Source organism: Sciurus carolinensis, chromosome 6, assembly GCF_902686445.1.
Source record: "Sciurus carolinensis chromosome 6, mSciCar1.2, whole genome shotgun sequence".
Lineage (NCBI taxonomy): Eukaryota > Metazoa > Chordata > Mammalia > Rodentia > Sciuridae > Sciurus > Sciurus carolinensis.
Window position 1 is genome coordinate 88,463,228 of NC_062218.1, and position 72,089 is coordinate 88,535,316.

The following is a 72,089-nucleotide window of genomic DNA, read 5'->3' on the forward strand; positions in this document are numbered from 1 at the left end:
AAAAACAGACAGTTTTCCTATGCTCACTTTTGCCAGCTTAAATTTATTTTAAATGATGAGGGTGGGAGATACATTGTTTGTGAATAAACTATCAATGTGAAATTATGAATCGGTCTTTAAGCTTGCTGATTGTGAGAGTGTTTATTGATTTTATTGGAGATCTAATTTATAAAACTTGAATGAGTGATTATAACAGCTTTATTCATATATCTAAAAACTAAGCAATATAAATGCTCAACTGCATTAAAATGGGTTAAAAGTAAAATAGTCAATGGAATTATTCTCAGCAATAAAAAAGAATGAACTAGTGACACAACATGAATGGATCTAAAAAATGTAATGTTAATAGGAAGAAATAATGAACACAAAATTGCATTTTGAAATATTGTTTTCCTTAATATCTCACTTTGACAATCAAAGTGAAGGAAGCCTTCCAGGAACAATGAGAAATAAATATGAAAGTTTGCATTTTGGCAAGTTGATTACACAATGAAAGCACTTCAGTCTTATGAAGGTTTGCTGTTGTTTCCATACTGTATTTATTTTTGAAAGACTTACTGTTTTAGTTTGCTGTAAATAATCCAATCAATAAATGGGCTGAGGAATTGAACAGATCACTTCACAGAAGAAGAAATAGAATCAATCAACAAATATATAAAAAATGTTCAACATCTCTAGCAATTATAGAAAAAAATTAAAACTACTCTAAGCTTTCATTCATCTCACTCCAGTCAAAATGGCAATTAAACAACAATAAATGTTGATGAGGATGTGGGGGAAAAGATACACTCCTACTTTGCTGGTGAACTGTAAATTGGTGCAACCATTAAGGAAAGCAGTGTGGAGATTCCTCAGAAAACTAGGAATGGAACCACCATTTGACCCAGTTATCCCACTCCTCAGTTTATACCCAAAGGACTTAAAATCGGCATACTACAGTGATGCAACCACATCAATGTTTATAGCAGCTCAATTGATAATAGCCAAACTATGGAACCAACCTAGATGCCTTTCTACAGATGAATGAATAAAGAAAATGAAGTATATATACACAATAGAATATTACTCAGCCTTAAAGAATCAAATTATGGCATTTGCAGGTAAATGGATGCAGTTGGAAAATATCACTCTAATCAAAATAAGCCAACCCCCAAAAAACCAAATGTTGAATGTTTTCTCTGATATTTGGATGCTAATTCAAGATGGGGGTGGGGGTAGGGAAAAATAGAGGTACTTTGGATTAGGCAAGGAGAGTGAAAGGAGGGAAGGGGGTATGGGAGTAGGCACGATAGTAGGATGAATTGTACATTATTACCCTAAGAACATATATGATCACATGACTGGTGTGATTCTACATCATGTACAACCAGACGAATGAGAAGTCATTCTCCATTTACATATGATGTGTCAAAATGCATCCACTCTCTTATATAACTAATTAGAATAAATTTTTTTAAAAAGTCTGTATTCAACCATGCTTCATGGTGGAGGAATAATTTACTATTACTATTACCACTTACTATTACTATATTATTATGATTATGTACCAAACTCTTCTCATTTACCAGAAATTTATATTTTAATTGAACTCATCTAGTCCAGCAAGTAACACCCAGGCAAGATATGTTTTAATGAGGTGAATCATTTACCTGGAGCAAAAGGCAGATATGTTAAGTGCAAATTCCATGGCTGCTCGCAATTATTTACACTGATGTGACCTAAGCTTCTATACAAACAGAGCAGCAACCTCTGCAGGAGCCCTTAGGTCAAGATATACTCCCTGTCTCCTGGTTTTATTTACCTTCCCATAGTTTTGCTCATCTAGAAACATTATGAAAACTGAATGATATTTTTATGTCTGATTTCTTCCAGTTAATGTCATGTTTTTGGGATTCATTCATGTTGGATGTGTCACTAGTTTATTCTTTTTATCACTGCAAAGAGTTTGATTATTTGCATTTTACCCACTTTAGTGTAGATGAGCAGTTGCGCTGTTCTCAGTTTTTAGCTCTATGAGCAAAGCTGTTATGAATGTCCTTGTTCCAGTTTTGTATATGTATATTTTAATTTTCTCTTGGATAAATTCCTAGAGATGGAATTGTTGTAACATAAACTAGGTGCATGCTAGTTATCAAAAATTTCAAACTGACGTCCAAAATGTGGTTGTACCTCTTTGCTATCAGACTAGCAATGCATAGAAATTCGAACTAGCAGTTTTTCTTTTTTCATTAGTAATTATTATTCTTAGTTTAAAAATATTTTATCTATTCTGGTTAGACACTATGAGTTTCTAAGACTAGATTAGTGTCCATCTCAATAACCATTTAAAATTGGGCAAGGGTGTACCAATGGAACACTGAGTTCCACTCATATTCCTCCTTGCCTTCATTGTATATTTGTACCTCTACTTATCCTGGTTTATCATGGTCATTCTGGTTATCATGGTCAATTAACTCTGCCATGATCTTAACTACAGATTATACCTACTGGTCTCTGGACACAAGGGACAATAAACATCTAGGTGACAGTTGCTTCTTTTGATTCAATATGACCCTTGATGTATTACCCAGAGAAAACATGTCTCCTTTGAATAACATGACTTCTAACCCTGTTGATTCCACAATTGTGGAAAGGAGAGACAAGGATTCTTGAAATGATAGCAAGAATCAACATTCCTACTTCTACATTTTGGTTCCTAGAATCAAGTATTCTTCCTATTGAATACAGAATTGCATAGAATTTCTATAATATTTACATTTGTCTTAGAGGAGGGTACCCAATCATGGCTAAGTAATGAATGATTTGGTGCTTCAGATCTGCATTCAACAGGTCATTCCAAAGCTCTAACGTTTTGCTGCATTTTGTTTGAGTTTGAGGTTGTCTCCAATCACGATAGATTTTCTCCTTGAAAAAAGCTGCTATTTTGAATTTCTATACATTTCTAGTCTGATAGCAATCAATCTTGACAATATAGTGGTCATTATTTCACCATTAAAAATTATGCTAAGGAGCTGGGGATATAGCTCAGTTGGTAGAGTGCACACCTTGCATGCACAAGGCCCTAGGTTCAATCCCTAGCACTAAAAAAAAAAAAAAAAAAAAAAAAAAAAATTTGCTAATATCTCCTTTGTTACAGTGAGAAAGTTTTTTCCATTGCAGTTTATTGATGGATTTTAATAACTGTGTTTTGAATGTTGTAAGTCCTCTTACATTTTCTTTATCACTTGAGGTATTATGCTTGTTGTTTTGTCCTATTAATAAAGAGACCTAAATGAGTAAAGTTTAATTGTTAAACCAAACTTTAATTCCTAGAATCAATCATCAATCTGTGGACCTAGTTTATTGTATTTATAATATAGTATTGGATTATATTTGGTCTTTTGTTTAGGAATATAATTTTTATGTTGATAAAGAACATTGGTCTCTTTTGGATATGGTCTTAGGATTATTCTGGTATATAAAAGAGCTGGAACTAGTTTCTCCATTATTTCTTTTTTGTTTTTAAATTTTTTAGTTGTCAATGGACCTTTATTTTTTATTTATTTATATGTGGTGCTGAGGATTGAACCCAATGCCTCACATATGCTAGTCAAGCGCTCTTCCACTGAATTACAACCCCAGCCCTCTCCATTATTTCTTGGTATAATATCTTTCTCAAAGGATTAGAAGTCATAAGTGAATAAATAAATATTTTTACCTTTATTACTCCTTGTGTCATTTTTAGTTCTTTAATAAATTTGTCTATTAATGCCATTATAAAATTTATTGAGTCAATCTTTATTATCCTTTTAGCATCTGAAACCTGTCTTTCCAGTCTGACCACAGTATTTTGTTGATATGCCACCTCTATATCATAACATTTCTCTTTTCCCTAATTGGTTTAGGTTAAGCATTTATCAAATTTACTATTTTTTTTCAAAAACACACATTAGGTTTCACTGATTTTTCAACTATATTTCATTACATTTATTTCCACACTTACATTAATATGTTATTCCTGTTTCTCACATTGTGTTTAAATTGCTCTTCACCTATCCTCTTAGAATAGAGGTTATGTTAATATTAGTCTTTCTTCTGTTGTAATACAAACGTTTATAGATTGCAGCTTATATCCAAGAACTAATTTTGATGCATCTCTAAAGTTTGGATTTGTACTTTCATTTTCATTCAGATCAAAATTTCATGGAATATTTCTGAAAGTGCATGTCCATTTATGATTAGGATTATTTCCCATGCCTTTTGCAATTTTTTTTTTTTTTTTTTTTTTTTTTTTTTTTTTGGTATCAGGGATTGAACCCAAGGGCACTCAACCACTGAGCCACATCCTTAGCCCTATTTTGTATTTTATTTAGAGATAGGTCTCATTGAGTTGCTTAGTACCTCATTTTTGCTGAGGCTGACTTTGAACTCTCCATTCTCCTGCCTCAGCCTCCCAAGTTGCTGAGATTACAGGCATGCGCTACCATGCCCGGCTTGCATTTGCACAAAATATTATATGTGTGGCATTATTCATTGTAAATCTATTCAGAACTTTTGTGTCCAAATCTGTAAACTCTCTTGGTACATTTTTCATGCACTTAGAAGAATATGTGTCAGTGGTTATTGTGTGTACTATTTTATAATTGTCAATTAAGTTGGTTGATAGCATTGTTCTAGTCTTCCATAATTTGATTTAAATCCTATCTTTTCAACTATCATTGAAATCTTTAATTATTAATATTTTTTTCTACTCCTCATTTCTGTCACATATGTTGGATCTCTTTCTTTGGGTGCAAACTCTTCAAGGATAATTATGTCATTTCAATTAATTATGAGGAAATATATAATTATTCATACATTTACTAATTACAACACTTTTTAAAATTATTTTATGTAGTTTAGAAAGTCCATTGGTTGGAATTTCCTTTTGTTCCTGAGAAAGATTTTGGTTTTGATTTTGTTTGGCATTTCTTGAAATGCAAGTCTGCTCACCATAGACTCTCTCCGCTTTCTCTGTTTTGTTCTAATAATACTGTATTGCCTTTACTTTTGAAGACTACAGTTTTTATTTTTTAATTAAGATTGTTAAACTTAATGTTCCACTGCTTTCTGGGTTGCATTATTTCCAAAGAAGATTTTATACTCATTTTAGTTTTGTTTTCTGTGTGAAACATGTCTCCTTCTCCACCCACTTAAGATTTTTTCTTCTTATTTATTAGTTTTCTTTTCTCCATTTTTGTGTTTAAAATTTGCTAATGATCTTAAATCTGAGGCTTAATATTTTTAAATCAAGTTCATAAAATTTCTAGTCAATAGTTCTTCAATTAAATTTTCTGCTCTTTCCTGACTTTACAATCTGAGAATCAATTGAATATATAGAAGCTGCTCAATAATGTCCCATTAATGATCAATAAGGCTCAATTAATGATTTCAGTCACTTTTTTCTTTCTCTGTTCTTCAGTTCAGTTTTTTTTTGTCCTACCATCGAGTACATTATAATGTTGACTATTCTCTTTAATGTACCTAATGATTTTTCATTACTTTTTAAAATTCTTGAATTCCCTTTTTATCCTTTATATTTGTTTAGAATTCTTACGTTTTGTCAGTTTGTTTAAAATTCCCCTCAAATATATGAACATGTTTTCAATGGCTGTTTTAAATTCCATGTCTATGATTTCCATATTTTCTCTCATTTTTGTTTACCTTAATTGAGATTTCTCTTTTCATGTTTATTACTCATGTTTATAGGAATATTCTTTTTCTTACTTGTTCAATTTTTTTTTTTATTTTGTGAATATTATACTTACTTAATACTTTCCCCATTATTTGTGTTGTTTGTTAGGCAACATTTGACTTGCTAATCTTTATTCTGGAGAAAAGTTGTATGAATTTTTAGAGTAGGAAATGAGTTACTCCTACTTCTATTAACCACACTTTTATGATGTGGTCTTTTGATGTCTCTACCAAGGGTGACAAAACTGTTCCCTTTATTCTGACTTTTCAGAGCTTTTTATCTCCCAGTCCTGTCTGAACCCTGAAAACTGATTTGTTTATAACTTCCTAGTAGTTTTTTAAATTTATCTATTACTTATACTTTCCATAATATATTTTGTGCCCAGCATTGTAAACTTTTGTCAAGCACACCAATAGGTAGGCACTTAGTCAAAGATTCAAGAAAATGCCTATGCATATATCATAAGTTCCGTCTTTACTGAGTGTGAGAATTCTGCTCAGCAATTCCAGCCACATTAATCATCTCAAACTCCAATCATAATTTTCATTTTACAAGACCACTCTGCTCTGTTTGAACTCTTCCTTCTTTCAGTGCATTTCATCCAAATTCCTCCAGGAAGTGATTCCCTTTTTTATGACTTCCTTTTGTGGACTATTATTCCATTGTTTCATATTTTTTTTAGTTTCATAGATGTTTATGGCATCAGAAAGAGTCTAGTATCAATTATTCCATCATGTCTAGAATGCAAATTTCACTGACATTTTAATGAGCATTTGAAGTGGCAAAAGTTCACTGTTGAAGCCTGGGTACTAATATTGTAGTCATTTCATTGACAACCACAAATTCTGTGATGTTAGTTGTCATAAATTTTGTTTTATTTATGGAGAGACTTTATATCCACCAGCAGAGAGTAGGTATCAACATTTTAAATATTTTAAGGTCTCTGTTGGTTTTTTATGTCTTCAGTTTACTTTCTGAAATTATAAATTTTGTAGCTCTTTTTTTTGCCTGATCATGTTGAATATCATAAACTCTTGTTCCTAAAGCAAGGGCTGACATCTTTTGTTTATTCTGTCAGTAAAACATTCTGAGTGCTCTTACAGTGTAATTTCAACATTAATGATGCAAAACACATTTAACATTTTATCATATTCATAATCAATATTCTCAGTTTAAATGAATTAAATTTACATCATTTCTGTAGAGATAAAAATGTAGGACAGAAAAAAAGTACAGCCATTCCTCCCTGGTTAGAAGTTCTTTTCATATTAGAGTGGTTAATGGAGAGTAAGAATCTGAAGAGTAAAATCATAATAAATGTCAAATTTGAGGTAGAATATGGAAAATGTATCAGTAGCACAGCAAGAACCAAAGTCAAGGCCAACTGAGTTAAAGAGCAGTGGGCAGTCAAACTCTTTGGCCACCACTGAGGGAGCCTTCTAAAGAAAATACATTATATAAGATCTACAAAATTCTGAACAATTGCTTTCTTTGAAAACATACACTTTCTTTTTCATTTCAGGCATGCCTTGTTATAATTATTAATCTCAGTGAACAAAGGTATCTGGATAAAAAATGTGCTAGGGTTCTTTTCAATAGATTATTAGCTATTAGAAAAATGACCTGATTTTAGAACAATTTGCATAATGCTTGTCAAAAGTTTATTATGATATATTGATTTTAATCATCATCATATAAATTACTTTTATATGTACAGCTTTAAGCAAATGAAATATGTAATTACAATATTAATTTTAATCCTCTTGTGTACTAAATGGGAAATAATGCACGTGATTTAATTTTGCCTACCCAAGAAATACCTGAAGAATGTACTATTTAAATAAAGTTACCATATATCTTACTCAATGAACAGAACAATATATTTATTGAATTTCAATAATGTTCCACATCCTATGTTAAGAAGCAAGAAGAGTAGAACTAATGAATCAAAGTCACGGCTCTCATAAGGCACTGACTGAAACTAGTGTATTCTTCTTCTGAAGAAACAGAATGAATCATATTTATTAGGGTCATAGAAATAACCATTTTATAAATGAATTTTATATGTATATTCCATGAATAGAGTTGACTGTATTGAAATTGAAGACAAATGGCAAAAAAGAATGGGCTATATATAAATGCAAGTCATATTGGAACAAAAATATTGCTGTGTATTGATTTGTACTACATTATATTTGGCTTGCTATTTCAATTTGACGATTCTTCTTCTCTGGAAAATTCTCATCACCTCTATTCAGATGTGCTTTATTCCTGTATCCACCTTGCTTTATTGAAAGCCTGATACTGGGTTTGTTTTTGATATTCTTACTCCAATTTCCCTAAATAATTTTAACTATATTTTATCCAGGTATATTAAAAAAAAACAGTGAAATACACCCATTTTCTATGTGCAATTCATTATATAAAATGCATATGACCCTGTAATTACCACAATAACCAAAACATAAGTAGTATATATTAGTGTGTGTGTGTGTTCTGGGGATCAAACATGCTAGGCAAGTGTTCTAGCACTGAGTTAAATTCCCAGTCTGTAGACACTCTTTAAATTCTAGTTCCTTTCACTTTGAGTGAAGTTCTTTAATGTTCTTGAGACTGAGTCATATTCTGTTTTTTTTTTTTCCTAAATAATATTCTAATATATGGATATAGCACAATAGTAATTCACTTGATGGACATTTGGTTCATTTCCAATTTTTAATGATTAAAATTGATTTGACCATTTATAAGCCTAATTTTTTTTTACAAATTTATTTTGACCATATGTTTTCTATGTTCTTAGATGAATACTAAGGAAGGAGTTATTCAGTTATATGTTAAGTACATTTTAAAATATATTTTAATTTGTTATTTGCTCTTTTTAGTTATACATGACAATAGAATCCATTTTTATATAGTTACATAAGCATGGAATATATCTTATATTAATTAGGACCCCATTCTTGTGGATGTACAATATGGTGAGATTCAAGGTAGTCTCTTCATGCATACACATAGGAAAATTATGTCAAATTAATTCCAGTGTCTTTCCTTTTCCTATGACCTTCCTTCCCTTTATTGCCATTTTTCTGATCTACTGAACTTCTAAATTTATAAGAAATTATCAAATAGCTCTTAAATATATTTCATAATTTTAAACTACTGCAATGAATGAGGTTGCCCCATATACTTGCTAACAACTGGTACCATTAGCCATTTTAGTTTAATACTAGAGTGTGTAGGTATCATATTATAGGTTAATTTCTGTGTATTGATAATGAGTGTTGAGTACTATTTCACAGGCTAATTTTAAAACTGCATACTATTTAGATGCATATTCAAATTTTAAAATGTTTGACTCTTATATTTTCTTATTGATGATTTTACTACATATTTTTGAGTAAAAAGAACTCTTCATGTGTTCTTTTTATGTCCTTCTTCAGATGAAAGATTATTCCTTATATTCTAAGGCTGTATCTAACTTTTCCATTTTCTTAAAATAATTTCTTAATATTAAAATTTGATTATGTTCAATATTACTTTATTTTTATATTATAGTAGTGTACATTGTGTCCTGTGTAAGAAATCTTACCATAATTATGAAATTTTCTTCTATGCTTTCTTCAAGAAATTTTACATTTTTTTCACTTTTATTCCCATTTCACTGTATGAATGAACATATACTATAAAATGCTTTGTAGGCTTTAAAGGGAATTGATATAAATTTAAACAACATGATGTAATATTTTACTATATTCATTTAGCTAATTTTTAAATTTGTTCTTTTTTGATATATATGACAGTAAATTTTGAATACTATACATGATACCAATTAGAATTAATTATACACATTTAGTTTTACAGTAGAGCATGATTCGTTTCATTTTTTGTGTAAAGTAGAAATTTATATAAGTACATAGATCTTTCTCGTTTTCTTTTTTTAGTGTAGGCATCAAGTTTTACTTCATCTGTTTTTAACAACTGGATTTTACCTATGAATTGTTTTTGTTGAAAATCATGTTGAGTGTGTGTAGGTTTCCCCCCATATTTTCAAACTGTTTTTATCCACATTCTATCAACATAGTAATGATTTAATAACTTTCTATTAAGTCTTCTAACTCAGGTAATATAAGACCTCCAACCTTGTTTTCGTCTTCAAATTTGTTATTAAATATCCTTTGATTTCTCCATATACATTTTTAGCTTCAGTTAGTAACTCTCTATGGGTACCTTCTATAATTTTGATTAATTGTATTAGCTATTGATGTCTCAATAGTACCACTTCCAAAAACTGAATTCCTGGTCTTTTTGTCTAGACTCATTGAATTTTCCATATTTGATCATTTATTCTGCAAATAAGTACCATTTTATCATTTGCTTTCCATAAGACTTAAATTTCTTTTATTTCTTTGATACAGTGCAATTTTGAGTGGAACTATGAAAGCCTACATTATAGTTTGGATATGAGGTGTCCCCAAAAAGCTAATGTGTAAGACAATATAGAAATGTTCAGAGGTGAGATGATTACATTATGAGTGTTAGTCAGTGAATTGATCCACATGATGGATTAAGAATTCAAATGGATTTCTAGGTGGTAACTGTGGGCAGATGGGTCACGACTGGAGAAAGTAGGTCACTGGGGGCATGCCCTGGGGGATTACATTTTATCCTGGTTCCTTGCATGCTTTCTCTCTCTTTCTCTCCTTCCTGGCTGCCAAGAACTGAGCAACTCTTCTCCTGCCATGCCCTTCCACCATCATGTTCTGCCTCACCTCAGGCAGAGAGCCATGCAGTTGGTTGACCATGGGTTGAGATCTTTGAAACTGTGAGAGTCAGAATAAACTTCTCCCCTAAGTTGTGCTTATCAGGTATTTTGATCATGGCAATGAAAATCTGACTAGCATCTCAATTAGGCTTTAAGACTATAGGAAGAAACAATGATGTCTATCTACATGCCTCCCCTGCCCCTGCCCCCACCAGCTAATTCAAATTCTTCTCCCTGTTCTAATTTGGTCCACCATCATATTGCAACCAAATAAATGACCTTGAGACAGAACTGTCAAGATGAGACCTTTCTGAATTATTGATTTAGGGAATTTATGACAGATAAAATATTATTGTTTAAGTTCCCCAGTTTGGAGATGATTTTTTTTTTCTTACTTCCTTACAATTAAGTGGAACAAAAAAGGCAAACTGATGAGTGGAAATCTACCTTAACAAGTACCTAGATTTTTTAAAATATATATATTTTTACTTGTAGATGGACACAATACCTTTATTTTGTTCATTTGTTTTTATGTGGTGCTAAGGATCAAACCCAGTACCTCATACATGCTAGGCAAGTGATCTACCACTGAGTTACAAGCCCAGCCCCTAGAATTTTTTTTTTTTTTTTTTTTTTTTTGGCTGAGGTTTTGGGATCAGGAAGCAGGCAAAACAAAATGAATTTAAGGAGATCCAAAATTAAATAAGAAAAGTCTTCAAGGAGGATGTTTATAAATAACTAAGGGGTTTGATTTCAAAAGATTCTCAAGGTAACTGAAAGAAAGGTAAAGAAAATATTGGAGTTCATGGAAATACATAGAGGTGGAAATTTGACATTTTGTCACCAACAGTAAAAAGAGAAATTAGAAGATGAAATAAAATAATGATTTGGCTAAGGACATTTTCAGGTACAATATTAAAGATTACATGTAGCTCATTCTCACTCCATCTAACAAAGGCAAAAAGTGATTAAGATGAAGAATAAACTTTTAAATAAAAGAGGAGACATTATTTCTTGCATTTGAAAGTAAGACTATTTCTTCATCCCTATGTGTGCATCTGGAAAAATGAACAAGTAAACAACAACAATTACAAACATCTTACATTAATAAATGATTTAGGGGAAAATCTCTAATTCCAGGGTGCCCATGAGATCCTTTATTTACTCTTCACAAATATTTATAGCAGTGTCTTACAAACTTTCTCAAATAAAAAGAAGGCCTTCCAAGGATCTAAGAACTATCTTATAGACCTTTAGGTTAAGCAACAGGAATGTTAAGATTCAACATGTGTTGTTCCAAAGAAGATTTCCAGACTCTCCAATACAGAGTGTACTGGAGATATTTATATATGTGTCTTTTTCTAATGTAGTGGATTATAAATCAGCACATATGAAATTCAAAGAGTTTTAAAAAAAATTATATCAGGTTAGACTAAAAGTAACTTATTGTTTTAGATGTGAAATGTCCTCCAAAAGCTCAAGTGTGAGATAAATCAAGAAGGTTTAGAGATGATGAAATGATCATGTTCTAAGAACCTTTCTTTTTTAGTGGGGTACCAGGGATTAAACTCAGGGGCATTCCAACACTTAGCCACATCTTTAGCCTTATTTTGTACTTTATTCAGAGACAGGGTGTGACTGAATTGCTTAGCATTTTGCTTTTGCTGAGGCTGGCTTTGTACTTCCAATCCTCCTGTCTCAGTCTCCTGAGCCACTGGAATTATAAGCGTGTGCCACAGCATCTGACCAGGTTATGAGAACCTTAACCTAATCAGTGTGTTAATCTCCTGCTGGGATTAACTGAGTAGAGACTGCAAGCAGGTAAAGTGTGACAGGAGGAGGTGGGTCGTTAGGGGTGTGCCTTCTCGTGTTATATATTTTGTGAGCTGAGATTAACTCTCTCTGCTTCCTGGCAGGATGTCTTCAGCTGGTTTCTTCTATCACACTCTTCTACTGTGATGTTTTACCTCATCTCGGGCCCCAAGGAATGAAGCTGTCTGTGGACTAAGACCTCTGAAACTGTGAGAACCCAAATAAACTTTTCCTCCTCTAATATTGTTTGTCAGGTCTTTTGGTCACAGCAGCAAAAAAGCTAACTAGAACAGAGACAAAGAAGGAAAAAGTGAAGAAAAAAAAAAAAGTCTTTGGATCTTCAAAATTTTACAGAAAGGGAAGCAAACTGAGAAAATACATAAATGCATTCTTTTTGTGAGAAATAACAATGCAAATGACCGATAAAGTCAAGAGCCATGGAAACATCCAAGAATGGGAATTGGACCATTCTTCCAGTTAGATTTCAGAATTGCTATGGACAAGTGTTTGCTGTGTCTTTCCCTCTTTCCTCCTTTGTGTTCAAAAGAATATATATTGTTTTTTCTGTGTTTGTCTCACCAATGTATGTTGGAGGTGATAGAATGAGTTCATAACCTGTCTCTTAATTTAATGGGACTTCACATTCGGAAAAATAATATTCAAGGAGTTATAGCCAAATAATTGGCTATATTTTCTATAGGCAAACTCCTGTGTAATAACACACCAGAACTTTTTTCCTTTCCAACTGCAACTTAATACACATTGATTAAACTTTTCCTATCCTTCAATTTCACATGAGTAAGAACATGCAGTGCTTGACTTTTTATGCCTGTCTTATTTCATTTAATATAGTGAATTTCAGGTCCATTCATGTTGTCACCAACATGACAGGATTTCATTTTTTGTGGCATTATATATTCCATAGTGCATATATACCACATTTTATTTATCCATTCATCAGTTGATAGACACTTAGGTTAATTTCATATCTTGGCAATTGTGAATAGTGCTGCAGTAACCACGAGAGTGCAAACTTCTCTTTGACAAACTGATTTTGTATTCTTTGCTGTAAAATCAGTAGTGAAAACGTTGACTCATATGGCAATTCTATTTTTATTATTTTGAGGAGCCTCCCTATTGTTTTCCATAATAGATGTACCAATTTTGATTCCTACCAACTGTGTACAAGAGTTCCTTTTTCTCCACATTCTCACCCTCACTTAGCTCTAGTCATTTTGACAATAGTCATTTTCACTGAGGTGAGGAGATATCTAATACTGGTTTTGATTTTCATCTCCTTCATGATTGGTGATGTTGAGCTTTTTTTTTTTTTATAACTGTTGAACATTCGTATATTTTCTTTTGAGAAATGTCTATTTAGATCTATTGCTCATTTATTAATCAGGTTATTTTGCTATTGAATATTTGGAGTTTGTTATGTACTCTGAATATAAATTCTTGTCAGAGGCATGGTTTGAAATATTTTCTTCCATTCTGCTGGCTGCCTCTGCACTCTGTTGATGGTTTTAATGACATGCAGAAGCATTTTAGTTTGGTGTAATCCCATGGTCTCTTTTTTCTTTTTTCCAATAGTTTTGGGGTTTGTCTAAAACATCCTTGCCTACATCTTTCTCCCAAAGCAATTTTACTCTATTTTGTTGTAATTGTTTTATAGTCCCAGTGCTACTTTTATGTCTTTAATCCATTTTCAATTGGACTTGTTTTAATTGGTGAAAGATAAAACCTTAGTTTCATTTTTTTAATAGGAATATCCAATTCCTGGTATCTTTTATTTAAAATATTATTCCTTCTCCAATGTTGACATGATCTTTTATAGAAAACCCGCAAATCCCACCCCCAAATTATTAGAATCAACAAATGAATTCAGAAAATAGCATGGTGCCACAATCAACATGCAAAAAGCACTAGTGTTAGCACATCCAAACAGTAAATTATCTGAAATAAAAATTCCCTTTCTTACACTTGAATTTTTAACTGTTGTATTGTTTGTGTTGTCTCACATAAGTGAATTGTCACGTTTTTAAAACTTTTGCATATGGATGTCAAATCAGTTGCTATTCATTCATCAAAATCTCAGATACACATTTATCCTAGATTAAGCAGTTTCCCTTAACAAATACTTTCCTTTTGGCAGGTATGATGGTGCATGCCTGTAATTCCTGCAGCTCAGGAGGCTGAATCAGAAAGATCACAAATTCAAGGCTTACCATGGCAACTTAGGAAGACGCTGTCTTAAAAAAAAAAAGAAAGAAAAAAAAAATGAGCTCAGTGGTACAGAGTCCTTGAGTTAAACCCTCAATACCACAAAGCATTGACAAGTTTTTAAAAATTCTTTATCTGGGTTCAGTATTTACCTTCCACATGTATAATCCATGTTTCTATAACAACAGTTTTAAAGAACTCCCCCGCTGCCCGCCCAGCCCCAACAGGCATGATGGGAGAATGATAACTTTCAGCTGTGCCTAGTCTGTGTCTCAGTTGAGGTAAATCTCTTCTACTCTTTTGTAGTTGAGGAGCTTCTACAAGTTTTCTGTTTTCTAGATCCTTTTCAAGGTATGTAAAGGTATATGTGAGTACTTTCTCAAATGAATGTAGGTAGGACCAAATCCAGATTATACTAATGTTGAAAACAATGTAATTTGATACTTTGGAGTGCCTTTGGGCATGCAGTGCCAGGTCCACAGCTGGGGCTTTTAGCTTGTTGATTGATATATTTAATAAAGCCATTCTCATGTATTGTTCTTTGTCCTTTTAAAAACAAAAGTGTTTTTCCTGAATAGTTCATCTTTTTTATTTTTTTCTCTCTTCAAGCATTATTTCCCATGCAAATCAGTCAAGCAGAAAGAGAACATTTTAGAAGCATTAGATACTGTCCTTCTATTGCTGCATTTTGAAGGAGAAAAAACACGCGACATTTTATCCTCATTCTCTCAAGATTCACTAGCTTAACTTAAGGATAAGTTAACACACAGTTAAAAGAAACCTGCCTTCTTTAAAGCAAGCTGTGGCACCCAGGGACATTTTTATTTGCCTGTGGTTGAAGGCACTTTTTAACCTATTGTGGAACCAGCTGGAGTTATTTAAGAAGGTTGTACACCTTAGCTATGGTTAAGGTCTGGTCATGTCTCTTCCTCCAAACATCTAGTGCAAGGTGAAGGGCATAAAGCCTGGCTTCTTTCTTTATTACAGTACATTCCTACAAATTAAAATGCATGTCTGTATGTTGGGAGGGGGAATTAACTTGCATATATAATTAATCTGTATGCATTCTTTATAATATGTCCTATGTAGAAGAGGAGGAAGTCAATTTTCTTTCATTTAATGATAATTTTTATCAATTTGCATTTTAAAAAATAAACATCAGTAGGTCTTTGGGTATTAAAATATCTCCTATCTTGAAGTGAAGACCATAACATATAGTCTACTATATTACTTGGAGTCCAAGGAACCACTTAACCTGAAGTGTAATACATATTTCCCTCCCATTACTTTTTGGTAAGGAAGAGTTTGCCCTCTTTGATTTACAGTTCTCATAAGAAAGTTAATATATATCACAATTAGTTTTAGATTCAAATAATTTACATATTGAATAATATATTCAGAAAAAACTTTGAGGTAATAACTATGCATATTAGCTTACATCTAATAATATGATTTATGTATTCAACACTTTTTATAACATGGCTTTTAGTTTAAGTGAATCTTATGAAAATATATTTACAAGATAGATATCATTTCAGAATACTGTTTTATTTTCCAAATTGATAACCTTATTTCTTTTTGCCTATGCCCCATTTCTAAGCCCTACCATCTGGAAAAGTTGGCCAGGTGAACAAAGAATTTCACTTTACTTAAATGCAATCTTATCTTTTCTTATCTAGGGACTATTTCTTGACCTCTGTAATTTGTGATTCCTCAAGAAAAATATTGAAACTGAATCATGAACCACCCACAATTAGAGGGGCTTTAATACCTTTTGGACTACCCTTAACCTAGTGAGGGCCAGGATCCAGTGACTAGGTCACCTTCCCTATGTCCCTGCAGTGGATGCAGATTGTATTGTCATAGCAACTCCAGCCACCTACAGATGTAGCTAACCTACTGATACGTTGTATTGCCTTTTTCTTCTTTTCCGTTTTTCAGTGCCTTAGCCACACTGTCATTTCGTAATTTTGCTCCAATGGTACAATATTTCTGAAAAAACCCTTCATCTCAGGCTTTACTAAAACTGGTTTTTAATCTGGAAGTGGATTGTCTGAGTTCAAATTTTGCTCCATCTCATAGTAGAAGTTAATTTAAAAAGTTGTTGGAGTCTTTTGTGCCCTTGTTTTCTCATATGTAATAGAGGGGTTATTGTTTGCTAGCAGCAATATTTAAGTTTTAAAAATCTGTAATATATGTAAATTACTGAGAATAGTTTTATGCCTATAGGTAGCATTATGATATATGTTAGGTAATAAAAAACAATTATTGGCTGGCATTGTAGCCCCATCATGGACTGCTTGCCTAGAGTGTGCAAAGCCCTGAGTTAAATATACAGTACCACAAAAAAGTCATATGTTAAGAATTCCTATGGTCTTACAAATGACACCTAGCAAATCTTTTCATGATGTTTTTCTTACTTAATGTAAATGCTTTCTCATAATATGTAGAAATAATAGTTAATGATCTTAAAGCAATTTTATAAACTTTTAGACCTATTGAAGTATAATATGCAAAGAATAAAATTCATCCCCTTTAGGTGTGCAGGTCTAGGCACTTTGAAAAATTTATGTAATCATATATCCACCATCATTATGATAATGAAGAGTATTTTAATCACTCCAAAGAGTTTTCTTGAGTCCATTTTTAATCAAGCACCCACCACTACCACTGCTTGCATCTACTGATCTGAATTCTGCCCCTATAGTTTTGACTCTGCTAAAATGTTTAATAAATAGAATCATACATAATATAGCATTTGGGGTCTAAGTTCATCTAGGATAATCCTTTTGAGATGGATATACAAAAACTTATTTTCCATTAAGACTTCTATAGATATGTTATTTCTAGGTTTTGGTGATTTTGAATAAAACTGCTATAAACATTTGTATTCTGGCTTTTGGGTAGGCATATGTCTAACTTTGGTTTTGCATGAATTATTTTAGTATATGCTTAGTTTGATTAGAAACTACAGAACTGTATTTTATTTTTATTTTTTGGTATCAGGAATTGAACCCAGGGACATGTAAACTCTGAGTCATATTCCCAGTCCTGTTTATGTTTTATTTTGAGACAGGCTCTCACTAAGTTGCTTACGTCCTGGCTAACTTCTGGAGACTGGCTTTGAACTCTTGATCCTCCTGCCTCAGCCTCCTGAGTCACTGGGATTATAGGTGTGCTCCACCACACCTGGCTTATAGAACTATATTCTCAGTTGTCTTGAAGAACCAGATGTTTTGCCTTATTTGTAAGCATTTACCATTGTCAATATATATGTATTTGATTAGGTATATTGTGGCATATCATTGTGGTTTTAATTTGTATGCCTCTAATGATGACTGATAATAAGCATTTTCACAGGAGCTTATTTTAACTCCATCACATATATTAATTTTTCATATAATTATATATCAATTTTAATATCCTGTTTCTTTCCCTATTAGTGATTTTTCAGGTTTCTTTGTATAACCTGGTTATTAAATATTTTCAACAAATATTTTATTTGAGATTATGGTTGGCCTTTTCTTTGTTAACACTGTTGGTGAAAGAGCAGAAGGTTGCAGGTAGGAGACAGCTCAGTGGTAGAGCATTTGCCTAGACTGCTTGAGGCCAGTGGTTAGATCTCCAGCGCAGGAGAGGAGGGAGCAGAAGGGGTTGCTTGTTTTTGTGTTTTTTTTTTTTTTTTTCCATTAAGAAGTCATTGCTTATTTCAGGTCTCAGAGATCTGTGTAAAATAAATTATTGGTAAGTACTGATGATAATGAAAAATTAAAAGAATAAAGTTCATATTTAAAGCCAACAATTTGCTTTATTTAGATAGGTTTCATATTTTTCATTTTTGTAATTGTAGTACTGCTTTTTCCCATTTTTAAAAAATTTTGTACAGTCCACTCATTGACTTCCTCCAAATGACTCTCATTCTCCAAGGGAAAAAGTAAGAATGTTGACATTTTATGTTTTAGTAGGCATTTATTTACGTATAGTAACATCTTTAGAACGCTGTCATTTCTGGCAGTCTTTTTCATGTAGTCTTTTCTAAATCCACCCATATAATGCATCACATCTTAGAAAACACTTTATGCACCTTCTCTAAGTATATCCACACACCAGTCTTGAAGAGGACACACTAGTGCCACTCTCCTCCTACTCTAGTCAGACAAAACTGAAGCTTAGTTCACAAATATGGGACCAGCAGAGAAAAGGCCAGACTTCCGCTCTCTTCCTTACTGCAAGGAGTCATTCATGTATCACACCACAAAGTTTTCCAATAACACATTGTTACGAGATACTTAAAAGAAACCCATCACAAAAGACTACATACTTAGGGTTTTGTATGAAATTCATACAAAATTCTAGAAAAGGCAAAACAGAGTTAATTTGCTGGCATTTCACTTGTTGCCTAGTAGTAAGGCTGTGGCCATGGACTGATAGCAAGAGGGTGTAACCACAAGAGGCTCACAGGATTACTCTGAACCTTGGTTGTGGTGGTACTTAAATGACTGTTTCCCCCAACTCACTGGGTTGTACATTCAAAATAAATGAAAACCTTTGGATGTTTGCTATACCTCATAGAGTTTAACAGATAAATATCAGAAGTCTGTTACATCTATATCATTTGTATAAATATAATGCTTTTAACTTTTTATATTTTACCCACTGTGCTTAACCAATTAACATTTTCATGCTTTTCTTTTAGATTTCCTGGAAACAGTTTGAGCAGGTTGTTGAAAGTGCAGAGGCACATGTTTTCCCCCACTGGACCTGATGCACACCTCAGCAGGGCACAGTTGTGTTATTTAGAACATCGAACGAGGTCACATTTCTCCCTCATGGAAAATAAATGGAAAATGTACCTTAAAAAGTTCCTGGCAAGGCTGGAGTTGTGGCTCAGTGGTAGAGCGCTTGCCCAGCATGTGTCGAGGCACTGGGATCGATCCTCAGCACCACATAAAAATAAACAAATAAAATAAAGATATTGAGTCCATTTATAACTAAAAATATTTTTTTAAAAGAAGTCCCTGGCAGTTAATGCCTGATCCTTAGATTAGTTTACTAGGCAAAGACAAAAAACAAGAAATGCCTACTTTATCACAAACATTTTAGTTTGTTAATGAGTCTCGATGTTTAGTCATATTCATTTTAAAATAGGAAATTGTGAGCCCATTGGACAATGGGTTGAAACACCATAAAACAAGATTTGGGAGGAGCCGGTGGCCTTGGGAGATGCACAGCCCTGGGTTCCCAGCCGAGGCGGCTGCAGCCTGCGCCCCTCTTGCCTAATCCAAGATGGCGGACTAGAGGGAGGCTGCATTCCTTGTCACTCCATAACTCTGGTTTCAAGCAGAGGATATCTGTTTCTTGATTGATCACTGTGAGGCACCTATCATCCGCCATTTGCCTGCCTCTCGCCTGTCCATCGCCTGCCTGACACCTATCCATCACCCAATGCACAAGGTTCACCTCCTGATCATCAGAAAACGGACAGCAAACTGATCGCCGACCACCAGTGGAGCACCAGCTGCCTGCTGTTGCCTGGAAGTTCGCTGTTACAGTACCAGCAGTTTTGATTACACGTGGATGCCGCCATTTTTGAGACAACAGCCAGACCCTGTACGACCCCTGGCCGGACTGACTGAGCCCTGTCTCCAGGATCCCTCAGCCCAAACGATCACTCCCTGCCTCTGGGACCCTCACATCGACTGACTGCTCCCTGCCACCAGGACCCCCAGATCAACTGACTATATCCTATCACCGGGACCCCAGACCAACTGATTACAACCGGCCTTCAGGATCCCACACCCACACCAAACACACCCGACCTCCAGGACCCCTGCCTGACCAACCGCATCCCGCCTCCAGGACCTCCTGCTGACCACAGCCACACCCTGAGCTGCAGCTCCCCATTTGCCAACACATTTGGAAGCCAGAGCGGCCATCTTGGATAATCCTGGAAGCCTCAGCTCCGATCTTTAGGTGGAGCAAATCCCATCCTGAGATGCCTGCTGGAGGCTTGAAGCTCATTGTCAGGTAACTCTCATGCATCAGGCTACTGAACTCTGGGAGGTTTCATTACTATATGACTGTTACACTGTAGATTTTCTTTTTTCTCCTTATTGAAAAAATTTAAGTTTTTATGTCTTTACTTTTCTTGCTCTTTTCCTTTTGCTTAGCTGTTCCCTCAAAGTCTCTTTCTCCCTTTTTTGCATGCTAACATCCAATTTCTTTTGATTACACTCTCACCCTTTCTGTTATCTAGAACTTCTGTATATTCTTTTCTTATCCCATTAACAGCTACATTCTACATCCCTCTGCATTCTCTTTGTCCTCCATTACAAACTGTGGACCTTATTGCAAATTTGTTTGTTTTACCTAAGATAATATTTGAACTCATTCTGTTTATTATGACAATTTTGCTATTGTCCTCATAGGGGCTATTTGGTCTAGGATTGCATAGTGTCTGAATTGGGCATTGCTAATATTGATCTCCCCTTAACGAAAGGGTTTTGGAAACCTATAGGGCCACTATAAACCTATGGGGGAAATCTGCAATACCCCAGATCTGCACTGCTAGAGGGGATGATACATGAACAACATGAAAAAACAAGGGAAAAAAATGATCCAAACAAATCTAGATTCTATATTAATAGAATCCAATGACGGTATGTTAGAAGAAATGTCAGAAAAGGATTTCAGATTATACATGATTAAGATGATTCCCGAAGCAAAGGATGAGATAAGAGAGCAAATGCAGGCAATGAATGATAATACCAATAAGCTGAAAGAGCACCTACAGGAAGCAAAAGATCATTTCAACAAAGAGAGATAGAGATTCTCAAAAAAAAAAAAAAAAAAAAAAAAAAAAAAAACCGAACTCCTGGAAATGAAGGAAATAAAAAACTCAATGGAAAGCATCACCAAAAGACTAGACCACTTGGAAGACAGAACCTCAGACAATGAAGACAAAATATTTAATCTTGAAAATAAAGTTGCCCAAACAGAGAAGATGGTAAGAAATCATGAACAGAATCTCCAAGAACTATGGGACATCATGAAAAGACCAAATTTAAGAATTATTGGGATTGATGAAGACACAGAGATACAAATCAAAGGAATGAACAACCTATTCAATGAAATAATATCAGAAAATTTCCCAAACCTGAAGAATAAAATGGAAAATCAAATACAAGAGACTTACAGAACACCAAATGCACAAAATCACAACAGATCCACACCAAGGCACATTATAATGAAAATGCCTAACATTCAATATAAAGATAGGATTTTGAAGGCCCCGAGACAAAAGCATCAGATTATATATAGGGGGAGACCATTATGGATAGCAGCCGACTTCTCAACCCAGACTCTAAAAGCTAGAAGGACCTGGAACAATGTATTTTAAGCTCTGAAAGAACATGGTTGCCAACCAAGAATCCTAAACCCAGCAAAACTAACCTTCAGATTTGAAGATGAAATAAAATCCTTCCATGATAAACGAAAGTTAAAAGAATTTAGAAATAGAAAGCCTGCACTACAGAATGTTCTCAACAAAATATTCCATGAGGAGGAAATAAAAAACAACAATGGAGGTCAGCAAAGGGAGGAACTACCTTAGAGAAAAACCACTCAAAGGAGAAACCAAGCCAACTTAAAAACCAAAAATAAGCCAAATGACTGGGAATACAAATCATATCTCAATAACAACCCTGAACATTAATGCCCTAAACTCATCAATCAAAAGACATAGACTGGCAGAATGGATTAAAAAGAAAGACCCAACAATATGCTGCCTGCAAGAGACTCATCTCATAGAAAAAGACATCCACACACTAAAGGTAAAAGGATGGGAAAAAACCTAATACGCACATGTACTCAGTAAAAAAGCGGGGGTTTCCATCCTTACATTAGATAAAGTGGAGTTTAAGTCAAAGTTAGTCAGAAGGGATAAAGAAGGACATTTCATACTGCTTAAGGGAACCATAAATCAGGAAGAAATAATGATAGTAAATATTTATGCCCCAAACAATGGTGCATCACTGTACATCAAACAAATCCTTCTCATTTCAGGAATCACATGGACCACAACACAATAATTCTGGCTGACTTTAATGCATCACTGTCATCACTAGATAGATCTTCCAAACAAAAACCAACCAGAGAAACCATAGAATTAAATAACACAATCAATAACCTAGACTTAATAGACATATATAGAATATTCCATCCATCAACGAGCGGATTCACTTTCTTCTCAGCAGCACATGGAACCTTCTCGAAAATAGACCATATATTATGCCACGAAGCAGCCCTTAGGAAAATGCAAAAAACTAGAGATACTGCCTTGTGTTCTGAGAATAGAAATCAATGACAAAATAAAAAACAGAAATTACTCCAACACCTGGAGACTAAATAATATGCTATTGAACGAAAAATGGATAACAAAAAACATCAGGGAGGAGATAAAAAAATTCTTAGAGGTCAATGAGAATGATAATACAACATATCAAAATCTCTGGGACACTATGAAAGCGGTACTAAGAGGAAAATTCATTGCATGGAGCGCATTACAGAAAAGAATGAAAAGTCAACAACTAAATGACCTAACATTACAGTTCAAAGCTCTAGAAAAAGAAGAACAGAATAACAGCAAAAGTAGTAGAAGACAGGAAATAATTAAAATCAGAGCTGAAATCAATGAAATTGAAACAAAAGAAACAATTCAAAAAATTGACAAAACAAAAAGTTGTTTTTTTGAGAAAGTAAACAAAATAGACAAACCCTTAGCCACACTAACAAAGAGAAGGAGAAAGAAGACTCAAATTACTAAAATTTGTGATGAAAAAAGAAATATCATGACAGACACCACTCAGATACAGAACATAGTGAGAAGCTACTTTGAAAATCTGTATCCCAACAAAATAGAAACTACCGAAGACATTGACAAATTTCTAGACACATATGCTCCTCCCAAACTGAACCAGGAGGACATACACAATTTAAACAGATCAATAACAAGCAATGAAATAGAAGAAGCCATTAAAAATCTACCATCCAAGAAAAGCCCAGGACCAGACGGATTCTCAGCCGAGTTCTACAAGTCCTTCAAAGAAGAACTCATTCCAATATTTCTAAAGTATTCCAGGAAATAGAAAAGGAGGGTACCCTACCGAACTCATTCTATGAAGCTAATATCACCCTCATACCCAAAGCAGGCAAAGACACATCAAGGAAAGAAAATTTTAGAACAATATCCTTGATGAATATAGATGCAAAGATCCTTAACAAAATATTGGCAAACCATATCCAAAAACATATTAAGAAAATCGTGTACCATGATCAAGTGCGGTTCATCCCTGGAATGCAAGGATTGTTTAACATCTGTAAATCAATAAACGTAATCCATCTTGTCAATAGACTTAAGGATAAGGATCATATGATTATTTCAATTGACGCAGAAAAAGCGTTTGACAAAATACAACACCCCTTCATGCTCAAAACACTAGAAAAAATAGGGATAGTAGGAATATACCTGAACATTGTAAAGGCTAGTTATGGTAAATCCATGGCCAATATCATTCTTAATGGAGAAAAACTGAAACCATTCCCTTTAAAAATGGGAACAAGACAGGGATGTCCTCTTTCACCACTTCTATTCAACATTGTCCTCGAAACTCTAGCCAGAGCAATTAGGCAGACGAAAGAAATTAAAGGGATATGAATAGGAAAAGAGGAACTTAAGCTGTCACTATTTGCTGATGACATGATTGTATATTTAGAGGATCCAAAAACCTCCTCCAGAAAACTTCTAGACCTCATCAATGAATTCAGCAAAATAGCAGGCTATAAAATCAACACGCATAAATCTAAAGCATTTTTATACGCAAGTGACGAAACAGCTGAAAGGGAAATGAGGAAAACAACTCCATTTGCAATTGCCTCAAAAAAAATAAAATACTTGGGAATCAATCTAACCAAAGAGGTAAAAGAGCTCTACAATGAAACTATAAAACATTGAAGAAAGAAATTGAGGAAGACCTTAGAAGATGGAAAGATCTCCCATGTTCTTGGATAGGCAGAATTAATATTGTCAAAATGGCCATACTACCAAAAGTGCTATACAGATTCAATGCAATTCCAATTAAAATCCCAATCATGTACCTTACAGAAATAGAGCAAGCAATCATGAAATTCATCTGGAAGAATAAGAAACCCAAAATAGCTAAAGCAATCCTTAGCAGGAAGAATGAAATAGGGGGTACTGCAATACCAGAACTTCAACTATACTACAAAGCAATAGTAACAAAAACAGTATGGTATTGGCACAAAAATAGACAGGTAGATCAATGGTACAGAATAGAGGACATGGACACAAACCCAAATAAATACAATTTTCTCATACAAGACAAAGGTGCCAAAAATATGCAATGGAGAAAAGACAGCCTCTTCAACAAATGGTGCTGGGAAAACTGAAAATCCAATTGCAACAGAATGAAACTAAACCCCTATCTCTCACCCTGCACAAAAATCAACTCACAATGGATCAAGGACCTCAAAATCAGACCACAGACCCTTCATCTTATAGAACAAAAAGTAGGTCCAAATCTTCAACTTGTTGGCTTAGGATCAGACTTCCTTAACAGGGCTCCCATAGCACAAGAAATAAAAGCAAGAATCAATAACTGGGATAGATTCAAACTAAATAGCTTTCTCTCAGCAAAGGAAACTATCAGCAATGTGAAGAGAGAGCCTACAGAGTGGGAGAATATCTTTACCACTCATACTTCAGATAGAGCACTCATTTCCAGAATATATAAAGAACTCAAAAAATTCTACACTAAGAATATAAATAATACAATCAGCAAATGGGCTAAGGATATGAACAGACACTTCACAGAAGAAGATCTATAAGCAATCAACAAACATATGAAAAAATGTTCACCATCTTTAGTAATAAGAGAAATGCAAATCAAAACTACCCTAAGATTCCATCTCACCCCAATTAGAATGCTGATTTTCAAGAATACAAGCAACAATAGGTGTTGGAGAGGATGTGGGGAAAAAGGTACCCTCATACATTGCTGGTGGGGCTGCAAATTAGTGCAGTCACTTTGGAAAGCAGTGTGGAGATTCCTTAGAAAACTTGGAATGGAACCACCATTTGACCCAGCTATCCCACTCCTTGGCCTATACCCAGAGGACTTACAATCAGCATACTACAGAGATACAGCCACATCAATGTTCATAGCTGCTCAGTTCACAATAGCCAGATTGTGGAACCAACCTAAATGTCCTTCAATTGATGAATGGATAAAGAAACAGTGGTATATATATATATATATATATATATATATATATATATATATATAAAATGGAATATTACTCAGCTATAAAGAATAATAAAATTATGGCATTTGCAGGCAAATGGATGAAATTGGAGAATATCATGCTAAGTGAGATAAGCCAATCTCAGAAATCCAAAAGATGAATGATCTCACTGATAAGTGGATGATGACACATAATGGATGGTGGGAGGGGGCAAGAATGGAGGAGAATGGAGGAAGGCAGGACTGTATAGAGGGAAAAGAGGGGTGGGAGGGGAGGGTGGGAAGGAAAAAATAACAGAATGAACCAAACATCATTACCTTATGTAAATGTATGATTACGCAAATGGTATGCTGTTACTCCATGTACAAACAGAAACAACATGTAACCCATTTGTTTATAATAAAAATAAATTTAAAAAAAAAGGGTTGTGGAGGTAGTTCAGTGGTAAAATACCCTAGGGATCCATCCCAGTACAAATAACAATAATAATAATTGCATGAACCCTAAAAAAAAAAAAAAATTTTTTTAATTAAAAAAAAAAACAAACACCAAGATTTGGAATGAAAACAAATGAAGCATGCACACACTTAGGTTCTTCAGTTTGAAAAATATTTAAAATATAGTATATTTTATGGATGGAATATAGACCATCATGTTAAGTGAAATAAGTCAAACTCAGAAAGTCAATGGTCCTATGTAGAAGCTAGAGAAGAAAAAGGAAAAGGACGGTGGGGTGGGTCTCATGAAAATCAAAGGGAGATCAGTAGTGGAAAGGTACCAAGAGGAGGGCGGTGGGAGGGAGGAGAAAAGTGCTGGGGAGTGATACTGGCCAAATTATATTGTTATTTTGTACATGTACAAATATGTAAAAATAAATCCCATCATTATACAAAACTATAATGCACCAATAAAAAAGAGAAAAAAATTAGGTTCTCTTTCATTGTTTCTTCTTTTTTTAAAAAATATTTTTTTAGTTGTCCATAGTCTTTTAATTTTATTTATTTATTTATATGTAGTGCTGAGAATTAAACCCAGTGCCTCTCACATGCTAGACAAGTGCTCTACCACTGAGCCACAACCCCAGGCCCTCATTATTCTTCTTATTCCCAGGTTTGTAAATAACTTGAAACAATCATTTCTTATCCAATACTATTCAGTCGTGATATTAACATTGGTACTTCTCTAAGAACTATAATGGAAAAGTATAAATACATAAGAAAGATAAAACATCATAATAAACACTTGTGAATCTAAAATCCAGTTTCAACACCATCAATATATTTTTTTTCTAAGCCTAAATCAATATTCTTTCCAATGCCCCATGATAGATAATTTTTCACCCAAATTCTGGACATCACATTATTGTATCCATAGATTACTCACTATGTATTTGTAAAAAGATACTTTTAAAAATCATAATTCCACTATTTTATCACTGCAAGTAATTATGATTTTGTAATGTTATAAAGTATGCTCTCCTCAAATTCCCTTCAATATCACATCAAATTTATTTAGAGTCAGTTTGTTTGAAACAGGAAACTAATTATATACTTTGAATTTATTGGTACAGATTTAGTTGCTTTCAATTTATAAGCTTACTATGCTGTTTCCTCCCCTTATACTTTATTTAATAAAGAAACTCAGGGCATTGATCATATAAAACTTTGCATATTCAAGATTTTCTCATTTTATCTTTTGTGTAACCAAAAGTGGTATATAGATCCTTTTATTTCTGTGAAAAAGTAGTTAAATGTAGAAGACTGATCAAGGTTATGTCTTACTTTTTGGTAAGTGTACTTAATAGGAGGAGTTGTATGCTTCATGTTTTATTACATCAAAAGAAAATCATATTTGTTTTTATAATTATTACTAAAAAGATGATCACAGAAAATAATTTAAGATGTCCTTGTATTCCTTTTTACTTTATATATTATTTTATTAATCATATGTATTTGTTTAATTTTGTTAAACTGTACATCATGGGAAATTTACTATTTTAAGAGTTCACAAAAATAAGGAACCCTTCACAAATTTCCTTGTCATCCTTGGGCAGAAGCCACACTAATGTCTGTTTTATTTCAAATTTTGTTATGTGCTGCCATAGCAACACCTTACCTTTTTCTTTATCCTTAGGAGATACATAACTATCTTGCTTGTCTATATTGCAAAATTACTGAATTGTATAATCTTATTTAATGAGATCTGATGACATTTAATATTTTATTAAAAATATTTCAAAATACTAATTTTCCATTTGTCAATTTGTCTATAAGTTTATTTGTTTTGGGGTTTTGACAAATTACATAATTGAAATCATTAATTCTATCTTTTATTGCTTCTATTCTTTGAGTCACAGTTAAGACTCTGCATGCCTGTAATCTCAACTACTCAGGAGGTTGAGGATGAAGTGCTAAAGTCCAACTTGGACAACTTAGGAAAACCCCATCTCAAAACAAAAAATAAAAGAGGCTGGGATGCAGTTCAGTGGTAAAGCACCCCTGGGTTCAACCTCAGCACTGAAAAAAAAAAAAAAAAAGAAAGATTCTTTGCCCTACTTTTGTAATTTTAGATGAATAACCCATATTTTCTTGTAATATTTGTGTGTACAATATGAAAATGATTTTGTTTTTTCTCATAATTACACATTTATCCCAGTACCAATTATTATTAAAAGTGTATTTTTTCTCACTGGTATCTGAAGCTACCTTTTTAATATACTGAAGATTTGTTTGCAAATACATCCACTTCCAGAGTTTCTATTCTATTCACTTATGTAGCAATATCGAAAATACAGTTCTTATTTGGCCCAGTTAACCCAGCCCTGTTTCTTAATTTTCATTGTTTCCTTATTCTTGCTTGTTTGTCCTTCCACATAAACATTAATATGCTTTTTTTTTTTTTTTTTTTTTTTTTGCTCCAGGAAAGAAACAATGATAGTGTTTTCATAGCAATTATAATAATTTACAAATTGAAGAATCTTATTGATATTTGTATCCAAGGTTGACATTTAGTTTCCTTTTTAGTGGAATTTTATCAATTTTTATAATCAATATTTATTTGCCTCATAAATAGAATTGTAAAGATTTTTTTTTAATTCCACAGAATTGTTGAAGTTTTATTGATGTTGTCTTTAAGGTAATTGGCTTGTGAGAGCATTTGGAGCTGAAATCAAATAATTTTGCCATAATATGTCTTGATTTGGGCTGCTTGTGAAAGTTTTCTCAGACACCTGATATGAAGTTATAATTCTTACTCTATTTCAGGGAAAGTTCTATAAAAATACGACGATATTTATTCTTTGTCCTTTCTTTTGCTTTCATTTTTATCTTTCAATAAATATACTGGAACTATTTTCTTTTTCTATCATTTTGTCTCTCATTATATGTCTTTCTATATCTTTGCTTGATTTAAATTTAAATTTTTCATTTTCTATTCCTTTCACTATAAAATATGATTGGTATTCTTTTATATTGTTTACTTGTTTTTGTCTTCATTTCTGAAATTCTTTGAAATAGATTTCTAAATAATTTCTGACCTCTGAAATGAAACCTCTATTTCCAACTCTCTTTTATTGACTCTTCATTTTTTATAATACAGATTTGTACTTTGTTTAATGCATTAATTTCAGTTAGTTTATTCTGGAATATTAAACTAGGGTTTTACATTTTTGGTGGGGAGATAATGATATGTTGGTATATCTCTACTGTCCGCACGAAGTTTATTCTGCTCATAATTTTTTTTGGTAGTAAGGATTAAACCCATGAGCAGTTAGTCACTAAACCACAACCCCAATCCATCTTTTTTTCTTTTCTTTTCCATTTATTTATTTATTTTTATTTTTAGACAGGTTGTTGAAGATAGCCTTGAACTTAAGATCCTCCTGCCTGGGTCTCCAGAGCTGCTGAGATTACAGGTGTGTGCCACCATACCCAGCAGTTCATAATTTTCTTTTTACCTAGAATGAGTGTGTATGGAATTCAAACATATCCTATTGTGTCACAAATATTTATATATAAAGAGATTTCTTAGATATTTAAAATTACCTCACTATGTATGAGGATTTATAAAGATAGTTTTCAAACTTTGTAGCTTCAGAGCGTTCTGTAGGGAAAGCACCAAATGGTTCAGATGCGTACTATTTGAGACCCTATTTTGTTTTCCTTCTTTGTTGTTACTAGTATTTTCTCTCTTAGTCTGTCCCTCTCCTCACCACCCTGTCATCTTTGTGCTGTTTAATTTGCATTCTGTTGTCCTCGGTTTCTATTTAGCATGGGCTTTCACCTTTCAAACACACAGCCTCAGCATAACATCCCTGCGGTCCCCTTGAACTCACCCATGAAAAGCAGACAGCACAGCCCCCTCTGCTGCTCTTCAGCAATTTTTCTCAGATTGTTACACCTGATTCTACTTCAGTGTGTCTTCTCTTGCTTTCTGAATGAATAATTTTTAGCAATTTCTGGGTTCATCAGCATGACAGCTATCAGAAATTATTTTGTCTTTTCTCCATTTTCTCTCACGTAGTTAATTTTATACGCAGGTGTTGTTTCTGTTGGTTGTTTGGCACAGCTCAGTGGAATTTTGTGATTCCAAAGGGCTCCTCTTCATCTGTTTTTGTTTAAAACACTTTCAGTATTTTAAGCTATTTGTTTACTTACTTATTTGTTTCTTTAACATATTAGTTTCTATGTTTGTTTTCTTGGGAGATGCAGGAGATTTAAGAATAAAGCTGACTTGTTAGACAGTAACTTTTTGTCACTTTTCCTTTATATACAGAAAAGTTTCACTCTTTTCTCTTTTAGTCAACATTCCTGAATTTAATAAGAAGATGTACTTAATAATTGAAACAAATATATCACGGTTTTCTCCAGAGTTTCTGCATTAATCAGGGTACACTTAGATATATACTATGTTTACAAAATAAATCCTGATATTCCAGTGACATAAACAATTAAGAAATCTTTCTTACTTACGGTCCAATGTTGGTGGGTTGGTTTACTGTAACTAGTGGCTCAAGAATCATCTTGTCAGATCAGGAGCTTCTCAGCAGAGGAAGAATGTTTATGAGATTTTTGCAAAGACTTTTCTCATGTTATGTCTGCTTATATTCCTTTGCCAGAATTGGCCCAAATCCTACAAGGGATTTGAAAATATGGTGATGCTTGATAAGCAATAAGCACCTATGCTATATTCTCCTTCTATTTACTAAACTTCACTTAGGTCCAACCACAGACTTGTCTCCATGACATTTAGACAATATTCAGCTCCTCTTTGAGGGGAGGCATCTGTTCCCTGAATTTGAAGAATTCAAATTCTTCAAATAGCAGAGGTAGCAGGCCCTACCTCTGACCATGTGTTATGATTTGGGTATGAGGTATTCTCCAAAAGCTCTCCTGTGTGACAATTCAAGAAGGTTCAGAGGAGAAATGATTGGGTTGTAGGAGTCTTAACTTTATCAGTGATTTAATCCCTTGATTAACTGAGGGATCACTGAAGTGGTAGTGTGTGGCCAGTGGAGATTGGAATTGGGGCGTGGCTTTGAGGTATATATTTTGTATCTGGAGAGTGGAGACTCTATCTCCCTCTGCTTCCTGAAATCTTGTGCACTGCTTCCCTCTGCCACACACTCTGCCATGATGTTCAGCCTCACCTTGAGCCCCAAGGAATGGAGCTGGCCTTCTAAGGACTAAGACCTTTGAAACCATGAGTCCTCGAATATACTTTTCCTCCTTTATAATTGTGCTGGTCAGACCCTGTTAATCACAGCAGCAAAAAAGCTGACTAAAACCCCATGATAAAGTCAATGCTATTGTACTTACTCTATCAGGTAACAACTGAAAAATTACTAAAAAATTCTATGTAAACACTTTAAGGAGACACTGGGAAATTAACAACACAGGCTGAGTGCTCTTGTAAGATGGGAAGCAAATAAAGTAAGCCATCAGTTTGCACCCTGGCTTTATCTGTGAGAGTATTACCAAAATCACAGGGAAGCGAGAAAGAACTCAAACACAAAGTAAAAGTGTCATGGGTGAAAGAAAACAAAATCATACTTCTTTGCTGCCATGTTGGCTTGGGTTTCAGGAACAAGGAGTTAACAAGGAAAGTTCTAAAGGAAGGAGTCACAAGATAGTATATAAAACTCTATCTGTACCTGAGATTTGAGTAGAGATGTAATAGTTCAAGGTCAATCTAAGATAAGGTACCTTGGTAAAGAGCAGATTTCTGGTTGAGAAACCAGAAAGGTCATGCTGCAGAAAGAAGAACCAGATCCTAAAATAAAGATCTATGTGTTAGTAGTAGGCCCCTGAGAATTAGAAAACAACATAATCCAATGTCTCTAAAAGGTGTCATCACCAATATGTGACATAAAATACCAAATTACAACTAAAATGAATAGCCAAGAACAAATCATCAATAATAAAGAGATAAAATGTGCTCGTAGGACAAACCCAAGATGATACAAATATTGTATTACTGTATTTTCCAAACTAAATAAATGGTTGATCATAATTTCTCATTATATACAAAGGTAAAAATATATATCTCTTAAAAGTGGGTTAGATTTTTTTAATAATGCATTCCATGCATTAAATTCAGACTCATGCTGGGCACAGTGGTGCATACCTATAATCTCAGTGGCTTGGGAGGGTGAGGCCGGAGGATCTGGAGTTCAAAGTCAGCCTCAGCAATCAAGAGGCATTAAGCCACTCAGGCACTATAAGCAATTCTGTCTCTAAATAAAATTCAAAATAGGGTGGGGATGTGGCTCAGTGGTCAAGTGCCCCTGATTCAATTCCCTGGATCCCCCCCCCCAAAATTCATTTTGTATTTCTGTTTTTATTGCCTATCATTGATCAAATTGTATCAAAAAAATAATGTTAAAATCTTAAACCCTGGTGCCTTAGAATGTAACCTTATTTGGAAGATAAGGTATTGCAAATAAAATCAATTAAGTTAAGATGAGAACACAGGAGTAGGGTTCTTAGAAAAACAGGAATACAATTTGAGGACACAGATTTGGAGACAGTGATTAGAGTGATATAAGGGAAGGGATGTCAAGGGCTCACAGCTGCCATCAGAATCCAGGCAAAGGAAAGGTAAGTATTTTACTCAAAGGGACTAAGGGCCTGCTGACACCTAGATTTCACATCTTTGCATTTAGAACTATTAAACATAAATTTCTGTAGTTTTTAAGCAACTGGGTTTGGCCACATAGCAAAGTAATACCTTGTTTGTATTCTTAATATCTTCCTTTTTTAAAAAATTTTGTAATCCTTCATTGTACAGTATCTATTTTAATACGAATTTTTGAATTGCTTATTTTACCAAGTGAGAAAGAATACATCCATCTATCCTTTCACCATCCATCCTACAGCATAAAAATTTAAGATGTGGTTCATCTTCCAAGTGATTTAATAACTTATAGATATCCTAAGCCTCAATGCATATCAAAGTTCATGAGAAACATCAGACACCTAAATTTTAAATTACTTCAGCAAAAAAATCATACCTCTGTAAGACAGTGTTGGGCAAGGTAAATAATAAAGGTATAAAGTTTAAATCAGGATTTCAACTAAAGCTCAAAGAATGAATAGGAAGGATTTCAGCAGGTGAGAGAGATTTCTGAAAGAATGTAAATTGAGCCATATTATGAAGATAGACAAATACTGGATGCATCAAAGTCATGAAAGCAATTCCAAAGAAAGGTCTATATTTGGAAGTAATGGACAATATTCTAAGTGAGAAGTAAACACATTACAGAGAATCTGAAAAAAATAAAGAAGTTTAAATCTCTTAGAAAATTAAGTGGAAGTTATTTTACATTTCATGAACATTAGCAGAATGAAAGGATCTCAAGGAGATTAATCTAGAGATCCTTTAATTTTAATTAAAGTTAGAGACAGAAAAAAGGAGTCACAGAAAAGAGTCAAGGGAAGTCTTAAAGTTATTTTAGAAAACTGGGTAAAGAATCCAGACCTCTGATTTTAGGGCCTAAATAAATGCTACTGAACTAAGAGGATCTGCTAAGTTTTCTGCACTTCTCTTGAAATTCTGATTTCCCTATTGCAGTTTAATTTCTCTCTTTTATCTCAGTTGGATTGGAGCCCTTGACATCTCTTTCGGGTATCTTTTCACTGATAATGAAAGATTCCTAACCTTGAAGACCTTGAGTAAACTTTGATTGCTAAAAGCACTTAACATTCATGCATATGAGTATATTTATTATTCTCACTACTAAAACTTAACATTGAGGGGGTGCCAAGCTTGAGATTTACATATATTAATTTCCTGGCTGTGTTAATTTTTCTGACTACAGTAGCTTCCTCACCATTGACTCTTTTCTCCAGAGTAGCCTAGTTAAGAATGATGAGATAGGTAAACTCTCCTCTTTCTTGATTCTTTTGTCCTTTGAATTTTATCTTTCTTGTCTAAACTTTCCCTTTAGAAAATGTACCTTCTTTATCTACAGATTTCAAGGGTACTTCTTATGGTATAATTGATTGTGAGGGTTCTTTGGCCTAATAAGCCTATTTAGATTGAAATTTATGTAAGTAATTTGAGATGTCAAATTACAGTATCATCAATATAACAGGACAATTTTTTTCTTTGAGCGGCAACACTGAAAATCCATCATCTTTATTTTCAAAAAAGTTGAGTTTTTGTAGACATTTTTCACTTTTTAATATAAAATTATAAAATCAAAGCTTTTACATAAAATATAAGTTTTGAATGAACAGTTCTTTGAGTTATTTATGCAAATTTAGTTCAGGGAAAATAAACAGGAAGGTTGAAATGAAAGACACTGAATGTCCTAAGTATAAAAATATAAATTATAATTAATGTAACAGTATAAACTAATATATTGTATGGTTTTAGAATTACAATTTTTTGCTTTCTGCCTGTGTAATATTAGATGCAAAATTTACTTCTTTCTCTATGGAGAGTCCCTCATTACTAGTTTTTTTACCAAGTGTGTGCAAAGAATATCCTTAGGACAAATATTTTTGTCTTTGTATTTGCTAATATCATCTATCTCAGAAAATGTAGTGATGTTAAAATTTGAAAATGTAACTAGAACATTTCCTTTGCTAAAATATAAACTGTTAAAGTCAGAGATGATACAATATTTTAATGGGCATTAAGATTGCCACAATTTGCTAAATTATCTTTTTGGGTAGTTGCTTAATAAATATGTGTTAAGTGAATAAATGAATTGTTTATATTACTTACTAATCATTTGTTTATCCTTGTATTTGTTTCAACCAAAGGACAATAACCTCTATTAATTTAAATGAACATAGGCATTTGAATTAAATGAACGTATAGTTCTCTCTGAACCTTTAAAATCGCTTCAATTTAAAATTCTTCCCTGTTAAAATAAGTGCATGTGTTTCATAGAACTTTTCTCAAATCTGTTTTGTAGATGATCCATTCCAGATTGGCATTCCAAAATGCTTATGAAAAGCTGTGATTGATCTATAATCATCTTATTCATTTAGATTTTGATTAGCAATTTCTAACTTTTTTCTTTAAAAGTGACAGTTTCAATGGGATTATGATTTAAAATTATAGTGGAGGAGAGTTTTAAGTGTTGATATGTTCTTATAATAACTTGATGGTATTGTGGATGAATATATCTTGTTTTGATTCACAATGTATGAATATTAAGGAAATTCATAGGGAGGAAAAGACTTTCATGTGGTTTCCTGTCATAATGATCACTGAAGAGTACCTGTTTGACAAGTTTATACTTTAGTATTTATGTAAAGTATCAACTTAAAACAGTAGCTCTTAGCCACAGGGGTGCATTAGAATTGCTTGAGAAGCTTTTCAAAAATATACTGGACTTCATGGCAGGAATGGCACTCAGTCATGCATAACTGGAAATTTTGCTCCGGTTGTTACTATGCACAGCCCCATTAGAACTACTAGAGTATTGGCACAAAATGCATGCACTAGAAACAGATATGCATTATTCTATTACAATGCACATTTGCACAGATTCATATGACATTAATTCTCTGCTGCTTGTTACTCTGTAAGTTAGATTAATAACACCAATGTTAAACATTCTTTGGTGATGCTGGATTTTGCTTTATTTATATCAAATAAGAAAACGTCAAATTTAGACAATATTTGGAATATTAGTTAACATTTGAAGTTTAGTAATTTCATACACACTTGCATGTACGTATATGTATATATATGTGTATATACTTCTATATGTATATGTAGTGTATATACATATGTAGTGTATATACAACGCCTGCTGCAGTCTGCACTGCATACTGACTGTGCATGTAAGGACCTACTTTGAAGTGGGTTATGCTTTTGGAAATCTCTGAAAGTATTATTTAATTTTTCTCAAATGCAGTTCTAAACAGAAGGATCTTCACTATTCATTGGGAAGGTACTTCTATATGTATATATGTGTATATACTTCTATATGTATATATGTGTATATACTTATATATGTATATGTAGTGCAAAATTCCTTTATAGCCTCAAGTTTTTCTCCTTACTTTCCCTTAGAAATTTTACAGTTGTTTTTGGGCTTATGCCTTCTACTTTCAGCCCCTTGAATTTGGTTTCTTCTTTATTTCAAGGAAGTTCTTCCTTCCCAATGAATAGTGAAGATCCTTCTTTTTAGAACTGCATTTGAGAAAAATTAAATAATACTTTCAGAGATTTCCAAAAGCATAACCCACTTCAAAGTAGGTCCTTACATGCACAGTCAGTATGCAGTGCAGACTGCAGCAGGCGTTGTGGGCAGATCCTTACTTGGATCCAAGGTTGTTGTTATCAGGCTGGACACAGAAGAGTTCAGTCTAACATATGTCATATGAATCCAGATAGAGTAATGATATTTTTTTGCCTTGAAGAAATGTAGAAAAATTGGATCATGAAAACAAACCCAGGTAGATAGACATGACAGATTATACCCCCAAACTTGATAGTCTTAATGTTCTCCTCAACTTGAGGGACTTCAGATAGACCTCTTCCTGACTCTAGGCCTTTAAAGTTCCTTTTCTTAAAATGTCTACTTTAGAAAATTTGCGATTATAAATTATGTCTTTGTCTCTTTGAGAGGTAAATCTTTTTGAAAGCTTTTGCCAGGTTTCCATTCCTGATATGTCTTTTTTAAGGACCTCAGAGAAATCCCTTTGAAACAGAATCAAGGAAGATAGTGCCCCTAAAAATAGGAGTCTTGCTCCAATTTGTGAAACTATGTCCTGTCCAGAAGAGAAGAGATTTTTTTCCCCTTTTGGGTGAGGCCAATTAGCAAACACAGACAGCCTAAGGGTCTGCACACCAGTCATGAAAATATTTTATGGCCCTTTCTTTTCAATGGGGTTCAGCTCAGATTTAGTTCTATTCTCTTTCTGCTGTTGCAATAATCTTGAATAAAGTCTTTGTTACCTCTTCACAATTTATCCTGTATGATTTTTTATTTTGATATTCCTTTACTCCTCACCCCCCAAAACCATACACTTTTCCATACTGCTTTTCATCATAGAAGCCATAAACTGAAAGATGCCAGTACTTCACAATGCCACTTGTTATTAGCATAGTATGGAGCTATAAGATTTATATGAACAGGATATTTCAAATTATAAAGAAAGTTGAGGAGTTAACACAAGAGCAGATTCTCAGGGGAGGAAGAAAGAAGTCTGCTGCTTCTGTCCTTTTTCCAGAGCTACCATAAAGAGTATTCCATTATTTTATGAGCAGACTGGAAAATTTTCAGTATTTTTAAAAAAAACTGAATTCTAAAGCTTTACCTCTACTGTCTTTATCTACCCCCCCTTTTTTTTTTTTGGCAAATGAATCATCAAGTCCCCAGAATTCTATGTCCTGACATGAATAAAAGTTCTTATGTTTGGATAACATATTTAATCAACATTTTCTAGCGATGGAGAAGTCGCACAACAATCACAAAAAACATGGTCATAGCAATGAAAATCAGAGGCTTCCATCACAGCCTGTACTCATTTTTTCTTCCATGTCCACCTTTTCCTATTTTGGGTAAATAAATTTTTTCAACCTTTCCACTTATTTATTTCCTATTCTGATTTTTCTGAAATCAGGAGAAATTCTGAGCTTACAGTTTTTTGTTTTTGTTTTTTTTTGAACTTTGGAGGTTAATTGGAAGGAAGCTACTTAGCTACTTAGAGAAAAAAGCAGATCTTCAGAATTCCTGAAGAAGAAGCTAATGTTAAGGAACAATTCCCTACAAAATAACAAATATTTTGTTTGTTTTTTACTTTCTCAAGCTTAAATTTTCATATTAATGTAGACTTTTTTCCTTCTTTCACACAAACAAAATAATCCTCCCCAATATAAGGCACACTTGTGTACTGCACATGGTCACACATACAGGCTCACATACCATGGCAACAGGTAATGAGTGTAATGAAAACTTTCTTGAGGCCTAGACTCTAAAATATTGAACAATTTGGTTAAATTGAAAAAATATGGTTACATTGAAAATGTATCAAAATAACTGGAATTCATATTATAGTTTTGCTACTTATTAACATTTTGCCTAAATAAAAATCTTTAATTTCTATGAGCTTTTGTATCTTGCCTATGAATGGAAATAATGATTTCTGATCTACCAATATAATATTTTACAAATCAAATGCAATAATGAATATGAAAGTGCATTATGAAAGGCAAATCCCTATAAAACTGAAGATAACAATGTTATAAAAAGTACTCCACTAGTGCTGGAATTTATAAATCTTAAGTCAGGTATTGATTGAACCATGTTATATTTCAAAATCTAATGATTGACATTAATTAATTTAAGAAGCTGTGCCTCACAGTATCAAAAAACTCTGGGCATCATGCAATGGGTGTTTATGTTTAGCTATGTTCATGTATATTTATTTACCTGAGATTTTCATTTATAAGGTTAAGTATTTTATTACTTTATTAAATTTCTGGGCCTTCCTGTTGCAACAAACCTCTATGCTATATGTTTACTTACAGTGCAGTATTTAACTTTGTTAATTATAATAAAGTTGCCAGTAGTAATGGTTATATGAAGATATATTTTCTCAAATAGATTTAAGTCAACATTATGATCACAATAAAAATGTTAACTGGTTTATATTTTAATTAGACAAAATATATTTTAAAGTATATATGAAAAATAAGCAAATAAAATAATCTAAATAAAAGTTTTATAGAATAATTAATAAAGATTTTCACTTCTTCATGCCATATATATATATGTATATATATATGTTTAATATAAGAGAAAAACTTTTAATTGCAGTCTTTTAAAAATATTTCTTATCACTTTATGCCTTTACATCAAGATCAATGAAATGGAATGGAGAGACACATGATAATATAAACTTTCTGTATGGGTTTAGAAAGTGAATATGAGATAATTTCAAATTTTGAAAAAGGAGGTAATGTGCTATTTTAATAATTGAAATTCAAGCTGGGCATAGTGGCACATGCCTGTAATCCCAGCAGCTCAGGAGGCTGAAGTAGGAGGATTGTGAGTTCAAAGCGAGTCTCAGCAAATTAGTGAGGCCCTAAGCAACTCAGTGAGTGAGTCTAAATAAAAATACAAAAAAGGCTGGGGATTTGACTAAGTGGTTAAATCAATTCCCCTCCCCTCCCAAAATAAAAAGAAAATTAAAAATTCAACTCTGGCTCAAAACAAAACATAGATAGATGCCTAATACTTACAGAATATTAAAATGTCAAATGAATGATAACTCCAAAGTTAAAAACCGAACACATAAAATTGCTAGAGGAAAATATGGGAAAATTTAATTTTACATTTACTTGACATAGGGAAATACTTTCTAAGCAGTTTCTGAACTTTGAAAGTCTAAAAGAAAATAATAAATCAAAATACAATAAGTAGGAAATTCCCGCTTGAAAATTTTCACAAAAAAGACTCAAAGTTACTGTGAAAAATATTTAATCTCTTTCTCAAAAGTACTTTCTCAGAAATCAGTAAATAAAATGCTGAACAGTTCAAAGCACAAAGCACAAAAACATGTTGTTCAGAGAAAGGTAAAAGGATATAGACTGAAAACATAGATTCTTTGAACACACACATAGTTAAAACATAATACTACGAGGCAGACTTCTCAGTAATCATGACAATGAACAAATGTTTAGCATATGAAATATTACTAAATTCATGGGGAGACAGTTATTCAAAAAATGGTGATAATTGTCTCCACAGTTTAAAGGCACTAGAGTTGCAATCCCAAAGTTCTAGTTCTGCTGACAGTAATAGCAAAAAAATGGAAATTTTTAAAAAATTCTGATAGATACCATTGATAGGTTAAGTAGTGCAATAAAAACTCTTAAAAGTGAATAGTATATTTCATAGTTGTTTTTATTCTTTTTGAAGAACCAGGTGGATCAATATTGATGATATGAATAATTGGCTATATATGCATACATAAAAGGAATAATGGAAGAAAATATCTTTTACTTACAGTGCATGTCCCCAGTGTATAAAAAATGTAAACACATGAAGTGTTTTCTTATATCAAAAATATTTCTGGAAGACATTTAAAAGAAACAGAGTTAACAGAGTTTATTTTTGGAAACTATTACCACTGATGCAAAGTAAAAGAGAAAAGCTCTTAATTGCAAAGTCTTTTGAATTGTTTGATGTGTTTCTTTTTCATTAAAGAAAAGTGTTTATGGCCTCCTGTGTTTAAAACACAACTGTAGATTTAAAGTGTAGGTAATAAAGGGTTTAAAAATGAAACACAAAATCTCTTTTGCTTAAAAATATCCTGTTAGACATCTTCAAAAGGTTATATGTTCTATAGATTAAAGGAAGACTATAATAATCAAATCAGAAAAGCCTGAGCCTTTAGTATTTGACCTTTTGTATTACTGGTATTTATAAGCCCAAGCCAAATTTTATGGCAATTTATTTACAGAGAAATATAAGAGCTCTGCTACAATGTAAGTGTTTTGGGAAGGAAATAATCCTCTTCTAGATTCAGAACGAATTCTTCTGTGACTTCAAATTTCATCCTTTATGTTTTTACTTTATTAAATTCATGATAAGGTGTCAATAGTCTTAGCATAACAGCCTTGATTCACTCTTTATTTACATATACATTCCGAGATATATCACATGCAGTTGGAGTAAAGGCTCTCACTTTAGATCTTTTATGCATACTGTCTTTTGCACTTTGTCCTTTGTATCTCCTTAAAATGTCAAAGAAATCCCAATTCAGGACTCTACCTACCTGGTTACAATGCAAAGATTTCAAAATATTCATATAAAGCTTCCTAGATAGAGGATGTGCTAATGACTTACTTCAAATTGGTTCCACAGTTTAAACTCTAGTGCAAATCATTTCATAAACTTGTTTTTGTGTGCTCTGCAATTTACTGAAGATTGTTAAATGATGACTATTTTAGAAAATGTATGTATTTCATGCAGATACACTGCATTATATCTTCAAAGAAGATGCCTGGTAACAAAAAGAATAAACATGTAAATTTAGGCTTCTTTAGCTTTTCACATTGTTTAGATCGATGGCTATGTTTTGGGGTTTGTTGCTTGATAACAAATATTTTATGTTTTACTGAGGCAGTTATTTGAAAAATATTTTTTTAGTGTGCAAAGGAGTTTACTTAGAAATGTTAATGGAATATAAAATTTGACATTAATAGTATAAAATTATTCAATTTTCAATCTAATCATAATCTAATGAGATCCTATAATTAACGTTACATCTGGGCTTTATAAATTTTAATCCTTTTGAGGGTTTTGGCATCTCTTCCATTTTACTAACCTAGATACTGAGGCTCAGAAGTTTGAGAATAATAGTAATTTTGGGGGACTGGTATCTTCCAAATCATTGTTTCAACACCTATTTAACCTTCAGTTTTGATCCAACTTAGTGTTTTTTTCTAATGAGTTTTTCTCTAATTTTCCTAGTATATGATAGTGTATTATTTATAATGGAGTTAATATATACAATATATGGTTTAAAATAAGATATTGTTGAAGAATTTAAAATAATTGAATTTCCTACGGGATTTATCTTTAATTTTTCCTATTAACATTAGCAATTGGTGTTATTTATAACAGTGATTTTCTAGATGTATTAGAAATACAATATAATCTAATACAATACATTTATAAGAGATTTAAGTTACCGGAAGGTAGGGTGAGAGGATGTGACACTCCACTGATGAGCATCTCCAATGCTGGGCCCAGCTCTGGCACCAGACATCCAACTGAAGACCAGACAGCCAAGGTCTTGACCTTCAGAATACAATCTAAGTGAAGAATGTATAATACACTGGAAAGCAAATAGTAAAAATACAATTTTATGTTTGGTAAAAATGCTAAGAAAATTACATTTTGAAAAGTAGCTTATTTCAGATATGACATACAGAGAACAGTTCTTCACGGAGATGGAAAAATGAACACAGAGAAGTAAGCAGAAAATGATGGAAGACTTCATTGATCCATTTACTGTTTGAGCAGAGACAAATCAACCCTTAGCTTGTTTTTTGAAAAGGATACTCTGCCTGCTGTATGTTGAATAGAATGTATTTGAGTTTGGATGGTGCTAGGAATGTGTGAGGTCAGGAACCAGACTGGAGGCTCTTGCAGTCTCTACTAAAAAAGACATCAGCTGGAATGAAGGAAAAAGTGATATATTTAGTAATAAGTTATTAGATTCTGATTTTGCAATTTGAGCCTATAGGTACTGAATGAATTTGAATGTAAGTCAATTCATTTGAGCCGGGGATCAACCATGACTTCTATAGCTTCCTGTTATCAATTGAATAGATGGTGATACACTTTATTAAGATGTGGAATCTTATATGAAAAGTGAGTTTTACTGGAATATGCACAAATAAGTTTGAGTTTTTAACAAAAATTTTAGAAAATTTCTTAGTCAAAGTGTTTAGTAAGAGTCAGGAGCTTTGGGAAGGTGTTAGAGCTGGAGATTCAACTTTCAGGGGGTAGGTAGCCACTGTGGGTTTGGGTTGGCATTTAAAGCCAGAGAATGAATTCATCCAGAGACTATCCTGACATGGAGAGAAGATTGTATTCAAGTCTAGAATTTACATACTCATAGTTCATAAAAATATTGTAACACACCTTTGGGGTTGTTTTGTTTTGATAGGTGGATGAATTAGGTCAGGGATCTAAATAAGAGTACTGACTGTGCATGGCATAGCTATGAGAGTGGTAATGGGAAGTTGAGTGATTTTCATTTGGCATGACTTGAAGAAGGTATTGGACAGGAAACATGTAGACCTTGGAAGGGAATGGACTTAATCATTTTTGACAACAACAACAAAAGACTACATGCAGGAGGGATTTTAAAAATGAATTGAATTCTTTCCATCCATAATTTGCAGGGTATTGTGCAAGGCAGACAAACCTAGGAGGGTAGACACAATACTCTCATTCATTCAGAGGTGGAAGAAAAAACAATTCATTGAGAAGCTGACAACTGAACTAAAGCCTAAAGCCTGAGCAGGGGTCAGGGTGGTGAACCAAAGTACTAAGATGAGGAAGGAATTCCAGGTCTCAAAACTATAAGGGCAAAGACACAAGTAGAATCATCACAGAGAATGCAGTTACTTCAAACAGGTTTCTAATGAAAACAAAACACAAACAGAAGGTGTGATGTACTGCCAGGGAAGGATAGAATGTAAAGTAATTGGCAGTCGTGAGAAAAAATTAATTAGAAGATTTGGATTAAAAATAGTATATTGCAGAAAAATAATTTCTTCCTGTTGTTAAGAGATAATGGTTATCTGTTGAAAGAACTCACTCTGGCTTCATTGTAAAAAAATGTATCTGAAAGAAGTCACAGAGTAATTAAAAATGTTGCACTGAACTAGACAAAGTTCAGGATGGCACCATATGGTAGTTTGCATAGATCTTCACAATAGGATTCAGTGGTTTTGGCAAATACATGTCCTGGTGCAACTCATGCCCTAATGAAGAGAAAGACAGCTTCGATCACAAGAGATGTTTCTTGTAAGTAATACCAACTTAATCCTTTCCCAGTCATCTTGAGGTGATCTCTATTCAGATTTCTAATACCATAAATTTGTTTGTCCTGTTGTTGATCTTCCTGTAAATGGATTTGCACAGTCGGCACTCTTAAGAAACAGGCTTTTTTATTCAACATGATGTTTCTGCAATCTACCCATGTTGCTTGCACCACTTTGTTCCTCTCTATTGCTGAGTAGCAGTTTAGTGTATGGATATATCAGCTTGTTTTTTCATTACTCTGTGATGGAAAGTTGGAATGGTTCCAATTAGTGGCTATTATTTATATATACACACATAAACGTGTTGTATAATGATTTTGTGGATGTGTTTTCATTTTTAGAAGGTAAAAATATAGTCATATAATTACTATGCCATATTGTAAGTGTATAATTATAAGAAAGTAAAACAAATTTACAAAGTATTTATATTATTCCACATTTTCACAAGCAAATGATGAAAAATGTAATCACTCTATAATCTTGTAACATTTTTGTTTTTTCAGTCTTTTTAATTTTTGTCATCTCAGTGAGCCTAAAATGGAACTGCGTGTTGTTTTTAATTTGTTTTTCCTTTGTAACTAAGCATGCTGAGTGCCTATTCATGTGTTAATGACTATTCCAATGTCCAACTCTTCCAGTGGTCCCTCTACTCACCTTAAATTACTACTATTCTTGCTGAGTTTTTGTTGTTTTTGGTCTCCTGATTACTGAGTTGTAGGAAGTCTGTGTATATATTGTCAAATGGAAACATATTCCAAATATTTTCTTCTATATTAAAAAAATTATTTTAAAAATATTTTAATTGATATACCCAAACACAAAAGTTCTCTATATTAATGGTACCATGTAATGTTTTATCTGTTACCTCAGGTTAACCATACCTGTCTCATTTATCAATAAGTATCTCTTTTGCCATTACCTTATAAATTATATTCTTCATAAGTTTATTTCACATTCATACCAATGTGACAATTTTTATTTGTTTCACTTACATATTTTTTCTGGTTATGTTCCTCCATTTTTGGTTAGCAACTTGTGCTGGTTCCTTTTTGATTATCTGGATAAGATGAATTATGGGGGGAGGCTATACATTGAATCCTATCTGTATGGATAATTTTATATCTTTGTTTCCAGGTAGGGTATGTGGTTATGCTTATTTTAGTGTTTAATTATCCCCTTCGATAGATATAACTCAATGTTAATGAGTATGTAATCTGTCTGAAGAATTTCCTCATTCAACTCCTCCATGTCTATTATTTCAGTATTTTTATGTTCCAGGATATTAATCAATGCCATGAACATGAATTTAGAATGCCCCTTATGGTGGTAAATTTTTTTTTCTCAGATTTTATTCTGAGAATTGCAACCAAATCAAACTTTCTTTTACTCTTCTGAAACCTTTATCACTCGGAAACTTTCTATCAATTTGGTTATTGGTAACATTTCTTTGACGGAGGACTTAGGTTTCTATATATTCCCTCCTTACTGTTTTATAGTTGTTCCCTATATTAATAGGAAAAAATGTGAACTGTAAGCTTTTAACTTAGCACCAGTTATTGAACTATGATCTCTATGCTCTAAGTTCCTCCTACACTGTTTTGTGATGCTATGTTATTCCTGGGCTCTAATTTTCTTCTGTCTAGACAGCTTCCTATTAAGTTCTTTAATAGTGGGTAGTAAAGATTGTCTCTTAGGAGTGGAAAGAAGAGACTCATTCCTTTCTTGGTGGTCCCTTGTTTCCAGTTGGCATTACTCTCAGTAATAGGACTGCGTTTTTAACAAAAGGAGAACATTACCTTTTTCAGCTCTTACAGACAGATTGACTGCATTCTCTCCTTATAGATCTAAAGTCTCCAGACTTTATTGTTGGTCTTTTTTTAGTTTCTTGGTTGCCCAAATGTGGCTAATCACTGACCTCTTCAGTGGTTTCAAAGGAGTCCTTCTCCATATTCCTAGGATCTGATTATGCTAAATTTTCCCTTTGTTATAATAACCATATAGATTTTGTCTGCTTCTAAAATTTTTTATTGTGGTATCACATCAATGTTTCTGTTTGCTTTTTCTCATCTTGCAACTCTTCACCAATTCTCTAAATTAACTTCCCTGTGTAAATACCTAGCATGATTTCTAGTTTCCTGAGAAGAATTGATTGATGCAACCTTAGAATATGTTTGTTCTTGGTTTAAAGAAGCAGAACTGATGGTTACCTTTTCCATTAACTGTCCGTAGTAGACAATGGTAGAGGTAAGTACAAGAATTTCTTGGTCCCTAGCCCATCCAGAAGCTTACATTTCCTAGTAGTTATACAAGGGACCATCTCTCTTATAGACTAAAAGATACAAAATTAAATAAGCCACAGAATCTGCACTCATTATCACCCATGATATGATCTCACATTTCACATGTGACCCCTCCCTTTGTTCAACTCTGTATTACAAAGAGGACAGTACAAGCAGTAGAACTGTCTATACCCTATCAGATTATTTCAATAAAAAGAAAAAAGATAACACTAAACTGTTAATAATACAATGATATAATTCCCCTAATTTCCTATGATATGAGTACGGTCAACACCTTTTTCTTGTTTACATTTTCTAATTTAAGCTTACACATGGTTCTCAGGCTATCTTTAATTCTATTTTAAAATTTCAAGTATGATATACAGTGGTTTCTCAGCCTGATGTATTTGTTTACATTCTCTTTAATTTACAAATAAACTACCAACCAGTATTTATCTAATAACTCTTCATTTTGAAGACTTGGCTTACTGAACACTTTTGTAAGCACTGACAATAAAACAGTGAACAAAAAATAATCAACCCATAACCTCATGAATTGCATAGCCATGATGGAGTGAGATGCTACAAAGTTAAGCCAATTACCATGCATGTGATATTCCACTAGAATTGAAAATCACTGAACTAACTAATGAGATGACTACCTAATTTTTGATGTCTCCATTCAGGCAAGTAGATTCAACCATCTATCTTGATAGTTCAGTATAATAATATTCAAATATTGGATTATATTGACAAATTCTACTTTTCCTGCCACAAATATAAACAGTTAGAGGAAGTTGGTAGTTTGGTATATTTAGTAAGACTGAAAAGCTTTATAAATTTTTGTTTTACAAAGTAAGATTAAATTACACTATGATTTTAATATAAGTAGACTCACTTTAATGCATAAATTTTAACACCAGAGTTGTAACCAGAGAAAAATTATCTCACTGTAACATATTTTCTAATGGAGTAAGCAGGGAAAAAAATGTTTCCTCATATCACAAAAATGATTACTGAAATAAATCATTAAGAAATAGTAAAAAAAAATTTAATTTTAAAAAGCTATAAACCAGAATTTTTAAACCCTATAGCAAAACAAAATGGAAATAGTGATTTAAAAAGTTTTTTCATCATTATTTTAAAATTATAGTTTCATACAAATTGCCTTACATTGGATTACCCTTGACTATAGGGTTGCAGATGAATAAAAACTTTAAATAATATTTAGAGTGTACCATCTTCCCATCTTGTGGCTTGCCAGGAATGCCATCAGAATGCTCACTGTGACTTGGCAGTTACCCACTGACCGCAAGTTCAGATTTATGAGGAGGCAACAGTCCAGCTCTGTTTGTTTGTCTTTGGTTCAGCAGTGGGTTCCTGTGGTGATTTCCACATGGCATGCATGCAGGAAGGTCAAGATCATCTTGGTCCAGGCATTTGGATCTAAGATATGTATTAGAAAAAGCAAATCTAGGTTCTTAAAGGAATATGGGACACAACATTATTTGGAAGGTGTTGTCCCAAACTAATCAAACTTATTTTGGGGGTGGGGGACACATTAATCATAGTAGAGAATATAGATAAAGAATAGAATCTTGCTTAGAAGTTCACCTAGAGGTGTCACAGCCATGGGTATTTAGGAAAATCTGGGATAAGAAAGACACTGTACTTCCAAGTATGATCATTGCATTCTTAGAAAGAATAAATAAGTGTGTGTGTAATTGATGAATTTATTTTGCATGGAAACTTGAATATGTTCAATATAAAGAATGGGGCAACTATGCTTGAGTTGAGACAGAAAGCGCATCCATAGCATCTGAACCATCTGACAGCCGTTCAGTAATTCTGGGTTGCCAGTTGTATTTGGGACTTGCCAAGGAGCCAGATGCTCTTGTGGTTTTCCATCATATAGTAATTGCTCTCCAAAGAACAAAAATCTATAAATATGAGAATAGTGTTATCTTTGATATGTATTTTAAGTATTTTTGTTTTTATTCTGAGAAAAATGTAAACACCAAATACAATATATTTCCTGATATTAAAATTATGTATACTAGAAAAAATATTTTTATATTTCATTAGAAGTAAATGGGAAAAGGAAATATATGAAGATCCCCAATTGTTCTTTGTGTCTACATTCTCGATGGAGTCTAAGGGTGTCTGAAAAGAGGCTAAATGTTATCATAAGTTCATGGATAATAGCAACATGTATTTATTTTCTAAATGAATACTCTTAAGAGACACAATAAACACAATTAGGAGAACAGTGTTCTTTACCATAGAAAGGATCCTTAGGACTGTATTCATTCATTAATTTTTTTTTTTTTTTTTTTTTTTTTTTTTGTGCTCAGGATTGTAACCAGGGCCTTGCACATACTAGGTGAGAACTCTACCACTGAGCTGCATCACCAGTCCTGAGAGGAACATTAGAATGGCAACTGGGACCTTGATATTTTCACAATATAAGGGTGTTTAAGTTAGCTGTGGGTGTGGAACTAAGGGTGAGGAGATCAGGGCCAGGTGGGGAGTACTGTCAGAACATAAGTGCTGTGTAAAAGAGGCATTTTATTGCCACAGACCAGCTGACTAGTCTACTTCCTGAAAATTTTATGCAACAGCTAGTCTCCAAATACATGACATTTTGATTTTTTGCTAAAATAGTCTCCCCTATCACTATCACACAAACATACTTCTGTCAAACTGCTCAACTTAATCCATTCTCATTTTTAGATCTGTACAGTTCAGTTTCAGGCAGAAGTTACAGATTTAAGAAGTGTAATGAATTAGGGAATTAAATGGACAATGCCTCGAGACCAAATCAATCATTGCCATCATCATCATCATCACCAGGAACAACACAGCAACTTACATACAAGATTTGGTGTGGTTAGTGGGCTGCCTCATTTAAAAGACCACAGAGATATCTCTTATATTTTGAATCAGATAAGAATTATAGATCTTTAGAATAACAGAAGGGAGGGGAAGGCATCCTCAAAGCATAACCTAATTTGAATTTCTTGCCAATGTGTCAGATGGGTGGCTCAGTATAAATTAAGGAGAGTTACAAAGGTAGGGGGTACAGCAACCATGTCACAATGAATGATCAGTATGTATGCATCTCTGTTAATACCGGAATAACCACTTTCTGTTTCTCAGTGACACTTTAATGCTTGCATTTTGATACTGTTGCAGTTTTCAGTCAGATTTTAGCTGAACCACAAGGAAAAATGTTGTTTACATTTGAGCATTTGAGTCACTTTGTGATGAGCTGGATATTATGTATATTTAAGAGCAATCCAAAATGATGAGAGCAAAAATATTTTCACTGAGACCTATGAATTACTCAGGGTGAAGTATCTAGATTATAGCAATTGCCCATAAATATTAGGTGGAATGTTTAATTTTTATATTAGGACATCATGTTATTTCAGAAAGGTTCATAACCTATAGTTAAACAATCTAATTTCTGACTCTGGCCATAGAAGTTTTTAAAATAGCTCTGAGTCTCATTTTTTGCTCTAAGTAAAATACAGATAATAATTCTTACCTATGATTAATCAATGCTGAAATTTAAAAATATATTTTAATATATTTTAGAAATAAGTTGCAGTATAAAAATTTGTTTATATCTAGGAGGGCACAGTTTCTATTTGACAATTTTACTCATCTTTATATTAATTAGATTTGAAAAACTCCTAATCACATTGTATGACTTGTGTTTTACATTCTTACAAAATAAAATGTTTATATTTTTCTCAAGTATTAAAAAGTCACTACACCAAGAATACAAATAACCCAATCAATAAATGGGTTAAGGAAATGAGCAGAAACTTCACAAAAGAGGATCTACAAGCAATCAATAGATATATAAAAAATGTTCAACATATCTAGTAATAAGAGAAATGCAAATTAAACCTACCCTAAGATTTCATCTTACCCCAATTAGAATGTCTATTATCAAGAATACAAGCAACAACAGGTGTTGGTGAGGATGTGGGGAAAAAGGTACACTCATACATTGCTGGTGGGGTTGCAAATTGATGCAGTCACTCTGGAAAGCAGTATGGAGATTCCTTAGAAAACTTGGAATGGAATCACCATTTGACCCAGCTATCCCACTCCTTGGCCTATACACAAAGTACTTAAAATCAGCATACTACAGTGACACAGCCACATCAATGTTTATAGCAACTCAATTCACAATAGCTAGATTGTGGAACCAACCTAGATGCCCTTCAGTAGATGAATGGAAAAGAATCTGTGGTATACATATACACAATGGAATATTATTCAGCCATAAAGAAGAAAAAATTATGGCATTTGCAGGTAAATGGATGGAGTTGGAGAATATCAATCTAAGTGAAATAAGCCTATCCCAAAAAACCAAAGGCTGAATGATTTCTCTGATAAGTGGATGATGATACATAATGGGTGGGGAGAGGTAAGGGAAGAATGGAGGAAGGGTGGATTGTGTAGATGGAAATGAGGGGTGGGAGGGGGCGAGGGGAAGGAAAGATAATAGAAGGAGACAAACATCATTATCCTATGTACATGTATGATTATGCAAATGGTATGACTCTACCTTGTGTACAACCAGAAAAACACTAGTTGTGCCCCATTTGTGTATAATGAATCAAAATTTATAAAAAAATTAAAAATAATTATGAAAAAGAAAAAGTCACATAATTTTTAAAAATTATGAGTAATGGAACAACAAATAATAAAGAAAGAAATAATCACTTTTATATATATTCAGTACTAACCGCTATGCATTTTGATAAACATATTTTTAAATCTCTTTCTGTACCTTGTAGATTGAATTATTTTTCCCAGGTAGTTCCTCCCCTTCCTTCCTGTCTAAGTCAGTTCACTGTGTCCCTTGTACCTCCTCCAGTGGGAAAGAACACTTCCTGGTCTCATCAATATTGTGTTTGCCCATGTGCCTTGCTTTGGCCAATGGTGCAAGAATGGACTTTATGTCTTAGGAAAAGCTGTTAAAACACTATTTTTTTTGCTGCTCTCTTCCTCTTTTCCCTATTAAACTAGAAAAGAATGTATCACAGAGGGACTCTCTTCAGCCCAGCTCCCAGAGTCTTGGGATGAGAATAAAATGGAACAGAAGCCGTGCCATGTAAACAAGGCCTTTCCACATGGGGCCAACTGCCACAATTAGGAGAAGATTTTGAAAACCTAATGAAGGTGCCTAATCAACTGGCTTTCAGTCAGGGTGGTTATGGAGAGGGCCTAACTATGCCATGTGAGCCCCTTGACAGCACAAAATTTTTAAAATTTTTTCCTAAACCAGAATCAATCTACTTTCAGGCAGAAGTTAGTGAGTGATTCAAGAAGTGAGAGAAGCAACTAAAGGAAGGTTTTCCCCAACGTCAGTGGAGGAAGCCACAGCCAAAGAATGGCAAAAGCACCACCTAGGAGATGAGGTGTCAACCAGCAAGCCAGAGGAGGCTTCAGACTGCACCTCTAAGGAATCAAATTCTAGCAAAAACCAGAATGAACTTGACAGCAGATTCTTTTGCTGAGCTAACTAATAGAAACTAAAACTGGGCAGAAATTTTGACTTGAGTCTATGCAGCCCCAAGCAAACAACCCAGTTATGCCCCCTGGACTTCTGACTTATGGAACTACGAAATGGTAAATATGTGTGGATTTAAGCCAATACATTGGTGGTATCTGTTATGCAGTAAGGGAAATGTAATACATAGATACAACAACCAGCTCACGGTCACCAATACATAAGTAAGAAATGGATATTTAAATCAGCCACTGACATGTGAGGATTATTTTGTAACTTCAGAGACCGAGGAAGTATACCGCATCTTCACACACACGTGTTCATGAGAGATTTCTTTCCATTAAATAAATGTCATAATATTGATAATACTTTTTGTACTTTACTTACTTAATACTTGCATTTTCACTTATAGGTAAACTTACTTCCCACTCAGTAATTTAGTGTAGAAATCTTCAATGCCAATGAAAATGGTCGTACAATATCACTTTTTATTAATCAATGGTTTTTATTTATTATTTTTTGATTCCTTGTACACATATGGGGTACAACTTTTCATTTCTCTGGTTGTACATAATGTAGAGTCACACCATTTGTGTAATCATACATGTACACAGGGTAATGATGTTTGTCTTATTTCATTATCTTTCCTTCTCCTCGCCCCCTCCCAACCCCCATTTCCTCTACACAATCCACCCTTCCTCCATTCTTCCTTTATCCGCCCCCTTCCATTATGTATCATCATCCACTTATCAGAGAAAATGTTTGGTCTTTGGGTTTGGGGATTGGCAAGATATTCTCCAGCTCCATCCATTCACCTGCAAATGCCATAATTTTATTCTTCTTCATGGCTGAATAACATTCCACTGTATAGATATACTAGTTTCTTTATCCATTCATCTATTGAAGGGCATCTAGGTTATTTCCACAATCTAGCTATTGTGAATTGAGCAGCTATGAACATTGATGTGGCTGTATCACGGTAGTATGCTGATTTTAAGTCCTTTGGGTATAGGCCAAGGAGTGGGATAGCTGGGTCAAATGGTGGTTCCATTCCAAGTTTTCTAAGGAATCTCCATACTGCTTTCCAGAGTGACTGCACCAATTTGCAACCCCACCAGCAATGTATGAGTGCACCTTTTTCCCCACATCCTTATCAACACCTATTGTTGCTTTTAACAACATTGTTGCATTCTAATTGTGGCAAGATGAAATCTTAGGGTAGTTTTGATTTTCTTTTCTCTTATTACTAGAAATGTTGAACATTTTTTCATATATCCATTGATTGCTTGTAAATTTTCTATGAAGTATCTGCTCATTTCCTTAGCCCATTTATTGATTGGGTTATTTGTATTCTTGGTGTAAAGTTTTTTGAGTTCTTTATAAATTCTGGATATTAGTGCTCTATCTGAAGTGTGTATGGTAAAGATTTTCTCCCACTCTCTAGGCTCTTTCTTCACATTGCTGATTATTTCCTTTTTTGAGAAAAAAGCTTTTTCATTTGAATCTATCCCATATATTGATTCCTGCTTTTATTTCTTGAGCTTTGGGAGTCTCATTAAGGAAGTCTAGTCCTAAGCTGAAAAGATGAGGATTTGGGCCTATTTGTCTTCTATTTGGTGCAGGGTCTCTGTTCTAATTCCTAGGTCCTTGATCCATTTTGAGTTGAGTTTTGTACAAGGTGAGGGATAGAGGTTTAATTTCATTTTGCTGCATATGGATTTCCAGTTTTGCCAGCACCATTTGTTGAAGAGACTATCTTTTCTCCATTGTATGTTTTTGGCACCTTTGTTTAGTATTAGATAACTTTACTTATGTGTGTTTGTCTCTATGTCTTCTATTGTGTACCATTGGTCTACCTATTTTGGTGCCAATACCATGCTGTTTTTGTTACTATTGCTCTGTAGTATAGGGATGCTCTCTTTCACCACTTGTATTCAACATCATCCTTGAAACTCTAGCCAGAGCAATTAGACAGACCTAAGAAATTAAAGGGATATGAATAGGAAAAGAGTAACTCAAACTATCACTATTTGCTGATGACATGATTGTATATTTAGAGGATCCAAAAATTCCACCAAAAAATTTCTAGAACTAATAAATGAATTCAACAAAGTAGCAGGATATAAAATCAACATTCATAAATCTAATGCATTTCTTTTCATAAGTGATGAATCCTCTGAGAGAGAAATTAGGAAAACTCCCCCATTCACAATAGCCTCAAAATAGAAAAGAAAACAAAACAAAACTTGGGAATCAATGTAACAAAAGAGGAGGAAGTCCTCTACAATGAAAACTACAGCACACTAAAGAAAGAAATTAAAGAAAAACTTAAAAGATGGAAAGATCTTCCATGTTCTTGGATAGGCAGAATTAATACTGTCAATGTGGTCATACCACCAAAAGTGCTATACAGATGCAATGCAATTCCAATGACGTACCTCATAGAAATAGAGAGAGCAATCATGAAATTCATTTGGAAGAATAAGAGACCCAGAATAGTCAAAGCAATCCTTATCAGGAAGAGTGAACCAGGAGGTGTCACAATACCAACCTTCAACAATATCACTTTTAAGGTCTGTATAGTTTTTCATTGTTAGGATGCATAATACATTCCTTTCTTTAAACATTCAGTATTTCAAACATATTTACTTATTTATTATTGTCTTTGGGGCTGGAAATTGAGCCCAGTTCTTCACACTTACACTGTACTGCTGAGCTATATGGCCAGTCCCCCCAAAATCTTTTTAATATTTTTAATTTTTTTTAGTTATAGATGGACACAATAACTTTGTTTTATTTATTTATTTTTATGTGGTGCTGAGGATCTAACCCAGTACCTCACACATTCGGTGAGCACTCTACTACTGAGCCATAACCTCAGTCCCTGAAAAATCTTAAACAACTGTAGAAACTTTAGGTTATACAACTCTTGATGATTTAAAAAAAATAATAAATTATGGTCCTTAGGAATAGATAATATTTTTATACTTGTGTCCTTCAGAACTAATTTAGAACTATTTTATTATTATATTTTATTTTAATAATTTATAATTCCATTGTTTACAATTCTAACCATATAACCATTTGCTTATTTTTTTTGCTGTTATATACACAAACATACCCTTTTGTGAAGTTTAAAACATTATGAAGCTAAATGTCTCCACATAACTTTCATTTTGTTTCCTGAATCTCATGTCCATTCCCTTAATTTATAATAAAAAATAGATTTCAGTTAGAAATGCTGATCTTTACATAATTATTTTTCCTGTACCTTCCATATTTTTTGCTAGTATTTTGAACACCACTTGGAAAGTCCAAATTTTAAAGCCAGAGCAGCTGTTCAGCAAATGTTCACACAAGCCAACAGACTAGTATGCTCTCAATAGGTTTGTGTAACAAATAACTGCAAAGTTGTTTCTGCAAAATGAGAAGTTCGTGGCCAACTACAAAGTTTACATGTGTAATTTAGGTTTAACACTGGGAAATATGCCTCAGAATGGGCATACCTGGTGTACATAGTGAGGTAAAGCGAGGATACCTGTGGACGGATTGGAGAGTTGAGAACACTTTTCATCTGGGTAACTTAAGGTATTGGCTTGAGTTCACATCATTAATTGTCATTTTCCTCAGTAAATTCTTTACAATTCCTTGGGGGCAAATATTATTTTCTCTTTTCAAAACATGTGAATCTGATTAGAGTGAACTATTTAATAAACTGTTAATGTCTTTTTTCCGTTCCATAATGTCTTATTATGATGTTCTGTAAACCATAAAAATTATATGACATATTTTGAAATTTTTCAGGTTGAAAGATATTGTTCAGCCTAAAGATAAGAATTAAAAGAGACATTATATTAAATAACTTATTTCCTTTTTGTCTGACTGGTTTTATTTAAATTAATAATGTATTATTACTAGTAAGTATATTGAAGTGTTTTTATTGGAACAAATAAACAAAAACTACCTTAGGAAAACCTAGTCTTTAAAAGATGTAACATATATGCAATATTTGTGTTCTTGGACAGATAAAGTAGCTTTAGTTTTATTTTATTTTATTGGAAGCAGATGCCTTTGCCAAGAAAAGGCTAATAATATACATAATATGGGTGTTCTGCCTTGTTTGCTGTCTGGTTTTTATCAGTACCATTTGAAACAGAAAGACAATAAATGGAATTATAAACTTCATACCTCATTAAAAGAAAAAATAATGATATATTAGAACCTAAATTTCAATGGCATATTTTATTTTTATTATTGTGGTTATATAAAAGTATCTTACAAGTATAAAATTTATGATATACCTGCCTATAAAACATTTTAATGCCCAAGTCCATGAATTTTTGGCTATGAAATCAAAACACCCCAAGACCTCAACTTAGTAATTCAATCTTCAGCAATCACAATTCATCAATCATATTATTCCTTATGACACTATAGGCAGCTAAAACATATCACTCAGCTAATTCTGAGGAAATAGCAATGGAGAAATGATATATGAGCAGTTGATTACTTCATTGTAAAAAGTCAGGTGGCCATAAGTCTCCACAAAACTCCCCTCAGAACTGCTTATGGAAACCTTGCCAAGGACAGCTTCAGAATTCCATGGCTTTGATGACAATGCTCACCATCTTATCTTCTTATGATTGCTCTAGTAAATAAAGATATAATTTTAAAATGACATTAACATGAAGTGTGGTGAGGTGGTGTTTTAGTCAGCTTTTTCACTGCTGTGACTAAAAGACCTGACGAGAACAATTGTAGAGGAGGAAGAGTTTATTTGAGGACTCACAGTATCAGAGGTCTCCATCCATAGAAAGCAGTTTCCATTCCTTAGGGCTCAAGGTGAGGCTGAACATCATAGTGTAAGAGTGTAGCAGAAGGAAGCAGGTCATATGAAGATCAGGAAGCAGAGAGAGACTCCGCTCTCTAGATACAAAATATATACCTCAAAGTCACACCCCCAATGAATCGCTTCCTCTAGCCACAGCCCACTTGCCTCCAGTTATCACTCAGTTAATTCCACAAGGAAGCAATCCACTGATTAGGTTAAGGCTATAACTCAATCATTTCTCCTCCAAACCTTCTTGCATTGTCTCACAGGTGAGTTTCTTTGGGGGACACAATATCTAAACCATAACAGTGGGTATGATACTAAGTATCATATGATCTGAATGTTGACAGTTGTCTCTCTTATGAGGAAGAGAGATTAAGAACTACATTATGGGGGGCGGGCCAAGATGGCGGACTAGAGGGCGGCTGCATTTCACGCTGCTCCAGGATGCAAGATTCAAAAGAGGAGATAGTGAGAGACTTGGGACCAACTCAAAGCCGCCGGGTGAGTCTCCCCTGTTGGGGAGGCGTCCCGGATGGGGCAGTAGCCCCGGAACGCAGGGAATTTGTGAAGTGGAGTTGCTCGGCGAGATGCCCCTCCCCCCACTGGAGCGGTAAACACGGACAACTGGGATCATCGTAGAGGAGGCGGCTCAGCACAGCGCTTGGACTCGAGCAACCACTGGGGCTCTGGGCAGCTGCCTGAGGAGGGGCTGCATGGCGAGCTGTTTAGACCCAAGAACTACATTATGGATATTGTAGAAATACAGACAATGTTAACAATACTTAGTTTCTTGATTTATGTTTTGTTGTCTACTTCTGACCCAGTAGCACCTATGGATCCTTAAAATTACCTTTTTTCTTTTCCTTTCCTTTTATTTGTTTTGCACCAGGGATTGAACCCAAGGGTACTTAAACACTTAGCCACATTCCCAGTCCTGTTTTTTTCTTTTTTATTTTGAGAAAATATCTCACTAAGTTGCTTATGACCCCACTGAGTTGCTGAGACTGGCTTTGAATCTGCAATCCTCCTGCCTCAGCCTCCTGATCCACAAGAATTACAGGCGTGCGTGCACCACCATGACTAACAAAATTATTTTTTTCAAAGATAATTATCCCCCTGTATATCTTGGTAAAACTGGATAAATTTTGTGTGAAAACTAATTAGATAATAATGGAAGCATCTGCTCATTTTGAAAGTTTGGGTATAAGATTCTTGTTATGAATACAGATTCCAATAACATAACTGCATTCAGGTATTAATCTATTTTTGACTTTGAATACTATAGATTATCTTGAATCATCACTCATATATTCAGAGGGTCTCTTCCTATTATAAAGCATTGTGAAGAAAACACCATCAACAAAATCTGCTAGTTATTTTTTAATAATAAACCCCATGCCAATTAGTATAGGAAGAATTTGTAGCTGCAAAAAATATGTTCGAATAGTGTTTATTGAGTGTCTATTATGTATCAGGTACAGAGGTAATTCAAAGAGAATAAATAATGAACAAGTGTTGACTCTTTTTAGAAAGTTTACTATACAGTTGCAAATAAACAAAGTGCAATGCAATTTCATACTGTAGTGATAGTGAAATTTGTGGTAAGTGCATAGTACTATGATTACCCAAAGCAGGGCCCTAAACCCTGAAGGGAATAGTGGTCAGTGAGGTAATCATGAAGGAAGATAGATTTACACTGTCTTGAAGATGAGTTCATAGTAGATAGGCCAGAGGAACAGAGAATAGTACTGGAGGAAAGTGGGCTCAACGAAGGTTAAAGAACAAAAATAATGGCTACCATGCTCAGGTCTGAAGAGTCTAGAGAACAGGTGAATTGAAACACAGTCTTTCAACTGTTTTACTATTTTCTGATCTGTCTTTTTTTTTAAAAAAATTATTACTATTTTTACTATTTTTTATTTTTAGCCAGGGTTTCACTAAATTACTGAGACCAGCCTCCAACTTGCAATCTTCCTGTCTCAGCCTCTGAAGTTGCTGGGATTACAGTCATGTGCTTCCACACATGGCCAGTTCTCATGTTTTAAAATTAAGTTTTCATTATTTTATTGTTCCATTACACTTTTTCTTTTTCATTTTGTGTTCTTATGTCCCCATTTTATCCATTTTCTGCCCTATTTCAAAGCTAGATAATATAGAAAAGATAGAGGAAAGATAGGCATTATGTAATTATGAATTCACAAACACATGATATTTTTAGATAAAAATAATTTAATCAACACATATTTTTATAAAAGAATTTTCTCTGAGTTCTGTTTAAGAGATACTGATACATTAGAATCTTTCATAAATAACATAGTTAGAGAATTTAAAAATTTAGTAGTGAATTTGCAGTTCTTACAGGTTTTAGTAAGTTATCTTTGAGTCTCTACTCAGAAGAACAAAATGAGTAAACTGAATTAAAAGTGCATATTTCCTATCTCAGATTAAGGCACATGATTCCATATCTGATATATAAAGCACCTTGAATATTGAAATAAAATAAATTATTCAATAAATGTTGGTTTAACTAAATATGAATTCTAGAAATAATTTAGGAGTTTATTAAAGTGTCTTCTAGACTCACTCAGGACAATGCAGAAGTTTTATTGTTTTTTTTTTTTTTCTTTTTTCTTTTTCTTTTTTTTTTTGGTAATGTGGATTAAACCCAGGGGCACTTAACCCCTGAGCTACATCCCCAGCCCTTCTTTTTGTTTTTTCTTTGAGACAGAGTCTCACTGTAAGTTGTTTAAGTCCTCCCTTAATTGCTGAGGATGAGCTCAAACTATTGATCTTCCTGCTTCAGCCTCCTGAATCAATGGGATTAGAGATGTCCCTCACAATGACTGGCTCAAGATACAGAGTTAAAAATTTCAAAACCCATAGAAATTTTTGCTGATAAACATATATTTATTTGATATTTTTAAAGATATCAACAAGATGATGTGTCTACATTGTTATGTATTGAAAATGAATTATATTGTTCTGCAATTCATTTCATGTACTCACTGGCTATCACTGATACTTAGGGAAAATGCTTTGCTTTTAAGCATAGAAGAGCTTTATTTAATACAGGTGGAGCAGTAATTATGATCAATGTAAATTTCCAAGCACAGATTGTGCAAGCTGCTGGTGCTGGCAGTGTTTTTTCTGTGTTTTGTTGTCCACGTTCCAAATGTTGTATCTATTAGCGCAGAGACATCAGCAGGATTGGACATCAGCTGAACAGGACATACTGGAAAATAAAGAGAAACTCAGCACTTAACTCAAGATGCAAAATCAGTATGAAAAACAAAAGGGTTGAGAGTGAAAAAGAAGGATCCATGACGTGCACAAATTTAAACTTTTTAAATTTAAACTATTTTAGAATTTCAAATCATTATCTTACTTATACACTTTTTAAATTTTTTATTCTTGCTTTATGTAAATTCCATAGCATTGGGGGAAGTCATCTAATTCCAGAATAATATGTGAAAGGATTACAATGGCAAAATTAAAACAATAAATATGAAATATTTAGTACACAAAACATATGAAACATGGAACACACAGTAAAATATGCACATATGCTTAACAATGAAATGAAAGCTAGTGAACTTACAAACCAACATATAATAGCAAATATTACAAATACCATTAACGTTATCTTTGCTCTGCTACAATGCCAGGTATGTTCTGCATGAAAATTTTTTGGCTACAGTAGTTGAAAAACACCTTCTACAAATTGTAGCTTGTTGATTACCTTTGTTTGTGATAGCAAGATATGAACATAAATATTTTATTTAGTTAATAATTTGTATTTGTAGCTCATATTTATTATTTCTGTTCAATAAAATGACTTCTTGCCCAACATTAAAAAATTATTTTCCCGTGTTTCTCAAAATGTCTATTTTTTCACATAGACATATTTAGTTTACATTGAATTAATTTCATTTAATGATTGATATTTAGATTATATTTCAAATCTTTGTTCCACAAGCATATTCACTTATCTCAGCATTGTTATTGTAAATTTACTTTGAAAATCTTACTGATTTTGCTGTAAATGTATTAATTTAATACATTGATAAATATGATATACTATATATGATATTAAATAAAACCTATCTTTGAGACATTTTCCCATATTTGTTTTGATCACATATTTTTCAGAATATTTCATATTTTATCTTTAAAATTCTCACAGATTTTAAAAACTATATCCTTTTAATCAGTTTTATACTTTTGTTATTCTTATTAAATATTGGTTTTGAAATGTTTTAAATTATTTTTATTAACAAGTGGGATTGTAATTCATTGTTCATGCCAAAATCAGCAACCTCAGTAAATTCTTAAATAATATTAATAATTATAATTTATCTACAGAAATATTTGAAATGTTTTACATAAATATTCATGTGATTGATTAATAGCAAGAGTGTGAATTTTCTTTCAAATGCTCCATTTTTTTTTTGTACGTCTTTACACCTTCAGTGTTTTTAAATGGAACCTGTTAATGATAGTCTTCTATGTCCTGATGATGATTTAAAGGAAATACTTCTGGTTCATTACTGGAGAAAATTATATTTACTGAACACTTTTAATGTATATCACTGATTTTCTAGCAGTTTGAATGTATTATAAATTTTATGTTCTTTTTCTACATATCTTAAAATATTATTATGGGTTTATCTTGTATAAACTGTTGATGGAATGAATTATATTTTAATAATTCATAAATGAATTCATAATGAAATCAATTCATAATGGATTTTCATAATATGTAACCACCATTGAATTCCTAAAATATATCAGACAAGATTATATGTTGCTGCTAATATTTTGTTTTAGATTTTTGCGTAACTTCATAGTAATTGGGTTTGATATTATGGTAACATAGGTCTTATTAATTTATTTGTTCTGTTTTTGTTTTTAATTTATTTTGCTTATGATCTTGTTTAAGACTGTAATTATAAATTACGTGATCTTAAAACTGTCCTGTATCTGGACCTGGTAACTTCTTTGTAAAAAACTCTAGTCATAGTTTCAATTTATAAAGAATAAATTATATTTCCTCTTAATTCTGCTAATAATTTTATTAAATTATCTCTTTCAAAGTATTTGCTCATTTAGCTGGGCACAGTGGTGCATGCTTCTAATCCCAGTGACTCTGGAGGCTGAGACAGGAGGATTCGAGTTCAAAGCCAGCCTCAGTAAAAGTGAGGTGCTAAGCAGTTCAATGAGACCCTGTTTCTAAATGAAATACAAAAGTAGGGCTGGGAATGTGGTTCAGTGGTCTAGTGCCCCTGAGTTCAATCCCCAGAACCATAAAAAAAAATAAAGTATTTGCTCGTTTAATTATACTGTTTTAACCTTTTAGCTATCAAGGTTTCCATAACATTCATTCATCTTTTAATCCATACTGTATCTTTAGCACATTTTTGTTTTAATTTTCAGTATTATGTATTTTTATGGATTTTCTCCCTCTTTTTATCAGTCTTTCAAGAACTTTCACTTTTTCATCAGTCAGCAGAGCCAACTTTTTGACTCTGTTGAAACTCTCTATTGCATCTTTAAGAAACCAGATTAAGTTGATTTTCCTCATCAGAGAATTTGGGGTTTCTTCCAGAACCCAGGGAAGCTACCAACCTGAACTCCCCTTAACCCTCCTCAATGTTTATAGACTCATGGGGTAATTTCAGAATCAGCTCTTCTGTAGGTCTTGTCGAGAGTTTTTGCATTTGAAATCTGACATGGTATTTTTTTTTTCTTTCCAGAGAATAACCTGATTTCTGCATGACTAGTTTCCAAGTGTCAGTTTCACCTCACTGTTGTATTTTTATTTTTATTTGTCCTTGGACACTTCCTTTGCTTACAACAGTGCTTTAAAAGTATATTTGCTGTAAATTATCTAGGATCAAGTTGTTGTCTAGTAAGAAGTCCCTTCAGGGTATCTTTCACACTGTTGGAAATGGAATTCCCCTCTGAGATATTTTCAAAGGTTTTGGTATTTCATATAACCCTTATTTAAATATTTGATCTTAGGGAATGTGTGTCCTTTGAAGTCTCCTTTCAAATCTTTAGGTAAATTAGGAAAGTAATTTAGTATGCAACAATTGAAACCTTAGATGTTATTCTTTGAAAATATGAAAATAAATTCTTCTACACCAAGAGAAATCTCTTTCCAAGGCTAATATCTTGCCAACTGTTTCACATCTTATTTTAGCTCTCTTGATATTACTGAAAGGGAAGAGGAAAATAACATTTATTGAGTTCTTGCAATGTGCCAGATATTTTATTAGTTGTTTTTAATTTGCCAACTCAGTAAATTCTCTGACCAATTTTGTGACTGAGTGTTATGGCATTTTTTAAGTTGAGAAAAGAAAGAGATAAAGATATTTTCAAAGGCTAATAATAACTTAAGGATTTAAAATGAGATCTGCTTGACCCCAATACTACTCTACTACCTTATTATTACCTCTATTTTGTAAGTATGGAAATTGAGACTTATGAACGGTAATTTATTCAGATAAAAATGCGGCATGGGTCTCTGTGATACAAAGCCTATGCATTTTCCCACATATCTTGATCCATCAATGTTTTATTATACATTATAAAAAATGGATGCCACATACTCTTCTGCTATCAGGTCTCTGAGCACAAAATATTATTTTTAATTATATGTATAAGCTTTCCACACTCTTAAAAATACTTAAGATAATCAAATTATAAAGAGAAAAACTTTATTTTTGCTCACAGTTTTGGAAGTTCCAGATCATGACCAATTCACCCCATTGTTTGATGGTGAGGCAGTACGTAATTGCGAGAGTGTGTGGTGAAGCAGAACTGCTCACCTATCACCAGGAAGCAAAGAGGAGTGCAGATGGTTTTGGAGGTGGTAGTGGTGGTGGGGGGTGGGTCTGACAATACACTTCAGGGACATTCCCCCAGTGACCTAAAAACCTCCTATTAGACCCTACCATTTAGTTCCACCACTTCCCAGTCATGCCACACTGTGAATCAAGCCTTTAACACATAAGACTTTAGAGGAGGTTGAAGACTCACATTGTAGCACATAATCCCTTTAAATCATGTATTAATACAGATACTGACTCTAATTTTATAGACTACTACTGCTGTCCTGACTTTTGTCCCATCCTCCATGTAATCAATATCATTGGAATTGTTTTCCTTCTCTGTCACTGAAATAATAAATTTCTCCCATTTTATCATCTCAAGAGTTTTTCTGTATTCCTATTTATTACACAAGATTTTCTAATCCTGAAATTTGAGTCTTCATTTTCCTCTTTTTGCATAAATCTCACTTCTTAAAACTATCTCCAATCCATATGTTGTTTTGTTCCACTGAAGTAATGCTGCTTTCAAGCATTTACCTTTTTCAACAGATTCTATAATTTTTATACTCAGATATTAAAAAATTCTGTTATTTCTTCTACTTCCAGTTTAAATTTGCTACTTGGGTTTTATTTTAATACTGCATTCCCTAAAGACTTCCTGGAAGAGGCATATTAGATGAATTGTCTCATCATTGCTTAATAGTCTGCTTGACTATATATTTTTTCATGTGCTTTGCAGTTATTATCAGTAAATAAGCAATTAAAATCCCCTATATTTTAAATTTCTCTTAAATAGAATATGTTATTAATGGTATCACTATATCATTACAGAAAACAACTCCTTAATATGAGATATATGTGTATCTGTCTATCTCTGCACTGTGGATTGAGTTGTGCTACCCTAAGATTCTTATGTTGAAGCTCTATGTCCAATGAGATGATATTTGGGGTCTGGGCTTTTGGGACATAACTATGTTTAGATGAGGTCATAAAGGGGAGTCCCTTATGATGAATCTGATGCCCTTATAAGAGATATTGAATGTCCACCCCCTCCCACCATTTGAGGTGATAACCAGAAAGTGACTCTCTGCAAGCAAGGAAGAAGGCCCTGACAACCTAACAGTGTTGAGAGTCACATCTTAGACTTCCTATCTTCAGGACTGGGAGAAAGTAAATTTCTGTTATTGAAGCATCGAGTCTACAAGATATATATATATATGTATATATATGCATAGATATATGTGTGTATAGATATATATGTGTACATATATATATATATGAAGCATATGTAAGCATATGTATATATGCTTTATGAAATGTGAACGCATCCTCATATAACCTTTCTATTTCTCATTTTCAATAGAGTTTTCAATAAATTACATAAGTTATTTTGTACTTTATTATAAAATAGTCAGCATTAGATGGTTTTGCCAACTGCAGGTCCATTTAAGTTTTTTGAGTTCATGTAATGCAAGTTAAGACTAAGTTTTAATGCTTTGTACTTTAGGTGTATTGTACGCTTTTTCACCATGATATTTGCTAATTATGATGTATTTACTATCACATAGTTTTACTGTAAGTGAAAGCACATCTGCCTGTTTATAGTAGTCCTCTCTTATCCTCAGTTTTATTTTCTACAATTTCAGTTTCCTGTAGTCGACTGCAGTATGAAACAGTTAAATGGCAAATGCCAGAAATAAACATAGAGATCAGTCACATAACTTTCATTATATATATTAGTATAATTTCTTAATTTTAGTTATTGTTAATCTCATAAGTGCATAATTTATAAATTACATTTTACTATAGGTATTTATATATGGGGAAAGTATAGCATAAACAGGTTGAATATTCATTTCTGAAATACTTAGAACCAGAAATGCAGCCAACTTTTTATTTTTTTTACATTTTGTAGTATTTGCATGTACATAATGAACTATGGAAGATGAGTCCCAAGTCTAAACATGAAATTCATCTATGTTTCACATATATCTATATATAGATATCTATATATCTATATATAGATATATGTTTCACATAAATCTTGGGCACATATTCTAAATTTAACTTTATGCAACACTTTTAGGTCAGGCATGGAATTTTTCTCTTGTGCCATCATTCTAGCAAAAAGAAATATGGATTTCAAATTTTGGGATCAGAGATGCTCAACCTTCTATATAGGGTTAGATACTAACCACTGGAGGTCTTGGAATCTCTTGGATAAGAGAAGACTAATGTGTATGTATGTCTGTGCATGTGCATGTGTGTGTGTGTGTGTGTGTGTGTGTGTGTGCTTGTGTGTGTGTGTGTGTGTGTGTGTGTAAAAAATTCAATAATGTAGAGAATGGAAGAAAAAATATTGTAAATTTCTAGGATAGTCTGTGACATGGTACCTAATACTGTACAGAGTCACAGATGACTGTTATGATAAAGGAATATACAACTACATATAGATAAATGTTTAGTCAATATTTATAATTGAAATTATTATATCTTATAGGACAAGTTGGGACTAATTTAGCCCACTATGATCATTTTAGTCCAATTTTATAATTTAAAAAAAATTTGTTCTGTTGAATTCTACATGACAGCAGAATGTGTATCAATTCATGGTATACAAACGGAGTGTGACTTTTCATTTCTCTGGTTGTACACAATGTAGAGTCACACCATTGGTGCAATCATACATGTATGTAGGGTAATGATGTTTATCTCATTCCACTATCTTTCCCATTCCTTCTCCTCTCCCTGCCCCTCATTCTCCTCTGCCCAATCCAAAGTTCCTCCATTCTTCTCTTATCCCCCAACCCTAATATGTATCAATATCCACTTAGGAGAGAAAATTTTTGGCCTTTAGTTTTGGGGGATTGACTTATCTCCCTTAGCTTGATATTCTCCAACTAATTATATTCTTATTTAATGTTGAGTAATATATCAGTATTCAACCAGAAAAGCAAATTTAGAAATCTATTAGAATATAAATGATAGATAAATAGATACTAAATGGGTATAAGGATAACAAAATATCTCTTACTGACAACTGGCTTCCATTTTTGTGGGAACTGCTTCAGTGATCTCCAAATCGCTGTACTCATTTGATGTAGGTTTTAGTCTCTACAGGCCAATAAGTAGTCAGAGAGCAAAAACTACAGACATGAACAGGGACCCCTGATCACAGGATGAAAGCTGTGTATGTTATTGTGGCTTTTACCTTGGTTATGAGGGTATCCTATAAGCCAGGGCCTTTCACTACAGAGAAAGCTAAGAACCTGTGTTTGATCCAGGAGTCAGAAAAGCAGGATGATCAAGGGGACTGTGGGAACCTAACTGCTGCTTCATAGTAATGAAGTAAATCAACAGATCAGTAACAACATGTGTGTATTCCATAGCTCTGCTGCTTCTCTTCTGCCCTCCTGATATGCCAAGTGTCTCCCTTGTGACCTAAACTATAAGAAACACAAGATATTTCTCATTCCAACCAGAAAATCCTTGCCTTAGTGTATTCTTAAGTCTTGTCATACAAAGGAGATATATATGTCCTATAACCCACTGATCTTTTACTTTCATTCCTTCATGAATATATTTTTCTTCACCACTCTCAATGTAAGTACAATGCTGCTTTGGAGTCATCAAGTCAGGTTGTGGTTTTGGCTCAGTGGTAGTGTGCTTGCCTAGCACATGTGAGGCACGGTCCTGAGCACCACATAAATATATATATATATAATAGTCTTGTGTCCATCTATAACTTTAAAAAAAGGATAAAGTCATTTTCTTATCATTGCAGCATCTATAGTTGGAAGCAACTCAAATCTCAGTTGAGTTTGTTTTTGCTGAGTCACTGTTTCAGCATACTGCGTGTGCACATATGATTCAGGGGTCAGCAGATTTAAACAAAATTCATGCAAAGAGTTTGAGGTTTCTCTTATCTCTCTCTGCCTCTTTTCAATAATGCCCACTTCACTTTCCTGCAGGTGTAATTTTGCTCAGTATTTTTCCTTTGGTCTGTGAATATAACCTGACTTCCACTGAAGTTTCAAACACCCTGCACAGTGTTGCAACTGAAGCTCAGCCCACGCTTTTCTCTTCTTTCAAGTTTCAACTCTTCAAAATGTACCCATTTTCCCTTCATATTCTAGGACCTTGGAGAGTGTCTGGGAGGTTTCTTCTTGCATGCTCAGTAGTTGGTACAATATTCACAGTTGTTACTTATAGGAGGGCAAGCTTTGACTTCATTCTACCATCTCTATCACACAGTACTTCCACTTTTTTTTTCTTATGCTTAAGGCAGAACATTCATCTTCCTTTGGTTATTCTTTTTTCCTACATACCATATTTCAGTATAACAAATGTGGTATTTTAATTCTTGTATTTCATGTCTACCTTGGAACACATTAAATAACTATCCTAATCAATATTATTTATAGTATAATATGATCTGAGTCATGCAACAATGGTTTCTGTCCTAAAAATCTTGAAATGACTTGGAATTAAGTCAGGAATAAAGTTAATGAGCTCATAAGTGTCAAATTTTTATCCCCTTTACATATATGCAGTTGTGCGGATAAAATGTTAATAAGTGAAACCGTTTCCTAATTCTATAAAATGTTTCTTATGGTATTATTAAGCCTAGGAGAACTTAAGGAGTATAAATACAATAATTTACAAACAGATTATTAAATTCAACAGTGCTAGAATTGTAAAGGGAACATATCAAAGCAGAATTGCGAAATTAAGCCTATCACCTAACTGCAGCTTTCAGGGAAGAGAAATCTAGATGCTGCAGAAGAAATTAATATTTATTTGAAGATAATTGGCAGAGCACTGTTAGTTCTGTGAGAAATCTCTCACCTACTTGTGGGGGATCATTGAAAGTCAGGTAAAGAAAATGATTCAACTGAGTTTTGGAAAGGGTGTATTTTCAAGGAGCTGAGCTTGCTGGTACTGCTCAGAAATTGGCAAAACCTCTTGTAGCTGCCCTTTATGTTTGAGGGCCAAGCATAGTGTGGGGGTTCCTCAGAGAATTCACACTACTAAATACTGTTTGGATAGCCAGAGTAATTTCTATCTCTACAAACTTAATTTTCAAAAATTACCTAGAGATAGAACATATTAGACATATATTTTCTACATAAAATTCCTCTCCTTTTAATATTTGAGAGAAGTCAATATTTCTTTATGGAAAATCATGTTAAATAAATATTAATTTTTTGAAGGATTTTTATTTAAGTTACTGAAAGAAGTATGTTAAAACCTCACATTATAATAGTGTTCCTTCCTGTTTCTCATTTGTATATTACTTAGAAATTATAGGTATTCATATTATGATATTAGATGTGAACACATTGAGACTTGTATATTCTTGGTAGATTTTACCTCTTATAAAAACAAATAGAATATAAAATACATTAATACTATTTTATCCCCACTTTGTACTTTGTTCTATTTTTGTTGTGACTTGATCAACTCCACAAGATTTTTTTTTGTTTTATATAGTCAACTCTTATTTAGAAGTAATCAGCTATCTATTCTTTCCTTCTTATATCTTCATCCTTCCATCTGAGACCTTTTCCTCCTACATTAAATGTGAGTCTTTTTTTTTATTAGTGCATTATAGTCATATGTAATATCAGGGTTCATTTTGACATAATTTTACAAGCATGAAATTTAATTTGCTCCAATTCAGTCCCAAGTACTTATCTTCATCTTCTGCTCCTCCTTTCTCATTTTTCCTCTACTTTATCAGTTTTTCTTCTATTTATTTATAGTTATTTTTTAATTAGTGCGTTATAAATATATATAAAACTGAAATTTATTGTGGTATATTCATATATGTACATAGGATAATTAGGTCAGATTCATTCCACCATGCTTCCCTTTTCCCATCCCTCCTTCCACCCCTCAGTACCCTTCCTCTACTATACTGACCTCTCTTCTATTTTCCTAGGATCTCCCTCTCCCATTCTCCTCTGCTTTTTTCCCTTATTTTGTTTGAGTTTCTATATATGAGAGAAAACATTCAACCCTTGACTTTCTGAGTCTGGCTTATTTCACTTAGCATGATATTCTTCTGTTCCATCCATGTACCAGCAAATGACATAATTTCATTCTTCTTTATGACCAAGTAAGGCTCCCTTGTGTATATATACAACATCATCTTTATCTATTCGTATGTTGATGGGTATCTGGGCTGGTTCCATATCTTGGTTATTGTGAAATGTGCTACTAGAAACATGGATTTGGCTGTATACTGATTTTAGATCTTTTGGATAAATACCAAGGTGAGGGACAGCTGGGTCATATCATAATTCCATTCCTAGTTTTTTGATGAATTTCATACTGCTTTCCAATGTGGGTTTACTGACAAGTATTATCCTTTCTAGATTTTCTTAAATTTTTTCATGTCCTCATTATTCAAGGAAATTCTCACTGCTTACATAATTTTTGATTACAGATATTTCTTTGTTTCATCCTTTAAATTTTCATTTGTTTTCTGATTTCTACTAATTTTGTTGAATAGTCAACTTATTATTTTATATTTGAAGTAATGTGCCTTTTACTTATTTTGTTTTTAAATTTTTTCTATAACTTGAATTTTAGGCAGGAAAACCATCAACGGTTAACATGTTTCCTTTGAATTCTTCCTGCTTAGAACTGTAATGTTTCTTAAATTTGTTGTTTTTAGTAATCTTATTATCAGTTTTGGAAAATTATATGCTTCCATGTCCTCCAATAGCAAATCTGGCTTCATCTTTGTTTCTAGGACTCATACTGAAGATGTTTTATATTGTCATTGAATCTTTTATATCTTCCTGATTGTTATGACTTGGGTGTGAGGTGTCCCCCAAAAGCTCACATGTGAGACAATGTAAGGTTTGGAGAAGAAATCACTGGGTCATAGCCTTAACCTAATCATCAGTGAATTAATCTCTGATGGGATTAACTGCATGGTAACTGGAGGCCAGAGGGCAATGTCTAGAGCATAGCACAGTGGCATAGCTATGGGGAATATATTTTGTATCTAGAGAGTGAAACATCTCTCTCTCTGCTTTCTGATCATCATGTGAGGGGCTTCCCTCTGCCACACTCTTCCGCATGATGTTCTGCCTCACCTCGAGCCCTGAGGAATGGAGCCAGCTTTCTATGGACTAAGACCTCTGAAACTGTGAGCCCCCAAATGAATTTTTTCTTCTTTACATTTGTTCTTGTCAGATAATTTAGTCACAGCAGTGGAAAGGATGACTAAAACATTGGTAATTTTGAGTTATTTCTTCCTTTTTTTTCCTCTTGATGTGTCACTCTGAATACTTTATTCAATTTTTCCAGTACACTACACATTTTAAGAATTAACTGTTTTAAATGATATAGTGATCACTTACCTTTAGTTAATATTATTTCTTTTTAGAATTTTTATGGTTTTCTCATACTAACAGAAATTCTTCCTTAATTTTATTCCTTAATTTCTTGAAGCATTAATCATATTCATATCTATTAACTTCACTGGAATTTCCGTAAGTCTGTTTTCATTATCTCTATTATCTGTACTATCAGTCATTCTTCTTTTTGAAATCTTGTTTTATATTTGTGTTTTAACAGTCTACATGAAAGTCTGAATAGATGATGTTAAACTCTAGATAAGTGTTACCTTCCTCCATCAAGTCTCTACATCTGCTCTGTAAAGACAGGTAGAATAGAAAAAGATCAGGTACTCAGGTGGTTTGAAGCTGGGCTGTCTTTGAAAAGAGTTGTACAACTTTATTTCATTCTTTCTTATAAAATAAAGCATGTCAGGATTACATGTGGAATCCTGAACAGTGTCAGTGTTCCTCTTTTACATGAAGTCACATATACAAAAGTATGTCTTCTAGTCCACTGAGAAGCCAGCAGGAAGTCTACACTTGACTGAAGCTTTTGAGCAGCCATTGCTGCTTTGCTTTTTTTTTTTGGTACCTGGGATTGAACCCAGGGGTGTTAAACCACTGAGCCACATTCCAGCCCTTTTTATTTTAAGACAGGATCCATTAGGTTACCTATAGTCTCACTAATTCACTGAAGCTGGCTTCAAACCTGTGATCCTCCTGCCTCAGCTTTCTGAGTCACTGGGATTATAGGCGTGCACCACTGCACCTGCTTTGCTTTTGAGCCTCTCAACTGAGTGCTCCTTTGGACTCAGTAGGTGCTGAGAAGTATGGTTGAAGATTTTGGTTCAACTCCCTGACCCCCTTTCCTTCTTTCTAAAACAAGAGATCTACGAGTTCACTCTTTTTTAGCTGTCTCACATTTTTATGTATGGTGTCTGCCTGTTTAAATCTTGTGTTGATTGAGAATATTGCTCTAGAAAAAGCTTGTCTTCCTTTGCTGGAAATAGAATTGTTATTTTCCCTTCTCAGATTTAATTCACAGTAAAGTAGTCAAATACAAATACTTAAGTGCATAGTAAGATATTTTAATTGTGTCTCTGAATTATTTTCATTAGCTAACCAATGTCGTCTTGTGATTATACATTGAATTATCATTAACCCTTTAGTTAATGAATTCTAGAATCAGAAAGAATAAATGCTAGGTTCAATAACATGAGAATTAGAAGTAGAATCTTTTCTATTTTACTTCTTTAATAGATTTAATGTTAGTACATGCTCTTCCACTTAATACGTGGTGTTCTGCAAATTACTTTACCTCTCTGAGTTTCAGTTTTCTCAGATAAAAGAAATGACTTCTACCAGATGATCTTTAAAAGTCCTTCCATAT

At 33.4% G+C, this 72,089-nt stretch overlaps 1 pseudogene; it reads right to left on the reverse strand.

The window, feature by feature from the left end:
- Window positions 1-27,840: 27,840 nt before the first annotated feature.
- LOC124987713 (uncharacterized) lies at window positions 27,841-27,941 on the reverse strand (annotated as a pseudogene).
- Between the last annotated feature and the right edge of the window lie 44,148 nt (window positions 27,942-72,089).